This window comes from Staurois parvus, unplaced genomic scaffold (genome assembly GCF_062004578.1).
Source record: "Staurois parvus isolate SC_StPar_1 unplaced genomic scaffold, SC_StPar_1.0 ptg000942l, whole genome shotgun sequence".
In the NCBI taxonomy this organism is placed as follows: Eukaryota; Metazoa; Chordata; class Amphibia; order Anura; family Ranidae; genus Staurois; species Staurois parvus.
Genome location: NW_028318738.1, coordinates 44500 through 105490, shown reverse-complemented (window position 1 = coordinate 105490; position 60991 = coordinate 44500). Strand labels below are relative to the sequence as shown.

Genomic DNA, 60991 nt, shown 5'->3' with positions numbered 1-60991 from the left:
TTCAGTGGTGGTTTCTACCGAGTCATCACCGAGGATCTGGTGAAATGAGAAGGGTTGTGGAGAGGACATGTGCTGACATTTAATATGAGCGACACCTTTCCTGGCAAGGCTCAGGCTACCAGCCGGTCAACACTGGCACATGTCCGGGAAATCATACCGGTGACCACAAAAGGACTCGGAAAGAGGTGACCGCAGGTGAAGGGGCTGCCTATACGTAGAATTTGCAGAGATCTATAGTGACTTACTGAGACCCAGTTATGTGGTCAAGGACTTGTGAGGTCAGAAGACAATGCCGGCCATAATCCAGAGAGCAAAATGACACCAATTATCATCATCACCCTCAGGTGCAACTTTATGGCTTCCAACACCCCCAGGAGTCCGATGTACACATGAACTCCGGGACCCCCGTATACCCGGGCCTGACGCTCACACATTGACGCTCACTCAAGCCTGCATTCACACTTCAGCTGGGAGTCTTTGGTCGTTTTGCAGGCTCTGTTTTTGAACTTGTTTTAGCCAGTGGAAAGCAAGTTATTTGAGGGAAAAAAAAAAAAAGCAATATGTGCTTTCCATGTTTTTTTCAGGTGCTCCCATTGAAGTCTATTGTGGCCAAAAAAACAACTGAAGCTTGTAGCTACAAGAAGCTCATGTATTTTTTCAAACAATGCTACACTCAGGTGTGAACAGGCACATCTGAAAACCATGGAATTGTGGATGCTGAGGGTTTTGGAGCTTGGAGATACTCTGGAGATACACTCAGGTGTGAACAGGCACATCTGAAAACCAGGGAATTGTGGATGCTGAGGGTTTTGGAGCTTGGAGATACTCTGGAGATACACTCAGGTGTGAACAGGCACATCTGAAACCATGGAATTGTGGATGCTGAGGGTTTTGGAGCCTGGAGATACTCTGGAGATACACTCAGGTGTGAACAGGCACATCTGAAAACCATGGAATTGTGGATGCTGAGGGTTTTGGAGCTTGGAGATACTCTGGAGATACACTCAGGTGTGAATGGGACCTGATCCTTCTCTAAATCTAGAGCTTGCCAAACAAATAAATATATGACTTTACTACAGCTGGAAAACACAGCAGAGGACATTGGGGGATACTGGGAGGCATCAGGGGACACTGGGATACACTGGGAGGCATCATTGGATACTGGGATACACTGGGAGGCATCAGGGGACACTGGGATACACTGGGAGACATCATGGGATACTGGGATACACTGGGAGGTATCATAGGATACACTGGGAGGCATCAGGGGACACTGGGATACACTGGGAGGCATCAGGGGACACTGGGATACACTGGGAGGCATTAGGGGAGACTGGGAGACATTGGGAAACACTGTGGAGCACCAGGGATACTGGGATAGACTAGGGGATGCTGGGATACACTGGGAGGCATCAGGGGACACTGGGATACACTGGGAGGCATCAGGGGACACTGGGATACACTGGGAGGCATCAGGGGACACTGGGATACACTGGGAGGCATCAGGGGAGACATTGGGAAACACTGGGGAGCACCAGGGATACTGGGATACACTAGGGGATACTGGGATACACTGGGAGGCATCAGGGGATACTGGGATACATTAAGAGGCATCAGGGGACACTGGGATACACTGGGAGGCATCAGGGGACACTGGGATACACTGGGAGGCATCAGGGGACACTGGGAGGCATCAGGGGATACTGGGATACACTGGGAGGCATCAGGGGATACTGTGATACACTGGGAGGCATCAGGGGACACTGGGATACACTGGGAGGCATCATTGGATACTGGGATACACTGGGAGGCATCAGGGGACACTGGGATACACTGGGAGACATCATGGGATACTGGGATACACTGGGAGGTATCATGGGATACACTGGGAGGCATCAGGGGACACTGGGATACACTGGGAGGCATCAGGGAATACTGGGATACACTGGGAGGCATCATTGGATACTGGGATACACTGGGAGGCATCAGGGGACACTGGGATACACTGGGAGACATCATGGGATACTGGGATACACTGGGAGGTATCATGGGATACACTGGGAGGCATCAGGGGACACTGGGATACACTGGGAGGCATCAGGGGATACTGGGAGGCATCAGGGGACACTGGGATACACTGGGAGGCATTAGGGGAGACTGGGAGACATTGGGAAACACTGTGGAGCACCAGGGATACTGGGATAGACTAGGGGATGCTGGGATACACTGGGAGGCATCAGGGGACACTGGGATACACTGGGAGGCATCAGGGGACACTGGGAGGCATCAGGTGAGACATTGGGAAACACTGGGGAGCACCAGGGATACTGGGATACACTAGGGGATACTGGGATACACTGGGAGGCATCAGGGGATACTGGGATACATTGAGAGGCATCAGGGGACACTGGGATACACTGGGAGGCATCAGGGGACACTGGGATACACAGAGAGGCATCAGGGGATACTGGGATACACTGGGAGGCATCAGAGGATACTGAGATACACTGGGAAGCATCAGGGGATACTGGGAGACATTGGGAAGCATTAGGGTACACTGGGAGACATTGGGAAACACTGGGAGGCATCAGGAGATACTGAAATACACTGGGATACACTGGGAGGCATAAGGGGATACTGGGATAAACTGGGAGGCATCAGGGGACACTGGGATACACTGGGAGGCATCAGGGGACACTGGGATACACTGGGAGGCATCAGGGGACACTGGGATACACTAGGAGGCATCAGGGGACACTGGGATACACTGGGAGGCATCAGGGGACACTGAGATACACTGGGAGGCATCAGGGGACACTGGGATACACTGGGAGGCATCAGGGGATACTGGGATACACTGGGAGGCATCAGGGGATACTGAGATACACTGGGAGGCATCAGGGGATACTGGGATACACTGGGAGGCATCAGGGGATACTGGGAGACATTAGGAAACACTGGGGAGCACCAGGGACACTGGGATACATTAGGGGATACTGGGATACACTGGGAGCCATCAGGGGATACTGGGAGACATTGGGAAGCATAAGGGTACACTGGGAAACACAGGGAGCACCAGGGACACTGGGTCCCTGATCTTCTAGAAGACAGGAGGTCCCCATAGTGTACTATGTATGAAAAGGTGTGTTTATGAAGGAACAAATCCACTCACATTTACATGAAGAATACCGGCATGTAGTACACACAGCGGGGCCACGGCTCCCATGTCACTTCCGGTCTCAGCACTGACACCCGGCTCCGCCCACACACATCATCACACCACGTGACTTCCTTAGTGGGATGTGGCCGGGGGCATACACGGGGTATACAGCCGTGTCTAATTGTGAATTCCATACACACCGCAAATCATATTTACAGATTTTATTTAGTTTGATTATTATATAACTTATCACATTGTATGGTATACGTCTGCACTATTCATTCATTACAGGCGCAGGATAATACACTCCTAACTTTGTTACCCTTATACTATATAATTTATATTGTACATTACATACTCCTGACCCGTGCACTAGATACTCTATGTTGTACATTACATACTCCTGACCCCTGCACTATATAGTCTATGTTGTACATTACATACTCCTGACCCCTGCACTATATACTCTATGTTGTACATTACATACTCCTGACCCCTGCACTATATACTCTATGTTGTACATTACATACTCCTGACCCCTGCACTATATACTCTATGTTGTACATTACATACTCCTGACCCCTGCACTATATAGTCTATGTTGTACATTACATACTCCTGACCCATGCACTATATACTCTATGTTGTACATTACATACTCCTGACCCCTGCACTATATACTCTATGTTGTACATTATATACTCCTGACCCCTGCACTGTATAGTCTATGTTGTACATTACATACTCCTGACCCTTGCACTGTATACTGTATGTTGTACTTTACATACTCCTGACCCCTGCACTGTATACTGTATGTTGTACATTACATACTCCTGATCCCTGCACTATATACTCCATGTTGTACATTACATACTCCTGACCCCTGCACTATATACTCATGTTGTACATTACATACTCCTGACCCCTGCACTATATACTCTGTTGTACATTACATACTCCTGACCCCTGCACTATATTCTATGTTGTACATTACATACTCCTGACCCCTGCACTATATACTCTATGTTGTACATTACATACTCCTGACCCCTGCACTATATACTCATGTTGTACATTACATACTCCTGACCCCTGCACTATATACTCTGTTGTACATTACATACTCCTGACCCCTGCACTATATTCTATGTTGTACATTACATACTCCTGACCCCTGCACTATATACTCTATGTTGTACATTACATACTCCTGACCCCTGCACTATATACTGTATGTTGTACATTACATACTCCTGACCCCTGCACTATATACTCTGTTGTACATTCCATAGTCCTGACCTCTGCACTATATACTCTATGTTGTACATTACATACTCCTGACCCCTGCACTATATACTCTATGTTGTACATTACATACTCCTGCACTATATACTTTATGTTGTACATTACATCCTCCTGACCCCTGCACTATATACTCTATGTTATACATTACATACTCCTGACCCCTGCACTATATACTCTGTTGTACATTCCATAGTCCTGACCTCTGCACTATATACTCTATGTTGTACATTACATACTCCTGACCCCTGCACTATATACTCTGTTGTACATTACATACTCCTGACCCCTGCACTATATACTCTATGTTGTACATTACATACTCCTGACCCCTGCACTATATACTCTATGTTGTACATTACATACTCCTGCACTATATACTCTATGTTGTACATTACATACTTCTGACCCCTGCACTATATACTCTATGTTGTACATTACATACTCCTGACCCCTGCACTATATACTCTATGTTGTACATTACATACTCCTGACCCCTGCACTATATACTCTATGTTGTACATTACATCCTCCTGACCCCTGCACTATATACTCTATGTTGTACATTACATACTTCTGACCCCTGCACTATATACTCTATGTTGTACATTACATACTCCTGACCCCTGCACTATATACTCTATGTTGTACATTACATACTCCTGACCCCTGCACTATATACTCTGTTGTACATTACATACTCCTGACCCCTGCACTATATACTCTATGTTGTACATTACATACTCCTGACCCCTGCACTATATACTCTATGTTGTACATTACATACTCCTGACCCCTGCACTATATACTCTATGTTGTACATTACATACTCCTGACCCCTGCACTATATACTCTATGTTGTACATTACATACTCCTGACCCCTGCACTATATACTCTATGTTGTACATTACATACTCCTGACCCCTGCACTATATACTCTATGTTGTACATTACATACTCCTGACCCTGCACTATATACTCTATGTTGTACATTACATACTCCTGACCCTGCACTATATACTCTATGTTGTACATTACATACTCCTGACCCCTGCACTATATACTCTGTGTTGTACATTACATACTCCTGACCCCTGCACTATATACTCTATGTTGTACATTACATACTCCTGATACTATAAAGTTCAAAACTTTACAGCCTATATAAAAGGTTGTACATTACACAGGCCTTACTTATTTTGCTCCCATTTATAAAGAATACCCAACATTTGTCATTGCTCGGTGAATTCATGTCACATTCTTTTAGTTAACTTTTTAAAAACAGACCTCCGAGTGTTTGTGAAATCTCCCACCACAAAATGTACTCAGCCAATGACAGGTCAGGACTCCATTTTTATTCTTCTGCCATCAATGGCCAACCCGGTCCCACACTTCATCCATGTCTTTGGGGACCTCTGATCTCCTTATGAACTGTTTCTTCCATGATGAAGATCAGCCATGGAGTATATCTGAGGTGTATATCAGGGTGTGCTTCTTCCCCACATGAGAGCTGGGATGTCCAGCAACATTCATCTAGAAGACATTTCCCGCACTCAAGGCACTAATACACCTCCAGGGTTGTGTGGGACCCCTGATGTACAGGAAGACAGGACTTCAGTGAGGAACATTTCCCTCACTAAGGACAGGAAAGTGGCTTCTCCCCTGTGTGAGATCTCTGATGTCTGTAAAGATTAGACGTCTGTGAAAAATATTTCCCACATTCAGGACAGGAATATGGCTTCTCCCCCGTGTGACATCTCTGATGACTGGAAAGATGGGACCTCACTGAAAAACATTTCCCACACTCAGGACAGGAATATGGCTTCACCCCTGTGTGAGACCTCTTATGTGTGTAAAGATTGGACTTCACGGAAAAACATTTCCCGCACTCAGGACAGGAATATGGCTTCTCCCCCGTGTGTGATCTCTGATGTATGGAAAGATAGGACCTCAATAAAAAACATTTCCCGCACTCAGGACATGAATATGGCTTCTCTACCATGTGAGATTTCTGATGGTTGACAAGTACTGATTTTTTGGCAAAACATTTCCTGCACTCAGGACAGGAATATGGCTTTTCTCCTGTGTGAGATCTTTTATGCACATTAAGCTCTGATTTACACCGGAAACCCTTCCCGCACTCAGGACAGGAGAACCTCTTCCCGCACTCAGTACAGGAGAACCTCTTCCCGCACTCAGTACAGGAAAACCTCTTCTCTGTTGAAAGGCCGGCCCAGTCCCGCACAGTCTGAGGTTCCTCAGGATACAAGGAATCCGATGGTCCATCTACACTGGGTGGTGCCGGATGGACATTGGAGGGAGCCGGGTTTTCTCCTGGACTATACTGTGTGATGTCCTCATCTTCTACTTTCCAGTCTGGAGACAAAGTGAGACAATCCTCGGAGGTTTTCCTCATCTCCCGGCCATGGACTAAAATACAAAGACAAAGAGGATTACTAGACAGGAGCTGATTGGTTCCCCCAAACCAGGACTCCACCCACATCAGGCAGCTTGGTCTCTGAGGAGCTTACAATTCCACCCTCAAGGGAACTAGGAAATGGCTCCTCTGATCTCCTACCAGGTCATTTCTTTATTCATGGACCTTAGTCAGAGAGTGAGGAAACAACCAGAACTGTCTTTTATAGGAGGGACAGTGATGAGGGGATTATAGGACGAGGGTCCCCACCCCCTCTATCACTCATCGCCATCTTCCCAACACAAGAAGTACTGCACTTCCTTATTTACTCCATGATTTAGTCATGAAGAACAGCGGGGCTGAGCCCCACCAGAGGTCAGAGAGTGAGGATGGGGGGAGAACAACCAAGATGAAGACTGGACTGATCCTGAAGACCACCATCATTGGGGTATTGACTCCTCCCTCATTATCACTTTCTGTTTAAGGGTCCAAAGTTGCAGGATGTTATCACATTATTATCAACATGTAAAAGTCTGTGCTCCAATCACATCATCCGATATAAAATGTCCAGCTGGGAGGAAATGGGTGTAACAAAAGAGAATCCATATTATCTGTATATATAGCAGTGGGGGGAGGGGGGGGAGCAGAAATCAGGAGTATGGAATGTACAACATAGAGTATATAGTGCAGGGGTCAGGAGGATGTAATGTTCAACATAGAGTATATAGTGCAGGGGTCAGGAGTATGTAATGTACAACATAGAGTATATAGTGCAGGGGTCAGGAGTATGTAATGTACAACATAGAGTATATAGTGCAGGGGTCAGGAGTATGTAATGTACAACATAGAGTATATAGTGCAGGGGTCAGGAGTATGTAATGTACAACATAGAGTATATAGTGCAGGGGTCAGGAGTATGTAATGTACAACATAGAGTATATAGTGCAGGGGTCAGCAGTATGCAATGTACAGCATAGAGTATATAGTGCAGGGGTCAGGGGTATGGAATGTACAACATAGAGTATATAGTGCAGGGGTCAGGAGTATGTAATGTACAACATAGAGTATATAGTGCAGGGGTCAGGAGTATGTCATGTACAACATGGAGTATATAGTGCAGGGGTCAGGAGTATGTAATGTACAACATAGAGTATATAGTGCAGGGGTCAGGAGTATGTAATGTACAACATAGAGTATATAGTGCAGGGGTCAGGAGTATGTAATGTACAACATAGAGTATATAGTGCAGGGGTCAGGAGAATGGAATGTACATCATAGAGTATATAGTGCAGGGGTCAGGAGGATGTAATGTACAACATATTGTATAAGATACAGCATAGAGGAGTATATAGTATCAGAATGATGTAATGTACAACATAGTGTATATAGTGCAGGGGTCAGGAGTATGTAATGTACAACATAGAGTATATAGTGCAGGGGTCAGGAGTATGTAATGTACAACATAGAGTATATAGTGCAGGGGTTAGGAGTATGTAATGTACAACATACAGTATATAATGCAGGGGTCAGGAGTATGTAATGTACAATATCAATTATATAGTGTAATGGTAAGGGCTCATAATATTGGTATTCAGTAATTAAAGGTCCTTAAAGGGTTGTTTGCCTCCCATCTCCTGAGACTGCACTCAGTGACTTGGGTCTGAGACACTACAGACATATCCCTCCACCCGGCACAGCCAGCAGATAAAAGTGAAGGTACCCTGGAAGAATCAGGCACAAGGCAGGAGACCCCAGTCACATGTCCTGGGTGCCTACATTATGCAATGCTTATAGGAAAAATCAACATTTTTCTGCCAGCTGAACCCCAGAACCTCCATAAATCCAGTCTAGATACATAAATTGTGTCTGCAGCACAGAGAAGGAAGATTATCCGAGAGAAATCCAGGAATACAGGACGGGGAACACAGCTCAGGAAAGTGACCAGGGGATTACAGGCTGATATCACCCAGTCCCCGCCCTACTCTGGACCAATCAGTGAGCAGTATGGGTGGAGGAATGGATTTAGTGTTCATGACCCACCTGTGCTGATCTCTGTAGGAGTGTCCTCCTCTATAAATGTCCCCGTTATTCCATCCTCCTCCATAGACTGCTGATCATCCCTCACATACGCCTCTTCTTCTTCTGCTTTCACCTCAAATTCTGTATCGATTGGATCTCCACTCTAAATCAAGAATATCAGAGAAAATATCATCTGTAATTTATAAACTCACAAATTGTCTTCATCAGTCCATGTTCTAGTTACTCTGTCCCACTGACCTTGCAATACTGAGGGATGGTGTGACCTTCCTGTGTGGAATCCCGGGAATACAGAGGACGGGGACATCTCTCTGGTGGGTTCCCATGACTGGATCCATCTGTAGGAAACACACACACTGACTGAATCCATTGTTTCTATGTGTTTATCAGATGATGGGGGATCTAGGTGGATCCTCCGTACTGCTCTCTCCTTTACAATAAAGTCTCCTCTTACCCGGTGATGTGAGGGGCGGCTGATTGTCCATCATGACGTCCTTGTAGAGATCCTTGTGTCCTTCTAAATACTCCCACTCCTCCATGGAGAAATAGACAGTGACACCCTGACACCTTATAGGAACCTGACACACACAATGATACAGTCACCATCCAGACACATCCCTTGTCTGTTACTGGAGAATGTCCCAGAATTCCCGGCACCGCTCACCTCTCCTGTCAGCAGCTCCATCATCTTCTTGGTGACTTCTAGAATCTTCTGCATGTTGTGTCTCTCAGGGTTTAGGGAGTCACATGGAGGCACTGTGATGGTCATATGATCACCTGACTTCAGAAGAGGAAATCTCTGTATTGAGGAACCAATAGGAATATTATGTTAGACTCCCAGAATCCTCCTCACCTCTCCGGTCAGGCCTGTGTTTTATTAATAGAGATGAGAGTGATGTCATGTGACCTCCCAGAATCCTCCTCACCTCTCCGGTCAGGTCTGTGTTTTATTAATAGAGATGAGAGTGATGTCATGTGACCTCCCAGAATCCTCCTCACCTCTCCGGTCAGGTCTGTGTTTTATTAATAGACATGAGAGTGATGTCATGTGACCTCCCAGAATCCCCCTCACCTCTCCAGTCAGGTCTGTGTTTTATTAATAGACATGAGAGTGATGTCATGTGACCTCCCAGAATCCTCCTCACCCCTCTGGTCAGTCTGTGTTTTATTAATAGAGATGGGAGTGATGTCATGTGACCTCCCAGAATGCTTCTCACCTCTCCGGTCAGGTCTGTGTTTTATTAATAGAGATGAGAGTGACGTCATGTGACCTCCCAGAATCCTCCTCACCTTTCCGGTCAGGTCTGTGTTTTATTAATAGAGATGAGAGTGACGTCATGTGACCTCCCAGAATCCTCCTCACCTCTCCGGTCAGGTCTGTGTTTTATTAATAGAGATGAGAGTGACGTCATGTGACCTCCCAGAATCCTCCTCACCTCTCCGGTCAGGTCTGTGTTTTATTAATAGAGATGAGAGTGATGTCATGTGACCTCCCAGAATCCTCCTCACCTCTCCGGTCAGCAGGTAGATGATCTCCAGGGTGAGGTTTAGTATCTTCTCAGTCACGTGACTCCGGTCCTCCTCCATCCTCATTGGTGCCATCATGTGATCTATACAGGTCTCCTTGTAGACGGATAACTTTGGGAAATGAAAGTAAGAATTACACTCACCGGCCACTTTATTAGGTCCACCTTGCTAGTTCCCAGAAAATCTCCCCCCCACCATGACACCACCAGCCTGAACCGTTGATACAAGGCAGGATGGATCCATGCTTTCATGTTGTTTATGCCAAATTCTGACCCCACCATCTGAATGTCGCAGCAACCAGTCTGCCCATTCTCCTCTGACATCAACAAGGCATTTTCCTCCACACAACTGCAGCTCACTAAGATATTATCCCTTTTTCGGACCATTCACTGGAAACCCTAGAGATGGTTGTGGGTGAAAATGCCAGGAGCTCAGCAGTTTTTGAAATACGCAGACCAGCCTGCCTGGCACCAACAACCACACCATATTCAAAGTCACTTAAGTCCCCTTTCTTCCCCATTCTGATACTCAGTTTGAACTTCAGCAAGTTGTCTTCACCACGTCTAGATGCCTAAATGCATTGAGTTGCTGTCATGTGATTGGCTGATTAGAAGTTTGTGTTACCCAGCAATTGAACAGGTGGACCTGATAGGGAGGCCAGTGAGTGTATTTGGATGGTATTGGTCACACAATAATAGGATGTGGATGTGAGGGGGGAATAGGAGGGTTGCTGGACATCTAACCACCTCAATACCGGACACTTCCACCCCTTCCTGACCAGAACACTTTTCAGATGTCAGTGCTGTCGCAGTTTGGATGACAATTGTGCGGTCATATACAGTACTATTCTAGGCTCTGCCTAGTCTGGGCAAAAATTGTGTCCCATTCCCAACGTGTCCAACTGCATGAAAATCCATCCAAATTCAATATAAATCCCTCATAAATACTGAATAGAAAAATAAAATCATCAATATTAATAGTTCTTTTATATCAGTTGATGTGTTTCTGCCTCTCCAATCACACTGCGCCAACCGACCGTGCGGAATAAAGTGCCTTGTGCTCCTCCAATCACACTGCACCAACCGACCGTGCGGAATAAAGTGCCTTGTGCTCCTCCAATCACACTGCGCCAACCGACCGTGCGGAATAAAATGCCTTGTGCTTCTCCAATCACACTGCGCCAACCAACCGTGCGGAATAAAGTGCCTTGTGCTTCTCCAATCACACTGCGCCAACCGACCGTGCGGAATAAAGTGCCTTGTGCTCCTCCAATCACACTGCACCAACCGACCGTGCGGAATAAAGTGCCTTGTGCTCCTCCAATCACACTGCGCCAACCAACCGTGCGGAATAAAGTGCCTTGTGCCTCTCCAATCACACTGCACCAACCGACCGTGCGGAATAAAGTGCCTTGTGCCTCTCCAATCACACTGCACCAACCGACCGTGCGGAATAAAGTGCCTTGTGCCTCTCCAATCACACTGCGCCAACCGACCGTGCGGAATAATGTGCCTTGTGCCTCTCCAATCACACTGCGCCAACCGACCGTGCGGAATAAAGTGCCTTGTGCTCCTCCAATCACACTGCGCCAACCGACCGTGCGGAATAAAGTGCCTTGTGCCTCTCCAATCACACTGCACCAACCGACCGTGCGGAATAAAGTGCCTTGTGCCTCTCCAATCACACTGCGCCAACCGACCGTGCGGAATAAAATGCCTTGTGCTTTCACCAAAGTGTGGATTTTGTGCTTCCCTCCAGTGCCCCCCCTCCAGTGCTCTCCCTCCAGTGTAACCCCTCCAGTACTCCCCCTCAGTGCTACCCCTCCAGTGCTCCCCTCCAGTGCTCCCCTCCAGTGCTACCCCTCCAGTGTAACCCCTCCAGTGTAACCCCTCCAGTGCTCCCCCTCCAGTGCTCCCCCTCCAGTGCTCACCCTCCAGTGCTCACCCTCCAGTGCTCCCCTCCAGTGCTCCCCCCCACCACAGGATGTGGACTCTTACACTGGAATAGGAGTCCTATGTGCTGTGTCATGGTCCTGGTTAGTCTGGAGCTTGTAGTCCTCCTGGATGATTGTGTACAATTCCCCCCCCAATATATCATACAACTGATGGTTCATCTCATGATGTATGCAGGGAGGAGATAACAACAATCACCCACATGGTGTCATTCCATTTATTACAAACCTCCTTTACAGCAAACCATATACACTCACATTTATATATAATATACAAGCAAAATGTCCGACCGAAAGTGTCCCATCCACATGAGTCTCACCATTCAGGAATTACATCACCGCAGCCGTCACTGACGCATTTCCCCTCCTCTAGGGGGCTGTAAGAGGATTGGCTGCTGGTGGTAGATGGTCTTATTTATACTGTGTGTCTCCATATCTCCGAGCCCACTTCCCCTTCCTGTCCTAACCCGGTGTCACCTCCGTTTCCTCCCGTGGCCTTGCGTGGTCATGCAACACTGAACCCAAATGACATTTGTATCATTTTTTAGACAGAGCTTTCTTTTTGTGGTGCAGTATTTATTCACCACTGAGGGGGGGAGAGGTCATTTATTGCTAAACAAACAAAAAAAGAACAATAATTTTGAAGAAAAAAATGTTTTTCTTCGTTTGTTATAAAATTTTGCAAAAAAGTTATTTTTCTCCTTCACTGAATGGCACTGAAGTAGCTGCACTGATGAACAGGCACTGATAGGTGGCACTGATTTGTAGCACTAATAGGCATGGATATGCTGCACTGATGGGCACTGAGATGCTGCACTGATATGCTGCACTGATGGGGATGCACTGATGGGCACTGAGATGCTGCACTGAGATGCTGCACTGATGGGGATGCACTGATGGGGATGCACTTATGGGCACTGATATGCTGCACTGATGGGGATGCACTGATGGGCACTGAGATGCTGCACTGATGGGGCTGCACTGATGGGCACTGAGATGCTGCACTGATATGCTGCACTGATGAGGATGCACTGATGGGGATGCACTTATGGGCACTGATATGCTGCACTGATGGGGATGCACTGATGGGCACTGAGATGCTGCACTGATGGGGATGCACTGATGGGGATGCACTTATGGGCACTGAGATGCTGCACTGATGGGGCTGCACTGGTGGGCACTAATAATCAGAGTAAATGTCCCCTGTCACAGGAAAGCTGGTTATCAGTTTTCCTTTCCTCAGACAGTGACAGCGCTGAGGACAGGAAATCCCAATAAACGGCTTTTGTTTACATGCGATGAGCTGTGATTGGATACAGCTGATCACATGGTAAAGAGACAACATCATTGGATCTTTTCCCTGATCAGGGATGCGTTGAGCTCCCCACCAATCACCATGCTGCGTCCCCCTCCACCTGCACAGCAAGAGTGGGAGGACATCATACAACATCCTTCCAGAAGGAGAGAGGTCCTGTCCGCCATCATTGTACAATAGGCCGGGTGGGAACCAGTTCAGGACTTCTGTCCTCCTGGGAACACATTTAGTTTGGAGTGTTTAGTGTTTGATGCATATTTGAGGTCCCGGGACCCTCTTGTCCATCCAGATCAGAAATCCCCTTTTCTCTGTTGGGTTTGTTTGGTCTCTGAACTGGTTTGATGAGTATTAGATCTGCAGACAAAAAATGATAAATCTGATCCTTCCTATGACTTGTTTGCTCTGAGGCCGTGCTGTGAGGTCAATGTCGGCTCATCATGAGGTCCAGGAAGGGGAACTTGATGACTATTGGCTGAGTTGCCTGATAATCAGGATAATTGGAAGAACTCCGGCTGCAAGGCTCCAATCTCGGGGGCGCATGCACGGCCGGCTCCCGTATGGAAGTGTAGAGACAGACTCTCCGTCCAGCCGCTACAGCGATCGCAGCTCACACAGGCCTCAGGGATTTTTAACCCCCTAGTGTCCTGCATGAGAGGTGCCAGACCCTCACCAGCTATGCCCCGGAGGAGAAAAACCCTGGGACAGCCAGGGAAATTAACACAATTCTTCCCTGCCATCACAGCAGAGATCCAAGATGGCGCCGGCGGCAGCTACATGAGGGACAGCAGACAGGAATGAGACAACCCGGAGCAGCAGAGAGATCCCAGGCTGCAGCATCCATTATATCCAGGGGACCCTGGTGAGTTGTCTCCCCCTCTGTCCCCCACCACAAGAAGCCCGGCCAAATCCAGACCTAGATTAGACCCTGAACAACAACATCCTGTTTCTCAGGCCCCCAGCCTTCCAGCACCTCAGATCAACACAGACCTCCCAGCCGTAGAAGCATTCCCTGCAGCAGATCAACCCTTAACGGAGATATGCATGAAGAACATGCTTCTATCGCTCAGACAGACCCTACAAAACAATCTATCATCATCACTAATACAAATCAACACCGCGGTCCAACAACAAGAACACAGATTACAACATATTGAGTCCAGAATGGGTGACATCATTACAACGCATAATGATTTGATTGACGCACACACAGATCACATGTCTGACATCGAACAAATCAATCTGAAACTAGCTGATCTAGAAGATCGTTCAAGACGTAACAATATCAAGTTCAGGGGTATCCCTGAAAGCGTCATTAATGAGGCATTGCTACTCTACATTCAACAATATATAAAACTCCTCATTCCATCTCTCACCGACCTTGAGCTTGCTATAGACCGAGCCCATCGACTACCTAAACCCTCATTCCTGCCGGCATCTATCCCAAGAGATGTCCTGGCTCAGATTCACTTCTATCACATCAAAGACAAAATGATGTCGGCGGCCAGAAACACATCTGCACTCCCGCCATCACATGCAAATATCCGGTTATTTGCAGACCTCTCAAAGACCACGCTACTTAACCGCAAAAAGATGATTACCATTACTAAAGCCTTAAGAAACCACGGCATAGCCTATCAGTGGGGATTCCCCACAAAACTAACCGTGAGACAACATGGTAGAGTTTTTACAATCAAAAACCTTGAAGTGGGCCTAGATCTACTCAAAGCTTGGAATATAATCCCTGTGGAAGCACAACAATCCACACCTACTACTCTCCAGAATATGGAAGCTGAATATTCTGAATACAACTCGCCTATGTTATACTACCAATATATCACCTCAAAGTTGTCCCACCTCATCATTCTCTGGCGATCAGCCATTTTCAGAAAGTTTTATGTTTCCAAGATATGGTTGGCATGACCTTCTTTACGGGCAAAGGCTGTTCAAACCCCCCACATCTGAAGTAGCAAGACGAGTTACTCAGACCACTTGCATTTTATGCAAGTTTTCTTTTTACCCCCTTCCACCTTCCCTACCACCTCCCTCCACAGCACCACCAGTCGTCCACTATTGCTTCAACATTCACCTGACTTTGACAAATTTTTGTGAAATACCCACCTTAAACCCAAGACCGAACCCAAACCGCTTCAACAATGCTGACAAATTGTTCCCTCACACGGATACACTCGCAGAACTTAGCATTCTCTCAAGATTCAACTCAAATACTCTGCTCAGCACTCCAAGACCCACACTATGATCAACATCACATCTCTCAATGTTCACGGTTTAAACTCTCCATTCAAAAGATCGATGCTCCAAAGAGAAACTAGAAAGTACCAGTCCGACATCCTTTTTGTACAAGAATCCCACTTTGCTACAAACAAGACCCCCAAACTTCACCTCAACCGTTTCACACACATCTTCATGGCTACTGACCTCAAGAAAAAAAAACTGGATCATTATAGCTATAAAAGACTCTATCCAGTTCCATTTCATCTCAGAAACCACTGACCCTCAAGGTCGCTATCACATCCTAATTTGGCAATTAAATTACATTCTCTACACTTTAGTAAACGTCTATGGTCCCAACAAACACCAGATCAAATTCTACAACAAACTATACAACACCATCTCTCCTCTGAAACAAGGCAGACTCCTCATCGGAGGGTACTTCAATATTATTGGCAATCCTTCAACAGAAGATTACCTAAACAACCCTTCAACCAATTCCTGCACAACCATGACCTCTACGACATATGGAGATGCCAGCACAGCAACGAGAAAGACTACACCTATTACTCTCCTTCCCACCTTTCATATTCCAGAATTTATTTTTTCCTTACAGACAAATGGACACTACAACACACAACATCTTCCAAAATCGGTACAATAACCTGGTCAGATCATGCTCCAATCAACATATCATTAGATGACAATCAACGTTCAACAATCCCACCCATCTGGAGACTAAACTACAATTTTAAAGAACCCCAGAAACATTTATTAGAAGCGCATAACTTATTTTTCGACACCAACTCTACTCCTGACATACCCATAACAACACTATAGCTCACATACAAGGCTTACATGAGAGGTATCCTTATATAACTAAATTCCCGTATCAAGAAACAACGATCCCAACAAAATGACCAACTCCTAACCTCCATTAAACTAAATGAAGAAACCAACATAAAAAGCCCAAACCCCTCCACTGCCGCAACCCTGACCTCAGATAGAAATAAACTACGATTAATTTTTTTTCACAATTACGACCTTAACCTACAGAGAACTAAATCTAAATTCTATGCACTGGGTAATAAGGTGAGCTCCCTCCTATCAAAAACAATTAAACAAAAATGACTCAAATCAAAAATTGCCACAATCCAACACCCAACCACACAAACACTGCTTACAAACCCACAAGACGTATCCGACGCCTTCGCAACGTATTACCAAAAATGATATAATATCAAAGACGACCCTAACACAAACCAACCCACAACTACGACCATCAAAAACTTCCTAGACACTACCAATTTACCTCGACTCACACCATCTCAGCTTGCATCTCTTTCTGTACCAATTTCTCCCTCAGAGATACAACAAAACATAAAAACATTACCCCTAAACCAATCTCCTGGAAATGACGGCTTCACAAATGAATTCTATAAAACGTTTCCACTCAACCTCACATCACATCTATCTGACTTATTTAACCATGTTGCCTCTACAGGTACATTTCCTTCTGAAATGCTACAATCAGTAATCACAACCAACCCTAAACCAAACAAAGATCCCCAATTGGTCCAAAATGACAGGCCGATTTCATTATTAAATACAAACTATATGCCAAACTTATGGCCCAAAGATTGCTTCCATACCTCTCCACACTAATCCACCCAGACCAAGCGGGATTTATCCCTGGTCGACAAGCACCAGACGCAACTAGAAGAATCATATCCCTCCTCTACAAACCTGAATCCACTAAACAACCCTCATTACTCTTGTCTCTAGAAAAAGCATTTGATCGAATCCATAGGCTCTTCATGAAACTCACCCTCCAAAAATTTGGGATTACAGCTTGGATGTTGTCAGCAATACTCTCCCTCTACTCCAATCCTTCTGCCAAAGTCCTAAATAACAGTACACTTTCACAAACCTTCCAGATATCTAATGGCACCAGACAGGGATGCCCACTATCTCCCATAATCTTTTCCTTATTAATTGAACCCTTGGCATCCAAACTCAGGGATGACCAAACATTCAATGGTATCACTCACCTTAAAACGGAACACAAAATTAGCCTCTTCGCAGGCGACATTATCCTAAAGGTTACTAACGCTTATAAATCACTCCAAAGGATACGCACCCATCTCCACAATTACTCAGAAGTCTATTACTATAAACTTAACGAACCAAAATCCTCCATTCTAAATCTATATACTCCTCCTAATATCCAAAAGATACTGACTAAACACTTCCCTTTCTCATGGGAACATCATAGCATCTCTTATTTGGGAATCAAACTAACACAACTAACCAACTATATGACGCCAATCACAAAATGCTACTTGAATCTATCCCACAGGAACTTAATCAACTACATACATCTACCCTTTCGACAATGGGCAGAATAGCGACCCTAAAAATGTGCATATTACCGAAAATACTTTACATATTCCGTACTCTTCCAATTCCAGTTCCCAACTCTTTTTTCTCCAAACTCCAAGCAATACTAGCCAAATTCACATGGAACTAAAAAAAACCTAGATACACGACAAGCTTACTATTACGACCTCCCTCTAGAAGAGGAGTGGGTCTCCCACATTTAAAATCCTATTACAACGCTATGCTCCTAGACCAACTCTTCTTCTGGTGGCATCCAACCAAAGATAAAACATGGACCAATATGGAAAATCTTCCACATTTGCCGCATACTCTCGACAAACTACTGTTCCTATCTCAAAATACCCAAACCCAACTACTACCCAAACATCTGTGTATAAAAGCCACCCTACAGGCCTGGTTTGATGTCTTATCCTCTAACCACCTGGACAGTGAAACTAAAACAATTCCTACACCTATTTCTACTCTGCACCTCCTCATCCCCTCTTTAAACCTGACACAATGGGAAATCCGAGGTATATCCCATATTCGAGACTTATACACAAACCACAGACTAGACCCCTTCTCTACTCTCCAAAAGAAATTCCACCTCCCTGATAATGAAAATTTCACCCACATAAGAGTAGCCAACTCCTTACACACAATGGTCTTGTCTTTAGAGCTAACAATCCCCGCTACTGAACACCTCTTCTTTCACAAAACCCACTATCCTAAGAAAGGAATCTCGACTTTTTATATGCTCTTAACTAATGCTCAATTTACCATACATATCACTTCCCTAACTGGGAAAAAATCCTTCTCCAACCAATATCTCCGCACATCTGGGCAAAAACTTTCAACATCACCTACGGAGCCTCTAAATGCAGTTCCCATTGGGAATCATACATGAAAATCTTACATCAGTGGCATCTAACACCCGTTAAACTCGCCCTTTACTATCCCCAACACTCACCTAAGTGCTGGAGACAATGCGGAGAAATAGGAACAATCCTCCATATACTTTGGTCTTGTAAATCTCTTAAATCATATTGGAATAAAGTCTTTCAACTAATCTCTTCAATATCCGGAAGCCAAACAACCCCAAACCCAGCCCTAGCCCTTCTCCACAAAGGAATAGACAAATTCCCTCCAGACTCACGTACCATCATAATCCTTACATTAGCAGCGGCTACAATTATTATCACTAGATTATGGAAATCCACCAATGCCCTTTCAGTCTTAACCCTTCTTTCTGATCTTAACCTCCAGTGTGAGATGGAAAAGAGAAAAGCAATCCAAATCTTCTCATATCATAAATTCCAATTCCAATGGTCTCGGTGGCTCCAAGACCCTAACTGCTCCATTAAATGACAACTGTAAAACCTTAATACTACACCATAACCAATGCACTTGACTGGTGCCTTCCCCCCCTTCCCCACCTCCCCTCCTTTCCTAATGTTTATCACACTCCAAACCAACTATGGTTCACATTGACCCAAGCATACCTCTCAAGTATCTGCGACTATGTTCATTTTGTCCCCAGCCAATTGGTGGGATTTGCTCTCTTACTCTGTATATACTCCTACCACATGTTTCATCCCAATGTGAACAATGATACATTACAATGTACATTACAATGTTTGCTGAAACCCTTTCAATACAAATATTTGAATATAAGGCTCCAATCTCCAGCAGCCTGCTGACTGACAGGAGTGATGTCACTGTCACTCTCTGCAGTAAGAGAAGAGATTGGATTGGATAGCAGGAGGATGTGCTGGTGGAGTAGAGAGCTGTGAGGGAGGAGTCTGTTCTCTTCCCTCCAATGGCAGCCCAGTGTGGGTAGGAGGACAATAGGGGGTTCTCTTGGTTGCCAAGTATTCTCTGGAATCCAGGACATTGTAAAGGGTGGCGGTGGGTTCCTGGGGCTCTGAATTCCAGCACCGGGCACTGCCAGAGCCTGTGTCATGGGAAGGTATTGGAGTGTCTCCTGAAGATGTTCAGCACTGATCCCTGACTACCTTTTAGGCAATGCTGCAAAAACAGACATCCTCTAAGAAGAGTGCCCACCAAGGGCCCAGAGTCCTTCAACTACTCTACCTCCTTAAGGCCCTGAGCTCCACTACCCCCTCAGGGGCCCCAAAGTTCCTTATCTGTAGTACCCCCTGAGACCCCTCAGCTTTTCTACTTCCCTCAGACCCCTCAGTATTTCCCTCCCTCTGACACCAATGATAGAACATATTCTTCATGGCCAACTGGGGAACGTTTTCTTCCTCCTGAGCAGCAATATAAGGGGCTCCATACTCCTGACCCCGGCACTCCATCATTGTGTTGGCTGCATAGTGTAATGATTGCCCATTGGCTGCCTGTGTAGTGTCATCATTGCCCTTTGTAGGCCATGTATGGTCAGGATGGTCCTTGTCTTGTCTATTTATTGTCAGTGCTGTTTGTTCAGAGGACCATATTACTAGAATTTATCTCCACAATGAGGAGAATGTTCCGGCCCCGGAAGTGGGGGAATGTTCTGCCCCTGAAGGGGTTCATCTGGGTTCCCACACTATATATGTGTGTATCATCATCTGCTGGAGATAAAAGACGTCACAGTGACTATGGAGGAAGAGGACGGACATGACTATGGAGGAAGAGGACGGACATGACTATGGAGGAAGAGGACGGTCGTGACTATGGAGGAAGAGGACAGACATGACTATGGAGGAAGAGGACGGACATGACGATGGAGGAAGAGGACGGACATGACGATGGAGGAAGAGGATGGACATGATGGGGGGTTACTGGATGTAAATAGGAAATAACAACTTATTCCCTCCTAGATTGTAAGCTCCCAGGATCAGGCCCTCCTATCCCTCTTGTATTGATCTGTATTGTTGCTGTATTGTCTCCCGTTATATTGTAAAGAGCTCAGCAAACTGTTGGCGCCATAAATCCTGTATAATAATAATTACCTCCTCTGCTACCACTTCCACCGTCTCCTCTCTACTTCCTGCCTGTACCTGACATCACTTCCTGTCTGTACCTGACATCACTTCCTGTCTGTCTTCCATAGAGACTTCCTGTCTGGGTAGAAGTGAGATCCCCACCTTGTGGAGCTCAGAGGAACTGCAGCCCTGAGAAGCGTCTGGTAGTGTGACCCCGGCCTTGTGCTGGGTGTGTATGGACTGTAGATCCTTATAGAGGGGTCACCTCCACTCCCACCAAGGGGGACAGAAATATATGACTGCTCGGGGGAGGGGTTTGTATCCATATACCAGATGTTCTACAGGACTAAATCTGCAATCAATGTTACTGCAAAATCAAAGGGGCCAAAATCCCTCCCTGCAGCAGTCATATATTTCTGTCCCCCTTGGTGGGAGTGGAGGTGAACCCTCAATAAGGATCTACAGTCCATACACACCCAGCACAAGGCCGGGGTCACACTACCAGATGTGTCTTAGGGCTGCAGTTCCTCTGAGCTCCACAAGGTGGGGATCTCACTTCTACCCAGACAGGAAGTCTCTATGGAAGACAGGAAGTGATGTCAGGTAAAGACAGGAAGTTCCATAAATGAGGAAGCAGAGAGGAGACATTCCTGGATCTGGCAGCAGAGGAGGTAATACGTAGATGAACCCCTTCAGGGGGAGGAGTTGATGATAATATATTTGCCCCCAAAGCTGGCCTACATGGTTCAGTTTTATCGTTCAGCCAGCGGGATGACCATAAAAAGCAGAATGGATTCCCCCATCCACACATTGGAGGTGAATGGGGGAATCCTCCCCGCTGCACTCTTGTATTCTGACAATGGGGGGACTCCTCCGCTCTCAGAATACACAGATCAGCACTGAAGCTGATGGCTGCAGCCGCTGGGGGAGTGGCTTTTATCCAGCAGTGGCCACACATGGATGGAAATGTGAGCGATCCCTGCTGAACCAGCTGAATTTCCATGGATCTATGGTCACCTTCAGTGACTTCCTCCCCTCCCCCTCATCTCCTTCATGATGGAAGTCATGCTGAGATCATCTCCCATTGGCTGAGCAATATTCTCATTTGTCTCTCAGCTCCTTCTTGCTATTCCTCGTCCTGCCTGTTGTTTCCTTGGATTGATTTTCTGTGTAGTGACCCCGGCTTGGTCTCTTGGATGCGCTCGTCTGTTGCTTGCCCTGACCTTTCTCCTGATTCCTGGATCTCCTCCTCATCTCTCCTCCATATCCTCTTACACAGCTTTTCTCCACACCTGCAGTGACCCTGGGGGGAGGAAACTTGGCACCAGCACGCCGCCAAATCCATCCCCACCATTAGGGGCTCCGTTCCTCCGCACGTCACCTGATCACATGACCGCTTACTTCCACAGATTCCGGACAGATTTCTGGATGGTAAAGGTCAAAGTTGACTCTTCAGTTTAGGAGAGGTAGGATGCACCCAGGAATAAGGATTTGATTTATACGGGAGCCTCATATAGAGGACCCCTCAAATCTCCCCTTCCAAATGTCCCTCCATCCAGAGTCTATATGTCCTATGACATCACACTGACCTCACAGCCCCTCCTCCCAATGTCCCTCCATCCAGAGTCAGAGAATCCTATGACATCACACTGACCTCACAGCTCCTCTTCCCAATGTCCCTCCATTCAGAGTCAGAGAATCCTATGACATCACACTGACCTCACAGCTCCTCCTCCCAATGTCCCTCCATCTGACATTTCCCTGATGCTCTTAGGATGTGGGGGCCCCTTGGTATCCTCACATGTAAAGTGGGACTGTTGGTCCTGCGTTGTATGTAATGACATCAGAATGCTGCAACAAGCCTATACCCTGCGTAGTGTGGGGGTCCTTTGGGGGGGAATTATACCTCAGCCTGAAGTGGGGCTTTAATAAAATGGAGACCTGAATGGAGAGGTGAGGAGGATTCTGGGAATATCATTTGATGTGACTATTTGTGTTCAGATGTAGAGTTTTCCTCCTGTGAAGTCTGGAGATCATATGACATCACATTGCCTCCACCTCCCTCCCTGATAGAAGAGAGAAAGAAGAAGAAGATTCTAGAAGTCACCAGAGAGATCACTGAGCTGCTGACAGGAGAGGTGAGCGGTGCCGGGAATTCTGGGACATTCTCCAGTAACAGACAAGGGATGTGTCTGGATGGTGACTGTATCATTGTGTGTGTCAGGTTCCTATAAGGTGTTAGGGTGTCACTGTCTATTTCTCCATGGAGGAGTGGGAGTATTTAGAAGGACACAAGGATCTCTACAAGGACGTCATGATGGACAATCAGCCGCCCCTCACATCACCGGGTAAGAGGAGACTTTATTGTAAAGGAGAGAGCAGTACGGAGGATCCACCTAGATCCCCCATCATCTGATAAACACATAGAAACAATGGATTCAGTCAGTGTGTGTGTTTCCTACAGATGGATCCAGTCATGGGAACCCACCAGAGAGATGTCCCCGTCCTCTGTATTCCCGGGATTCCACACAGGAAGGTCACACCATCCCTCACCATCATCAGGTAGATGAGGAACAATCACTGATAGTATCATTAGGATCTGTACATTATCTGCATTGTTACCATTGATGGCATTTTTATTATATATTCAGAGTGGAAACCTGAGAGATCCTAAAGTTGAGGTTAAAGAAGAGATAAAAGAGGAGGAGGATGAGGATGGGGGGATGGAGGAGTCAGAGCTTCTAAAAGAACACAAAGATTTGTACCAGGACACCATGGTGGAGTCATCCAGCTACAGGAACCCACCAGAGAGATGTCCCCGTCCTCTGTATTCCCGGGATTACACACAGGAAGGTCACACCATCCCTCACTATTACAAGGTTGGTGGGATGGGGAATCTAGAACATGGATTCATAGAGACGATGTGTGGATATTTTATGTGACCTTACATTTTACAGATGATATTTTCTCTCATTTCCTTGATTTAGAGTGGAGATCCAATCGATATAGAATTTGAGGTGAAAGCAGAAGAAGAAGAGGCGTATGTGAGGGATGATCAGCAGTCTATGGAGGAGGATGGAATAACGGGGACATTTATAGAGGAGGACACTCCTACAGAGATCAGCACAGGTGGGTCATGAACACTAAATCCATTCCTCCACCCATACTGCTCACTGATTGGTCCAGAGTAGGGCGGGGACTGGGTGATATCAGCCTGTAATCCCCTGGTCACTTTCCTGAGCTGTGTTCCCCGTCCTGTATTCCTGGATTTCTCTCGGATAATCTTCCTTCTCTGTGCTGCAGACACAATTTATGCCTCTAGACTGGATTTATGGAGGTTCTGGGGTTCAGCCGGCAGAAAAATGTTGATTTTTACTATAAGCATTGCATAATGTAGGCACCCAGGACATGTGACTGGGGTCTCCTGCCTTGTGCCTGACTCCTCCAGGGGACCTTCTCTTTTATCTGCTGGCTGTGCAGGGTGGAGGGATATGTCTGTAGTGTCTCAGACCCAAGTCACTGAGTGCAGTCTCAGGAGATGGGAGGCAAACAACCCTTTAAGGACCTTTAATTACTGAATACCAAAATTATGAGCCCTAACCCTTATGCTGTATAATGTATATTGTACATTACATACTCCTGACCCCTGCACTATATACTCTATGTTGTACATTACATCCTCCTGACCCCTGCACTATATACTCTATGTTGTACATTACATAGTCCTGACCCCTGCACTATATACTCTATGTTGTACATTACATACTCCTGACCCCTGCACTATATACTCTATGTTGTACATTACATACTCCTGACCCCTGCACTATATACTCTATGTTTTACATTACATACTCCTGACCCTGCACCATATACTCTATGTTGTACATTACATACTCCTGACCCCTGCACTATATACTCTGTTGTACATTACATCCTCCTGACCCCTGCACTATATACTCTATGTTGTACATTACATACTCCTGACCCCTGCACTATATACTCCATGTTGTACATTACATACTCCTGACCCCTGCACTATATACTCTATGTTGTACATTACATACTCTTCACCCCTGTACTATATACTCTACAGTGGATATAAAAAGTCTACACACCCTTGTTAAAATGTCAGGTTTCTGTGATGTAAAAAAATGAGACAAAGATAACTAATTTCAGAACTTTTCCATCTTTAGTGTGACCTATAAAATGTACAACTCAATTGAAAAAGAAACTGAAATATTTTAGGGGGGAAGTAGGAAGTAAACAAAAAATACTAAAATAATGTGGTTGCATAAGTGTGCACACCCTCTTATAACTGGGGATTTAGATGTGTTCAGAATTAAGCAATCACATTCACAAACATGTTAAATAGGAGTCAGTACACACCCGCCATCATATAAAGTGCCTCTGATTAACCCCAAATAAAGTTCAGCTTTTCTAGTCGGTCTTTCCTGGCATTTTCTTAGTCGCATCCTACAGCAAAAGCCATGGTCTGCAGAGAGCTTCCAAAGCATCAGAGGGATCTCATTGTTAAAAGGTATCAGTCAGGAGAAGGGTACAAAAGAATTCCCAAGGCATTAGATGTACAATGGAACACAGTGAAGACAGTCATCATCAAGTGGAGAGAATATGGTGCAGCAGTGACATCACCAACAGTGACCTCACCAACAGTGACATCACCAAGAACTGGACGTCCCTCCAAAATGGATGAAAAGACGAGAAGAATACTGGTCTGGGAGGCGGCCAAGAGGCCTACAGCAACATGAAAGGAGCTGCAGGAATATGTGGCAAGTCCTGGCTGTGTGGTCCATGTGACAACAATCTCCGTGTTCTTCATATGTCTGGTCTATGGGGGAGAGTGGAAGACGGAAGCCTTTTCTTTGGAAGAAAACCATCCAAGCCCGGCTACATTCTGCAAAAACACATCTGAAGTCTCCCAGAAGCATGTGGGGAGATGTTCTGGTCTGATGAAACCAAGGTTGGACTTTTTGGCCATAATTCCAAAAGATATGTTTGGCGCAAAAACAACACTGCACACCACCAGAAGAACACCATACCCACTGTGAAGCATGGTGGGGGCAGCATCATGCTTTGGGGCTGTTTTTCTTCAGCTGGAACTGGGGCCTTAGTCCATGTAGAGGGAATTATGAACAGTTCCAAATACCAGTCAATATCGGCACAAAACCTTCCGGCTTCTGCTAGAAAGCTGAACAAAGAGGAGCTTCACCTTTCAGCATTGCGACCACCCAAAGCATCCATCCAAGTCCACAAAGGAATGGCTTCACCAGAAGAAGATGGAAGAGCCCAGACCTGAATCCGATGGACAATCTGTGGGGTGATCTGAAGAGGGCTGTGCGCAGGAGATGACACGCAATCTGACAGATTTGGAGTGTTTCTGCAAGGAAGAGCGGGCAAATATTGCCAAGTCAGGATGTGCCGTGCTGATAGACTCCTCCCCAAAAAGACTGAGTGCTGGAATCACATCAAAAGGGGCTTCAACAAAGGATTAGTGTAAGGGTGTGTACACTTATGCAACCAGATTATTTTAGTTTTTTATTCTTACTTCCCCCAACTAAACGATTTGTTGTTCAACTGAGATGTACAGTTTATAGGTCACATTAAAGGTGGAAAAAGTTCTGAAATTATTTTTATTTGTCTCATTTTTTACATCACAGAAACCTGATATTTTAACAGGGGTGTGCAGACCTTTTATATCCACCATATGTTGTACATTACATACTCCTGACCCCTGCACTATATACTCTATGTTGTACATTCCATACTCCTGACCCCTGCACTATATTCTCTATGTTGTACATTACATACTCCTGACCCCTGCACTATATACTCTATGTTGTACATTACATACTCCTGACCCCTGCACTATATACTCTATGTTGTACATTACATACTCCTGACCCCTGCACTATATACTCTATGTTGTACATTACATACTCCTGACCCCTGCACTATATTCTCTATGTTGTACATTACGTACTCCTGACCCCTGCACTATATACTCTATGTTGTACATTACATACTCCTGACCCCTGCACTATATACTCTGTTGTAGATTCCATAGTCCTGACTTCTGCTCTCCCCCCTCTCCCACTGCTATATATACACATAATATGGATTCTCTTTTGTTACAGCTCCTGTCTAGTAATCCTCTTTGTCTTTGTATTTTAGTCCATGGCCGGGAGATGAGGAAAACCTCCGAGGATTGTCTCACTTTGTCTCCAGGCTGGAAAGTAGAAGATGAGGACATCACACAGTATAGTCCAGGAGAAAACCCGGCTCCCTCCAATGTCCATCCGGCACCACCCAGTGTAGATGGACCATCGGATTCCTCGTATCCTGAGGAACCTCAGACTGTGCGGGACCAGGCCGGCCTTCCAACAGGGAAGAGCTTCTCCTGTACTGAGTGTGGGAAGGGTTTCCTTTATAAATCCCATCTTAATAGGCATAAAAGATCTCACACGGGGGAGAAGCCGTATTCCTGTCCTGAGTGCGGGAAATGTTTCCATTGTAAATCCAATCTTAATAGGCATAAAATATCTCACACAGGGGAGAAGCCTTATTCCTGTCCTGAGTGCGGGAAATGTTTTTCACAGAAGTCCAGTCTTTACACACATCAGAGATCTCACACGGGGAAGAAGCCACATTCCTGTCCTGAGTGCGGGAAATGTTTTTTACAGAAGTCCCATCTTTACAAACATCAGAAATGTCACACAGGGGAGAAGCCACATTCCTGTCCTGAGTGCGGGAAATGTTTTTCAGTGAAGTTCAATCTTTACACACATCAGAGATCTCACACAGGGGAGAAGCCACATTGCTGTCCTGAGTGCAGGAAATTCTTTTCAGTGAAGTCCAATCTTCATAAACATCAGAGATCTCATATGAGGGAGAAGCCGTATTCCTGTCCTGAGTGCGGGAAATGTTTTTCAGAGAAGTCCCATCTTTACATACATCAGAGATCTCACACTGGAGAGAAGCCGTATTCTTGTCCTGAGTGCGGGAAATGTTTTTCACAGAAGTCCAGTCTTTACACACATCAAAGATCTCACACGGGGGAGAAGCCGTATTCCTGTCCTGAGTGCGGGAAATGGTTTTCAGTTAAGTCCCATCTTTACACACATCAGAGATCTCACACTGGAGAGAAGCCGTATTCTTGTCCTGAGTGCGGGAAATGTTTTTCACAGAAGTCCAGTCTTAACACACATCAAAGATCTCACATGGGGGAGAAGCCATATTCCTGTCCTGAGTGCGGGAAATGTTTTTCACAGACATCCAATCTTTACACACATCAGACCTCTCACATGTAGGGAGAAGCCACTTTCCTGTCCTGAGTGTGGGAAATGTTTTTCACGGAAGTCCCATCTTTCCAGACATCAGAAATCTCACACAGGAAGAAGCCACTTTCCTGTCCTGAGTGAGGGAAATGTTCTTCACTGAAGTCCTGTCTTCCTGTACATCAGGGGTCCCACACAACCCTTGAGGTGTATTAGTGCCTTGAGTGCGGGAAATGTCTTCTAGATGAATGTTGCTGGACATCCCAGCTCTCATGTGGGGAAGAAGCACACCCTGATATACACCTCAGATGTACTCCATGGCTGATCTTCATCATGGAAGAAACAGTCCATAAGGAGATCAGAGGTCCCCAAAGACATGGATGAAGTGTGGGACCGGGTTGACCATTGATGGCAGAAGAATAAAAATGGAGTCCTGACCTAGAGCACTGTGCTGACTTTTTATTGGGGTGCACCCCATATACTAGAGATTGTCTGCACCTACATGGAAGGGGGTCTGCTGTGCTTGGGGAGGGGTTTATGGGAAGGCTGGAGGAGTATATAAACTAGGATGGAGGGAGAATTTGATTATAACGGGGTAGACAGATCAGACGGGTCAGTACTTATTGGGGGGTGGAATGGGGAAAGATGGGGGGAGGGCAATGGCAGATGGTAAGAAGGTTCCCATGTTACAAACAACCAGTGGAATTGGTACCATTTGTATGCCCCCACGGATAAGAAGGGGGTTCAGAGGTTTATTGGGTTTTTATAGTAAATTTATAAACAATTTTTTAGGCCTGGTAGCACCCATCACCCAGCTCACAAAGGTGGGGGTACATTTTCAGTGGACCCCAGCAGCACAGGCGGCTTTTGAGGCTTTAAAGAAATTGTTCACAACAGCTCCCACCCTGAGTCACCCTGATGCATCATTACTGTATATATTAGAGGTAGACGCATCAGAAGTAGCTGTAGGAGCGGTGTTGTCACAAAGAGTAGGGGCCAAGGAACTAATGCACCCGGTGGCTTTCTTTTCTAGGAAGCTCTCCCCCTCGGAAAGAAATTATGACATCGGGGATTGGGAATTGTTAGCTATTAAGGCAGCATTAGAGGAATGGCGGTATCTATTAGAGGGAGCCCTACATCCCATTTTGGTCTATACCGACCATAAAAACCTCAAGTATCTGAAGACAGCTAAACACCTCCGACCACGCCAGGCCAGATGGGCACTATTCTTTGCGAGGTTTAATCTACATATCACCTATCATCCTGGGTCTAGAAACACAAAACTGGATGCTCTCTCCCAGATGTTTGAGGACCCTAGAGAAACACCTCAACCGGATACCATCTTACCGGCAGGTAGCTTATTGTTCCAATCTGAGCTGTTGTCCAAACTACAGGCTACTTCCACCTGGGTTCCTGATCTACCTGGAACCGCATTACAGAGCAAGGAAGGTCTCTTATGGAGGGGGGAACAGATCCTGGTACCTAAGGAGGCTCAGTCCCTGGTTTTAGGCTTTTTTCATAATCATCCACTGGCGGGTCACTTTGGGATACACAAGACCCTAGAATTGGCACGACGCATATTTTGGTGGCCAAATATGGCCAAAGATTGTGAAGCGTACATTAAATCTTGCCCTATCTGTAATCGTAATAAACCCACCAGAGACAGGGCTTGGGGCCTGCTTCGACCCTTGCCAATACCTGACCGGCCCTGGAGTATGATCTCCTTAGATTTTATCATGGAACTGCCACCTTTGCAGGATCACACCGTGATTTTTGTAGTGGTAGACCGTCTCTCTAAGATGGCCCACTTCCTTCCACTAGAAAAGACATCATCCGCTTCCGAAACGGCACAGGTTTTCATTAAGGAGATAGTGAGACTTCATGGATTGCCAAAGAATATTATTTTGAATCGAGGAGTTCAATTCACGTCCAAATTCTGGAAGGCGTTATGTAAGGGTTTGGAGACCAAGTTGTCTTTTTCTTCAGCGTGTCACCCACAGACTAACAGGCAGACAGAGCGGACCAATCAGACGCTCAAACAATATCTTAGATGTTACACTTCATTTCTGCAAGATGACTGGCTGACACTTCTGCCAATGGTGGAATTTGCCTACAATAATGTGAACCATTCTCCCACCAATAAATCACCGTTCTTCGGCAACTATGGGTTCCACCCTACTTTCCTGCCAGATCTGGTTCCAGAGAACTCAGTCCCAGCAGCCCAAGAGACCCTAAATTTCTTCACAACCAATAATAAGTTATTACAGGAAACAATGGCTAGAGCCCAGGAAGATAGTAAGAAGTTTTTTGACAGAAGGAGAAAAGGGGAATTGGTCATACATCCCGGGGATCGGGTTTGGTGGGCAACGACCAACCTAAAACTGGCATGCCCATCTAGGAAATTGGCACCCAAATTTGTGGGGCCTTTTCAAGTAGAACGTAAGGTCAATGAAGTGGCATATAAACTAGCACTTCCCGAATCCCTTAAAATACACCCCGTTTTCCATGTGTCGCTGTTGAAACCCGCAGTGCTAGATCATTTTTTAGATCGCAGATCTAGACCTCCAGAGTCCATAGACATTGATGGGGAAGAGGAATTTGAGGTAGAGGCAATTACTGACTGCAGGAAAAGGGGTGGTCAAACGCAATACCTGATCAAGTGGAAAGGCTATGGGCCAGAGGAGAATTTGTGGGAACCTGCTCAAAATGTCCATGCTCCCAGACTGATGCGGGAGTTCCTTCACAACCAGCCTCAAAGGAAAAATTGGGACCCCGGATCTTTCCGCGGCGCATGGGTCTGCGCATGCTAGCATGCGAGCATTAAGACCTGGGCACCTGCAACGGCAGCGGCCGTCACACATGCGCATTCGCGATCGTCGATGCGTGCCTGGCACCAATGAGGGCGCCCTATTTAAACAGGTCAGGTCTATGCTATAGTTGCCGTATGGTCTTACCTGTATCCTGTGTTTCCTGAATTAGATTGCCTTGTTGCTGACCCTGCTTTGCTGACTGTCTCCTGTTCTTATCCCTGGCTTGTCTGACCATTCTCCTGTCTAATCCTGCATGTTTTGATCTCCTGTTACCGAACCCGGCTTGTGACCCATTTATCCTTCTGTCTACTGTTTTTGTACCCTTCTGCCTCCACTGCTACCGACCCGGCCTGCCCGACTCCACTCTCTCTCTACCTCCTTACATCAGGCTCTCACCTGCTATACACCTCCGGTAGTGCTTCTACCACAGCTGAGTGAACCCAGGGGCCGTGACCTGGTTTTGGCCTGCTCCAAGTCCATCCCCACCATCAGAGGCCCTTGTGAACAAGCAGGCTGGGGCTTAGATTCCGCGCCTTGGGGAATTCCAGTCTGTGGAACGCTAGAGGCTACTGCTGGCAGGTCGATAACACTTAAGTTAGCCATAATTTGGGAGACACTCTTGGATTGGGTGTGAGAGTTGGGTCCTGCACAGAGGATAGGCAAAATACCAGTAACTAAGGCCTCCCAGGTCAGGGGGCCGAGAGAAAAGGAAGAGGGAAGGAAATAGAACAAGATGGTAAGACAAAAAGGAGAACAGATGCAGGACATTGGGGAACCCCTCACCAGAAACCTGGGGCCTCAATGCCTATAGCAGTGTGTTGGTATCAGGGGATATGGAGGGGTGAGTGTAATGTATCCACGGGGGCCCAGGTTTCTAAGAATTTCTTATTAGGCATCTTCCTTGGATGACATCTACAGTGAAGGAAATGCGTATTTGCTCCCCTGCTGTTTTTCAATGTTTGCCCCTCACAAAGAAATGATCAGTCTAAAAATCGAATGATAGGTGTATTGTAACACTGAGAGACAGAATTACAATACACCGACCATTCGATCTTTAGACTGATCATTTCTTTGTGAGTGGGCAAACATTGAAAAACAGCAGGGGAGCAAATACGCATTTCCTTCACTGTATGTGACGAAGGACTTCCACGATGGGGCCAAGCTCTCGTTTCCAAGCCTTTGTTTTGCAGCTAGTAGAACATTTATAGCCAACATAAATTGGGATCTCATAAAGCCTGGAGATTCAAATGCCATAAGATGTACCAAGGGTTCCTGGGAAAGTGGCAGGTTAGTAATGTTTGTAACAGTTTTAGGACCTTTGTCCGAAATCTGTAAAGCATGGAGCATAACCACAATGTATGAAGTATGTCCCCTGGGTGGGAACAGCCCAAAAAGAGGTGTTGGAAGAGCTAGGTCAAAGGTGTGCTAAACAGGTTGGGACATAGACCACCTGGAGATGGATTCAAAGCCCAAATTGAGAGCAAGACTGTTGATAGGGTTGAATTCTATCCTAGTCCAAATCTGTATCCAGTCTTCCCTGTCCCTAGTGCCTTTAAGGTCATGTTCCCCTTTATGGACATAGGACTTTTCTTTTACAATGGTTTTTATTAGATTTTCAGTAGAGGTATAAATAATCCAATAATTACACATGTAGAAAACCGTTCACATTAGTCTCATATCAAAATACAATCATCAAATAAACAAAAGGGTGACGTGTTGTCAACAGTCACTATTTCCTTCAAACACAGAATAAATGTCTCTGACCTTTTACAGTGAGGATTTATAAGTGTAGACCTGATCATACCCTAACCCCACCAATGATATTCACAAGATGGGGGACAATGGGGTGGTACAGCTGTAGTACTGGGGTAAACCAAGCCATCCATTGTGGGCCCAGTGTATGAAGGGCAGAGTAGACCAAACATCACTACTAGTTCCTGTAAACCTGCGCTACTCCCCTACAATGCAGGTCTAAGGTTAACTCGTATTGTGAATAGATAATTGAGATAAGTTTGTGTTGGCAGATATGTTCAAACAAGGAGAGGTGAGTCCAAAGATCTGTGTTAGTAATTATGGAAGTCTACCAGTGTTTAATTGGAGGAAACAAAAACGTTCAGTGGGTGGGGCTTGGTATTTTTTCTAAATTTCCTTCTGGGTGTATACAGAGCAACCGGCAATGAAAGAGTAAATGTAATGGAAGTTGTGGAAAGCTGTCACTGATCCAACCCACAATCACATGCCCACAGCGAATAGTTAACTGAGGCGCGCACGTGCGGCTGTGACTTGGGGTAAGAGGGCATAAGGGGGACTTACTCTGAATATATATAAGTATATAAGACCGGCCGTGATACATTTTCACAGCCCACACTACCTCTGGCCACCACTAGAGGGAGACTCCACTCCAATCCAGCTAGCCGACCACACACACAGGCAGACACAAATCTTATATACAATCTGGTGCACACTAAGGGTTGAGGAGCAGCCTTGCGACGGACACACCCTTCTAGGATTCCTCCTGCTATCCTACAGTCTGGTCCCAGCAGCCTGCGAGAGAGGAAGTGGGCGTGGTGCTGCTGACATAGACGGAGCGGTGAGCATGTGAAGCTCTCTGAGACTTGGAGACCTCATTTGGGCCTGCGGCTAAAATTTTGGCCTAGGCCCAGCAAACTATGGTGGAGCCCAGCCATGATCCGGGCAGGGGTACCCTCCCAGGGGAGCAGAGTACTGGTCCGATGGAAACCGAGGACCTGGGAAATGCCCCCAAACAGGGTGAATCGTATACTGCCTACAGAGGACGTGTGACGACTCGTGGCCAGTATCAAGGGGGAGGAGGAGAAACTGAACAAGCTAAAGCTGGATTTGAAGAGAATGAAGGCGAGCTATGAGAGAGTATGGAGTACTAAAAGGCAACTCATGCAGCCTGACCTTGACTCCATGGAGCTGGCAGTCCACCGGCAAAGCTCTTATGTGAGTACCCTGAAGCAAGCCAGTGGAATCCCCAGGGAGAAGTACTCCAATGAGGAGCGTTTCAAGATGGCCAGGGAGCGTTCACTAGCCGCAGCAAGAGGGCAGCCATGTGAAGGATCCTAATCAGGGGATCAATCGGATCCCACCGGTGCAGCTGTGACAACTATGGAAGAAGTCTCAGAGAAAGCCGTTGGGAGCGCAGCAGTGAGAGCTATGGAGGAAGTCCTGGAGCAAGCCGGAGGGAGCGCAGCAGTGAGAGTGGAGGAGGAAGTCCTGGAGCAAGCCGGAGGGAGCGCAGCAGTGAGAGTGGAGGAGGAAGTCCTGAAGCAAGTTGGAGGGAGCGCAGCAGTGAGAGTGAAGGAGGAAGTCCCGGAGCAAGTTGGAGGGAACGCAGCAGTGAGAGTGGAAGAGGAAGTCCCGAAGCAAGTTGGAGGGAGCGCAGCAGTGAGAGTGGAGGAGGAAGTCCTGAAGCAAGTTGGAGGGAGCGCAGCAGTGAGAGTGGAGGAGGAAGTCCTGAAGCAAGTTGGAGGGAGCGCAGCAGTGAGAGTGAAGGAGGAAGTCCCGGAGCAAGTTGGAGGGAGCGCAGCAGTGAGAGTGGAGGAGGAAGTGCAGAGATCCATCCCTGCTCAGCAGCTGCAGCAGCAGCTAGTGTGGGAGTCACAGGAGACTCACAGTGATGGCGTGGCTGGGCTGAGCTTTGTGGAGGAGATGGAATCTCCTCTGGGAGGTCAGTGTTTTGCCTTCACCTTGGAGGAATCGGAGGAGAAGGGTGATGGCATTCAGAAGCCGCCGAAGCCTGTGAAGCCGAGAGTGCAGGAGAAGGGAGTGTACGTGCTGCTGGAGCAGATCCCCAGCTCTCTGCTTCCTAAGGAGGGGGAGGAGAAGCTGCTGGGAGAGGAGCCATCAGGACTGTCGGGGACTGTGAGTACTGTAACCGGTGATCCGGTGAACTGTCAGCATGCAGGGTGCGGTGATACCAGCTTGTCAAGTCCTGTGAAGGGGGTGAGCATTTCCTCTCACTCCCTCCCCTCTCTCCCAGTCACGACCCCAGCTCCGGGCCCGCTCACTCCCCGTCTCTGGCCCCAGGACCAGGCTCTGGCTGCAGGCCTCGCCCACACCATGGTGGCTCCGGCCGCAGGCCCCACCCATACCGCGGCGCCGGCCGCAGGGCCCTTCCACATCGCGGCTTCGATTCCGGACACAGGCCCCACCCACTCCAAGGTACCGGCCCACACCACGGCTCTGACTCCGGCTGCAGGCCCCGCCTACTCCAAGGTACCGGCTCCAGCCGTAGGCCCCAATCACACCGTGGCTTCAGCTCCGGCATCAGGACCCGCCCACAACACGGCTCCGGCTCCACCCTCCCCCCTAGCCCCCAGCTCCTGATGCAGGAAGAGTCTTGAGCTACTCAGCTGCCCTGAGAGGGGGAGGGAATTCTGTGAGTGCGCCTGTTGCGCAGGGTATGGGATCAGGGGTGCAGGCACAGAGGAGAAATGTGGTGCAGCTGCGGTGGGAGGGTCAGCCTTTATTGGTAGAGACTGACTTATTATCTTCTATGCCGGGCAACCGAAGGTCTTCCACAGATGTGTCAATAAAGGGCATTTCGCTGCAACTTGCGAGGTTTTAAAATGCTCGCTGTGCCAGGGTATCGGTCACACAGCCCGTGAGTGCAATCTCATTCGGTGCAATCTGTGCCTACAGTTAGGGCACTCGTACAATCGGAGCCCAGAGGCACTTCATAATTTACCTGGGCTAGAGGAAGAACTGGATAGGATGGAGGCCGAGGAGAGGGGCACAGAAGCTCCTCCCCCTGGCAATTCTGCCAAGACAGGTACCCAGGTACCTGTAACATCTACTGTGTCCCTTAGTGTGCCTGTGACTGTCCCCTCTGTAAAGTCTCCTCGTGTCTCTGTGTCTCCCCAAGTGTCTCCCCCAGTGTCGTCTACCCCTAGTGTTCCTGTGCCCCCCGCCCGGAAGAATCGGGGTGTTGAGGCTAAGAGTGTGCCAAAGGCGCCTTCTGTAACACCCCCTCCAACTTTACTCCCACTCCGTCAAGACCCTGTAAAGGGCAAGGCGGTTTCTGAGGGAGGTCAAGGGAGGGTGGATCAGGCGATTCCTGATCCTGGAGGAAATAGGTCAGATAGAGTTGAGAGAGAGGGATGGTCGGTGGTGGGGAAATGGAAGAATAGGGTGGTGTTGACCCCCACATCTTCCATATCCTCTTTGGAGGTGGAGGATGAATTTTTCACCAATAGGTTTGGGATCCTTTCAGGGGGTGGGAGTGATTCTGGAGATGCTCTTTCCCCTATGGAGGATGTGGAGGCAGGATGTAAAAAAAGGGACAGGTCTCTGGTTAGGCCGAGGAAGACTAAGGTTAAGAAATGACCATCTCAATTACCTTGATGGCAGTTCCTGCTCCGATAAATGTGGCAACCATTAATGTTGCAGCATAAAGTCTGTAGGTGCTAGAAGTGCGGCCTTATTTTTGCTCAGTGGTATTTGTGCTGATGTTTTGTTTTTGCAAGAGACCCGGCTCAGCAGTCTTGCTGATGTCCATCTGGCGAAGAGGGAGTGGAGGTGTGGTCCCTCCTTCTGGTCTCTTGCGACCGAGCCTTACAGCGGAGTTGCGGTACTTTTTCCGGGTCATTGAGGTGGAGATTGGAAGATGTATGGTCTTAGACGTCCTTGTGAAGGGGCAAGAGCTAAGGCTCATTAACATCTACGGTCCCCAGTCTACGTGGGATAGGAAATGCCTCTTTACAAGGATTAAGCCTTTCCTTTTTACGTCCCGGCAAGTTGTCTTTGGAGGAGACTTTAATACTGTCACTAGGCTTAACCACTTCCCGTCCAGCCGCTGTTTATGAACGGCGGGACGGGACACCTCCAGGAGCGGGTTGCCGTTTCTAAACGGCACCTTGTATCTGAGGCTCGTGCGCGGCTCCTAGAGCACGCACCCATGAGCCCGATGATCGCCGAGTCCGACGGACACGGTGGATCACGTGACATGGTATAGGATCAATTAAATCGGTCCTATACCATGTGATCAGCTGTGTCCAATAAGGACACAGTCTTAGTGTAAACAAAAGCCGCATGGTGCGGCTTCCGCCTCCTTCTCCTCACACAGAGTTGTCTGTGAGAGAAAGAGCAAAGAAGAGGTAGTAGCAAATTCCCTCCACCTCAGTGACACCTGATCGCCCCCACAAGTGTCCCTGATCGCCCCCACAAGTGTCCCTGATCGCCCACTAGTGGCCCTGATTGCCCCACAAGTGGCCCTGACAGCCCACAAGTGGCCCTGATCACTCAACAAGTGGCCCAGCAGTCTCCCTGATTGTCAGTGTCCCTGATCACCACATAGTGGCCCAGCAGTGTTCCTGATCGCCGCAGTGTCCCTGATTGCAGCACAAGTGGCCCAGCAGTGTCCCTGATTGTCGCACAAGTGGTCCAGCAGTGTCCCTGATCACCACAGTGCCCCTGATTGCCACACAAGTGGCCCAGCAGTGTCCCTGATCGCCGCAGTGTCCCTGATCGCCGCACAAGTGGTCCAGCAGTGTCCCTGATCACCGCAGTGTCCCTGATTGCCGCAGTTGCCCAGCAGTGTCCCTGATTGCCGCAGTTGCCCAGCAGTGTCCCTGATTGCCGCAGTTGCCCAGCAGTGTCCCTGATCGCCACACAAGTGGCCCAGCAGTGTCCCTGATCACCGCAGTGTCCCTGATTGCCGCACAAGTGGTCCAGCAGTGTCCTGATCATTGCAGTGGCCCAGCAGTGTCCCTGATCACCGCATTGGCCCAGCAGTGTTCCTGATCACCAAACAAGTGGTCCAGCAGTGTCCCTGATCGTCGCACAAGTGGTCCAGCAGTGCCCCTGATCACCGCAGTGTCCCTGATCACCGCAGTGGCCCAGCAGTGTTCCTGATCACCACACAAGTGGCCCATCAGTGTCCCTGATCACCAGACAAGTGGTCCAGCAGTGCCCCTGATCACCGTCCCTGATCACCGCAGTGGCCCAGCAGTGTTTCTGATCACCACACAAGTGGTCTAGCAGTGTCCTGATCATCGCAGTGGCCCAGCAGTGTCCCTGATCGCCGCACAAGTGGTCCAGCAGTGTCCCTGATCGCTGCAGTGGCCCAGCAGTGTCCCTGATCACCGCAGTGTCCCTGATTGCCGCACAAGTGGTCCAGCAGTGTTCCTGATCACCACACAAGTGTAGCTGGCCAGCTAAGACCAGTCCTAGGTTGCTAATATGGTTCACATATATGTGTATACCAAACCTGCCAATAACCTCAGTACAGTATATATGTGCATATGTTAAAGCCAAAAGCAGAATCATTGCTGTGATTTATGTCTTTGATTGTTATATGACATTTATATATTCATTGTGTTAGCAGAAGCAGAAAAGGAAAATATGCCTTTAAGAGTTAGTATAAGGTGAGCCAATCACAGCCACCCTCACACTGTACAGAGCCTTAACCAATCCCAGCCAGTTTCACATTTGTGCCTGTGTAAAACTTCCTGCTTGGATTTTCTAGAGACACATGCTCACCAGACAGAGGAGGAAACAGACAAAGTTCCAGTCAGAGAAGCTTTATGGAAGCAGAGAAGGCCAAATAGGTATTTAATGCACTTGTGTGTTCCTCTATTGTTTACAGTGCAGGTAGATCTGTGTGTAAAATCTGTTGTATGTGTTTACTTGTAGTTCCACCGAATTTACGAACTTACGAATCAAGTCACTGTAGAGTAATCTAACGAATTTACGAATCAAGTCACTGTAGAGTAATCTAACGAATTTACGAATCAAGTCACTGTAGAGTAATCTAACGAATTTATAAATCCAAGTGAATTTATCAATCTATCGAAATATACAGAACGAATTTATCGAATCTATTGAACCTATCGACATAAGCTATTGAATCAACACAATGTAATACGAATTAAACCATTGTAATATGAAAGAAATAAGTCATTGTAAGCAGTTATATGAAGAAGATTGAAGTTATTAAAGAAGTTAACTAAAGTATTCGGTGTGCTCTTTAAACCTACTGCATCCATAGAGTAAAGTCAGTCTAATCAAACAAAGAAACAACAATTGCATAATTTTTCTAATGCCACAGCGCACTAGGCACCAAATGGTGCTGCGCCTGCCACAACAAGTGTCCCAGCAGTGCCCTGATCATTGCAGTGGCCCAGCAGTGTCCCTGACCACCGCACAAGAGGTCCAGCAGTGTCCCTGATCGCCACAGTGTCCCTGATTGCCTCAGTGGCCCAGCAGTGTCCCTGATCACCACACAAGTGGCCCAGCAGTGTCCCTGATCGCCACACAAGTGGCCAGGAGTGTCCCTGATCACCACAGTGGCCCAGCAGTGGCCCTGATTGCCACACAAGTGGCCCAGCAGTGTCCCTGATCACCACAGTGGCTCTGATCGCCGCATAAGTGGTCCAGCAGTGTCCCTAATCACCTTAGAGTGTCCCTGTTCATACAGTGTCTCTGATCACCTTACATTGTCCCTGTTCATACAGTGTCCCTGATCTCCGCCACACCAGTGGATCCTGTTCACTGCCATCGTCTGTGAGGAGAGAGATCCAGTACAGCTAACTGTGAGTAGATTTCAGCCATTGCACACAGTTTACACACACTCACAAAACATTGCCTGCCAGCTCACGGTATCTCGGATTTTTGCCCAACAGTGACTAGTGTGAACCATCTGCAGCCAGATATCTGTCCCTCACTGCAACACCATCCTGATCACTGCCATACCAGTGGCTCCTGATCCGTGTCAAACATATGGCCAAAAGATCATATAGAAGCGAGGAGGCATTTCAAATTCTGAGTATGACAGATGAGAGTGACGGAGAACTCTCACTGTCAGACTCAGATTCTGTATATCAACCAGTACACTGCAGCGGTTCACTCTCTGACTCAGAAGAAGGTGTTCCAACAAAAATAATGAGGAACTCCAAGGAGTAGCAAGCAACCCCCAGCAGCTCAATACGTTCCTCTGACATGGCTACTACCAGCACTGTAAGTGCAAGTTCTAGTACTCGGGTGTCACATCAGCCACCAAGGATTAGGGCCCATACTGCTGTCCCAGATGCTCTTTTAAACCCTGTGTGGCTACCTTCAGGATCAGGAGCACCTATAATTCCCCCATTCATAGCCCAACCAGGCATTCAGGCAGAAACCCAAAATTTTACAGCCATTGATTATTTCCATTTATTTTTCACTGAAGATTTTTTGAATTCAGTTGTGCACAATGCAATATTTTCGCCCAGCAATTTATCACTCAAAATCCCAACTCCTGTTATGCTCGAACATTTGAGTGGAAATGCCTCACAGTTGAAGAATTTAAAGTGTTTCTTGGCCTTACATTTAATATGGGACTAACAAAAAAAAATGAACTGCATGCTTATTGGTGGACAAATCCCATTCAACACATGCCGCTCTTTTCTGCCACTATGTCCAGGACCCGCTATAAAACAATTCTGCACTTTCTACATTTCAACGTTAATTCCCTGTGCCTCCCCAGAGATCACCCCAAGTACGACAAACTTTATAAAATTCGTCCACTAATCAATTATTTCAACCAAAAATTTTCAGAAATATATTGTCCTGAAAAAAACATCTGTGTCGATGAATCCCTAATCCATTTCACTGGGAGGCTGATCATAAAACAGTACATTCCAAGTAAACGGGCCAGATACGGGGTGAAGATGAACAAACTCTGCGAAAGGGCCACAGGGTATGTGTACAAGTTCCGTATCTATGAAGGAAAGGACAGTCAGCTAGAGCCCCCTGAATGCCCAGCCTATATGGGGAGTAGCGGAAAAGTTGTCTGGGACCTGGTATACCCCCTCTTCAATCAGGGGTACCACCTTTACGTGGACAATTTCTACACAAGCCTGCCTCTTTTCCGCCACCTTTATCTCAAGGACACTGTAGCCTGTGGCACAGTTCGACCCAATCGAAAGGGCTTTCCACAACAATTGGTTGCCACCAGGCTAAACAGGGGGGAGTCAGCTAGCTTGAGAAATAAAGAGATCCTGGCCCTTAAGTGGCCAGACAAACGGGATGTGTATGTCTTTTCATCTATCCATAACAGCAGCTCATTGGAAATTCAAGGAAGACGCGGTCCCATCTGAAAACCCCAATGCATACACGAATACAACCTGTTCATGGGGGGAGTGGATTTAAATGATCAAATGTTACAGCCCTACATACCCAACAGAAGATCAATCTACTGGTATAAAAAAGTATCCTTCTACCCTTCCATATGGCCCTGTACAATTCCTACATCGTTTTCCAGAAGTCCACACAAAGACCTGTCACCTTCTTACAATATCAGGAGGAGATTATCACATCCCTCATCTATCAAGGAAGACCCGTACCTGAACAAATTCGGTCTGATGCAGTGAGCCGATTGCATGAAAGACATTTCCCCGATATCGTCCCCCCTACCGAAACAGACCGCAATCCTCAAAAGAGATGTCGGGTATGCTCCAAACATGGAATTCGATCTGTTTCCGTATCTACCATACCGCACTACATTATTAGTGAAGTACGGTGAAGATATATCTCTTTGTCCTCTGTTTGCTATTTCCCTGCCACGTTTCTGCCTGTTGCCTGAATTCATTTTCCTGCCTTCCATCTGAACTGACCTCGGCCTGTTTATTGACCATGCCTCTGCTTGCTACCTGAACTGACCTCGGCCTGGTAATGGACCATGCCTCTGCTTGCTGCATGAACTGACCTCAGCCTGTTACTCGATCATGCCTCTGCCTGCTGCCTGAACTGACCTCGGCCTGTTACTCAACCATGCCTCTGCTTGCTGCCTGAACTGACCTCGGCCTGTTAATGGACCATGCCTCTGCCTGCTGCCTGAACTGACCTCGGCCTGTTACTCGACCATGCCTCTGCCTGCTGCCTGAACTGACCTCGGCCTGTTAATGGACGATGCCTCTGCTTGCTGCCTGAACTGACCTCAGCCTGTTACTCGATCATGCCTCTGCTTGCTGTCTGAACTGACCTCGGCCTGTTAATCAACCATGCCTCTGCTTGCTGCCTGAACTGACCTCGGCCTGTTAATGGACCATGCCTCTGCCTGCTGCCTGAACTGACCTCGGCCTGTTAATCGACCATGCCTCTGCCTGCCTCCTGGACTGATCTTTTGCCCTCCCACTTTAGTAGTGGGATTCAAGACAACACAGGGGTCTCACGTATGTGAGAGGATCCAGAGTAGTGTTTCTGAGCAGAGAAAACTTTTTTGTTTTCTTTGGGTTAATTCCCGGATCAGGGTCTGGAGACCAGAGGCTTCAAAGAGATTTGGGTGGGATGAAGCCTCTACCCCTTTGTCCAGTCTTACCTAACCAAGGCCCTAAGCTTAATGTTTCTGCCTGGACCAATCCTTTTACCACGTCTTTGCTTGCTGTCTGTATTGACTGTGGCCTTTTTATGGACCATGTTCCTGTCTTCTTCCTGGACCACTGCTTTGCCTGTTTGCTCACCACGTCTATGCATGACTCTGGTACTGACCCATCTGCACATCCCACTGACTACCTTCCTGTGAGACACTGGTGCCACCCATCCTCTGCACTGAAACCACAGGTACTCTTTGGTTTATCTTTTGTTCAACTTCTCGGTGAATGAACATAGTGCTATGTGGACAGCCACGTACTAGTAGGTTAAGCTTTTAGGAACAGGCCGTAGGTGAAGCTACACTATGCTTTATTGATATATAATGTATAATGATACACAGGTTGCAATGACCAGTAATCAGTCCAAACACTGAAAATGTCTTACACATGTGGTATCCCCATACTCAGGAAAAGTAGCAGAATGTGTTTTGATGTGTTATTCTAAGAATGCCTATGCAGTGTGTTAGAAATATGTTATTATTGGTAACATTGCATTAAAAAAAAAAAACTACTTTTTTTTCACATTTTATAAAAATCTGTGTAAAAAATTAAGTCTTCAGAAGACTTTGCTGCTCCAGGACCTCCAAAATTGTGATACGTAGTCAATAAATTAGATGTGTAATTTTTGCCCTTAGTATGCCTAACGGTGCTTATTGCATGTGGGGCCCCTCTATTTGGCTAGGCTGTGAAAAAGTCTTACACGTGTGGTATCGTTATACTCAGGAAGAGTTAGAGAATGTGTTTTTGGGGTGTAATTTTAAGTATGCCTATGCAGTGTATTAGAAATATCTTCTATATTGACAACTTTGCGTAGAAAAAAATACATTTTCATTTTCTTTTAACATATTCCAAAAACTTTTGGCAAAAAATGAAGTCTTAAGAAGACTCCCCATGCCTCCTAAAACATACCTTGGGGTGTTTGCTTTCCAAAATGGGGTCATTTTGTGGATAATTCCATTGTCCTGATGCTCCAGGACCTCCAAAATGGCAACAGGTAGTCAAGAAATTAGATGTGTAATTTTTGCCCTTAGAACTCCAAAAGGTGCTTATTGGATGTGGAGCCCCCCTATGTGGCCAGACTGTGGAAACTTCTCACGCATTTGGTATTGCCATATTCAGCAGGAGTTAAAGAATGCATTTTGTGGTGTAATTTTAAGTATGCCTATGTTGTGTAATAGAAATATTTCATAGATTGACAACTTTGCGTAAAAAAAAAATACATTTTCCTTTTCTTTTCACATTTTCCAAAAACTTGTGGCAAAAAATGAAGTCTTCAGAGGACTCCCCATGCCTCTTAAAACATACCTTGGGGTGTTTGCTTTCCAAAATGGGGTCTTTTTGTGGATAATTCCATTGTCCTGATGCTCCAGGACCTCCAAAACGGCAATAAGTAGTCAAGAAATTAGATGTAATTTTTGCCCCTAGAACGCCTAAGGGTGCTTATTGGATGTGGGGCCCTTCTATGTGGTTAGGCTGTGAAAATGTTTTACACATGTGGTATCGCCATACTCAGGAAGAGTAGCAGAATGTGTTTTGGGGTGTAATTGCAAGTATGCCTATGCCGTGTGAGAGAAAGAACTTGTTAAATGACAACTTTGTGGAAAAAAAAAAATTGTGTTTACTTTCATCATTTCCTTCAAAAATTGGCAAAAAATGACAACTTCAAAAAACTCTCCATGCCTCTCATTAAATACCTCAGACTGTCTACTTTCCAAAAAGGGGTCATTTGGGGGGTATTTGTACTGTCCTGGCATTTTAGGGCCATCAGGATTGATACATTTTCAAATATATATACCATGGTCTGTGGACTCTATAACTTTCACAAAGACTAAATAATACACACTGATTTGGGTTATGTCTACCAAAAAAATTAGCACAATGGATCTTGGCCTAAGTTTATGAAGAAAGTATATTTATTTGCAAAATGTAATATCAAATACTAAGAAAAACATGTTATTTTTTAACATTTTCAGTCTTTTTTAATTTTTCTAGCAAAAAATAAAAACCCCAGTGATGATTAAATACCACCAAATTAAAGCTCTATTTGTTTGAAAAAAATGATAATAATTTCATTTAGATACAGTGTTGTATGCCTGAGTAATTGTCATTCACAATGTGAGAGCGCTGAAAGCTGAAAATTAGCCTGGACAGGAAGGGGGTGAAAGTGTCCGGACAGGAAGTGGTTAAATTCAAAAAATACTTTGTGAGCTTCTAGCAAGTGTTTTTGGTTGTCTGGGTTCTTCCGTATCGAGGAATTCAGTCTCCAGCTACGGGGGATTGAGGAATGTTGCTTGTCGTCAAGAGTTATGTTGATTGGAGCGTGATCAGACCAGGTTATGGTGCCAATTTTGGATGACGTTATATGTTGTAGGGTCTATTTGTCTGTAACAAAGAAGTCGATTCTAGAGTAGGATAGGTGAGATGGGGAGTAGTAGGTGTTGTCTCTTTCATTGCTGTGATGGCATCTCCAGATGTCGTATAGATCATGGTCATGTAAGAAACGATTAAAGTAATGTTTTGGGGAGCGTTTGTTGGTGGAAGAGTCCAGGAGTGGGTTGCCGATGATGTTGAAGTCTCCGCCAATGAGAAGTCCGCCTTGTTTATGAGAAGAGATGCTGGAATGGAGATTGTGGTAGAATTGCATTTGGTTGTTGTTGGGTCCATAAACATTTACTAGGGTATATGGCATATTGTTAACTTTGCAGATTAGGATATGGTAGCGACCTTGAGGATCTGCTATTTCTGAGATGTGGTGGAATTGTAGAGTCTTTTATGGCTATAATAACCCCATTTTTCTTCTTAGAGTTAGTGGCCATATAAATATGGAAGAATCGGTGCAGTTGTAGTTTAGGGGTCTTGGTGGTTGTGAAATGTGATTCTTGTATGAAAAGTATATCAGCATGAAGCGTACGGGCTTCCTTTTGGAGCATCCATCTCTTAAAGGGGGAATTTAGACCCCGAACATTAAGTGATGTTATGTCAATCATTTTGTAGTTCGTTGGTTGGGTTGGTGGAGTAGAGGAGTCATTTTTGGGTGAATTGACATAGAATGGAGAGAATTGGTAGGACAAGAGAAATTTCTATGTGTTTGGTAGAGTGGTATTGGTTTGCTTGATGATGCGTGTGGTATTTTCTATGTTGTTTGGTTGGTTTCAGGTGAACAGTTGCTTCGGATGATCAACTGATGGTGCGGGGGGGTGAAAGTAAACAGGAATAAAAAAGACTTGCGGAAAATGCAAGTAACATGTGTAGCAGGGAGTGCTACTTCAAAACAGGGGGGTGTGAACAAGCATAGACCGTAGAAAGGGTTATGCCAAACAGAGTCTCGTAATGTAAGAATATTCTGTAAGGGGCCATTGCCAGAGAATAATAGGTTGAGGTATAGCGTCCGAGGTGGTGTGGTTGGGGCCATTACCAGAGAATAATAGGTTGAGGTATAGCGTCCGAGGTGGTGTGGTTGGGGCCATTGCCAGAGAATAATAGGTTGAGGTATAGCGTCCGAGGTGGTGGGGTTGGGGCCATTGCCAGAGAATAATAGGTTGAGGTATAGCGTCCGAGGTGGTGTGGTTGGGGCCATTGCCAGAGAATAATAGGTTGAGGTATAGCGTCCGAGGTGGTGTGGTTGGGGCCATTGCCAGAGAATAATAGTTTGAGGTATAGCGTCCGAGGTGGTGTGGTTGGGGCCATTGCCAGAGAATAATAGGTTGAGGTATAGCGTCCGAGGTGGTGTGGTTGGGGCCATTGCCAGAGAATAATAGGTTGAGGTATAGCGTCCGAGGTGGTGTGGTTGGGGCCATTACCAGAGAATAATAGGTTGAGGTATAGTGTCCGAGGTGGTGTGGTTGGATTGTATAGAGAGTGTAGTAAGTCAGGTTCACTCTGCCTCCATTTGTTGCAGATTGGTAGAGGTGGATTGGTGGGGTTCCACGGGTATTATGTTCCATGTCTTCAATAGGTTGATGCCTGCCTCTAGGTTTTTGATTGTGTGTATTCTGCCCTGATGTCTGACGATCAGTTTTGTGGGGAATCCCCATTGATAGCCTATTCCGTGATTTTGTAAGGCTTTGGTAATGTTGATCATCTTTTTGCAGTTAAGGAGAGTGGCCTTTGACAAATCCGTATATAATCTGATGTTTGTATGTGATGGCGGGAGCGGGCGGGGGGGGGGTTCTGGCTGCTGTCATTACTTTTTCTTTGATCTGGTAGAAGTGAATGTGAGCCAGGACATCTCTGGGGATGGACGCTGATAGGAATGCAGTTTGGGTATTCTATGTGCTCGATCTATGACGAGCTCCATATCTGAGAGAGATGGAATGAGGTGCTTCGTGAATTGTTGGATAGATGATAGTAGTGTATCGTTGGCGATATTTTCAGGGATACTTCTGAATTTTATATTGTTGCGTCTTGAGCGATCTTCAAACTCCGCTATTTTCAGGTTTATTTGCTCGATTTCAGAAGCGTGGTCATCATGTGCGTCAATTACATGGTTGTGTGCTGTACTTATACCTCCCATTCTCGTCTCAATATGACGTAATCTGTGATCTTGTTGCTGGACCACATTTGAGATCTGGGATAGTGATCCTGTCATATCGTTATGTAGTGTTTGTCGCTGGGATAGACGCATGTTCTTCATACACATTTCTGTGATAGGCTGGTCTGAGGCAGGGAAAGATTCTATCAGAGATGGTTCTGTGATGTGCTGAGGTGATGGAGGAATGAGAAGCTGACAGGCAGATAGTGAGTTTGAATCTAGACGGGGTGTAAATTTGGCTGGGCTGCTTGTGGTGGGTGACAGGGGGGAGATAACTCACCCAGGTCCCCAGGTTATAGTGGAGAACAGAGTCTGATGTCCGGCTGCTGGGATCTGCTGTCCCCCTCATGGCTGCTGTGTCCTGTGTCCATGCAGCCGGCGCCATCTTGGATCCCTGTTGTGACAGCAGGGAAGAATTGGGTTCATTTCCCTGGCTGTCCAGGGGTTTTTCGCCGGCGAGGCATGGCTACCGAGGGTTGTACACCCTTTATCTGCTGATCGGTGCAGGTTAGAGCACTCGGTGTCAGGATGAGCCGCAGTGTAACTGGCGGGTGGATGGAGCTGAACTCAAAGCGTGTCCATCCAGGAGCCGGCCACGCATGCACCCCCCAAGGGCTCTATTTATAGAACATTCATTGGACCAATGAGACAATCATTCCTCCAGCTGTGACAACATCCAGCCATATGTTAAGTAACACAGTGATTTCCTATGATCGCCGGCTCCATCTAGTGGCCACAATGAGGTGATTTTTCTGAAATCTCTCCATCAGTAAAACTAGCCCAATATGATATTATGGCCACTAGATGGAGCCAATGATCATAAGAAATAAAATAAGGCCAAAACACCTCCCAGCTGGAGAATGCTGGTCACATCTGTTCAACATTGTTCTCCATAGACCTCCAAGTGTTTGTGAAATCTCCCACCACAAAATGTACTCAGCCAATCACAGGGCAGGACTCTTTTTATTCTTTTCCTGCTACCAATGGTCAACCCGGTCCCACACTTCATCCATGTCTTTGGGGACCTCTGATCTCCTTATGGACTGTTTCTTCCATGATGAAGATCAGCCATGGAGTATATCTGAGGTGTATATCAGGGTGTGCTTCTTCCCCACATGAGAGCTGGGATGTCCAGCAACATTCATCTAGAAGACATTTCCAGCACTCAAGGCACTAATACACCTCCAGGATTGTGTGGGACCCCTGATGTACAGGAAGACAGGACTTCAGTGAGGATCATTTCCCTCACTCAGGACAGGAAGGTGGCTTTTCCCGTGTGAGATCTCTGATGTGTGAAAAGACGGTACATCTCTGAAAAACATTTCCCACACTCAGGACAGGAATATGGCTTCTCACCTGTATGATATCGCTGATGTATATAAAGATTGGACTTCTGTGAAAAACATTTCCCGCACTCAGGACAGGAATATGGTTTCTCACCTGTGTGAGTTATCTGATGTGAGTAAAGATAGGACTTCACTGAAAAACATTTCCCGCACTCATGACAGGAATACGGCTTCTCCCCCGTGTGAGATCTTTTGTGCACATTAAGACTGGATTTATAACTGTAACATTTCCCGCACTCAGTACAGGAGAAGCTCCTCCCTGTTGGAAGGCCAGCCCGGTCCTGCACAGTCTGAGGTTCCTCAGGATACGAGGAATCCGATGGTCCATCTACACTGGGTGGTGCCCGATGGACATTGGAGGGAGCCGGGTTTTCTCCTGGACTATACTGTGTGATGTCCTCATCCTCTACTTTCCAGTCTGGAGACAAAGTGAGACAATCCTCGGAGGTTTTCCTCATCTCCCGGCCATGGACTAAAATACAAAGACAAAGAGGATTACTACTAGACAGGAGCTGATTGGTTCCCCCAAACCAGGACTCCGCCCACATCAGGCAGCTTGGTCTCTGAGGAGCTTACAATTCCACCCTCAAGGGAACTAGGAAATGGCTCCTCTGATCTCCTACCAGGTCATTTCTTTATTCATGGACCTTAGTCAGAGAGTGAGGAAACAACCAGAACTGTCTTTTATAGGAGGGACAGTGATGAGGGGATTATAGGACAAGGGTCCCCACCCCCTCTATCAGGGGTCAGGAGTATGTAATGTATAACACAGAGTATATAGTGCAGGAGTCAGGAGTATGTCATGTACAACATAGAGTATATAGTGCAGGGGTCAGGAGTATATAATGTACAACATAGAGTACATAGTGCAGGAGTCAGGAGTATGTAATGTACAACATAGGGTATATAGTGCAGGAGTCAGGAGTATGTCATGTACAACATAGAGTACATAGTGCAGGGGTCAGGAGGATGTAATGTACATCAGAGTATATAGTGCTGGGGTCAGGAGTATGTAATGTACAACATAGAGTATATAGTGCAGGGGTCAGGAGTATGTAATGTACAATATAAATTATACAGTGTAAGGGTCAGGACTCATAATATTGGTATTCAAGAATGAGTGGAAGCTTAAATGTTTACTGTAGACAAGTTGCAGAGATCCCACATCACTGCCTCCCATCTCCTGAGACTGCACTCAGTGACTTGGGTCTGAGACACTACAGACATATCCCTCCACCCGGCACAGCCAGCAGACAACCGAGCAAGGAACCCTGGGAGAATTGTGTGATCAGAGATTTTACCTGGGCATGAGGAAGAGGACCCACAGATTAGGTCCCAGATAACTCAACACCTATGATGAAAATGAACATTTTGCTGCCAGCTGAACCCCAGAACCTCCATAAATCCAGTCTAGATACATAAATTGTGTCTGCAGCACAGAGAAGGAAGATTATCCGAGAGAAATCCAGGAATACAGGACGGGGAACACAGCTCAGGAAAGTGACCAGGGGATTACAGGCTGATATCACCCAGTCCCCGCCCTACTCTGGACCAATCAGTGAGCAGTATGGGTGGAGGAATGGATTTAGTGTTCATGACCCACCTGTGCTGATCTCTGTAGGAGTGTCCTCCTCTATAAATGTCCCCGTTATTCCATCCTCCTCCATAGACTGCTGATCATCCCTCACATACGCCTCTTCTTCTTCTGCTTTCACCTCAAATTCTATATCGATTGGATCTCCACTCTAAATCAAGGAAATGAGAGAAAATATCATCTGTAAAATATAAGGTCACATAAAAAAACTCCACACATCATCTCCACAAGTCCATGTTCTAGATGCTCCATCCCACCAACCTTGTAATAGTGAGGGATGGTGTGACCTTCCTGTATGGAATCCCGGGAATACAGAGGACGGGGACATCTCTCTGGTGGGTTCCTGGTATTAGGTGGCTCCATCATATCCTTGTGTCCTTCTGAAAACTCCTCCATCACTCCATACTCCTCCTCTTTAAATTCTTCCTTAACAACAATATTATAATCCCTGAGGATTCCACTCTGAATATATAATAAAATGACATCAATGGTAACATTGTAGATAATGTACAGATCCTAATGATACTATCAGTGATTGTTCCTAATCTACCTGATGATGGTGAGGGATGGTGTGACCTTCCTGTGTGGAATCCCGGGAATACAGAGGATGGGGACATCTCTCTGGTGGGTTCCTGGTATTAGGTGGCTCCATCATATCCTTGTGTCCTTCTGAAAACTCCTCCATCACTCCATACTCCTCATACTCCTCTTTATACTCTTCTTTTACATCAATATTATCATCCCCGAGGATTCCACTCTGAAAGATATAATAAAACATTCATTGTAACAAACATGCTGTGTATAAATCACAACTACCAATAATTGTCATCATCTACCTGATGATGGTGAGGGATGGTGTGACCTTCCTGTGTGGAATCCCGGGAATACAGAGGACGGGGACATCTCTGTGGTGGGTTCCCATGACTGGATCCATCTGTAGGAAACACACACACTGACTGAATCCATTGTTTCTATGTGTTTATCAGATGATGGGGGATCTAGGTGGATCCTCCGTACTGCTCTCTCCTTTACAATAAAGTCTCCTCTTACCCGGTGATGTGAGGGGCGGCTGATTGTCCATCATGACGTCCTTGTAGAGATCCTTGTGTCCTTCTAAATATTGATGTATATCATCAACATGTGTGTATCATCTGCTGGAGATAAAAGACATCATAGTGACTATGGAGGAAGAGGACGGACATGACTACGGAGGAAGAGGACGGACATGACTATGGACAAAGAGGATGGACATGACTATGGACGAAGAGGACGGACATGACGGGGGGTTACTGGGTGTAAATAGAACATAACATCTTATTACCGTTTTATGACTGTAGTCTGTGTCTGGTCTGTTTGAGAATCATCCCCCCCATTCATGTGATCCTTATCAGTTCCTAATTGGGGCGGAGATGAGTGCTCATTGGGCCATCTCCCTATAAATTTAGATCAGCTGATGGGGGGAGATCACTGATGGTGGGGCACAGTCACTGAGGGGGGGCTGCTTTTGAGTGAGTTCTGCGTTGATGGAGTGCTAAGAAGCAGGAGAACTCAAGCAGCAGGAAGATACAACAAGAAACTCTACTGCACGCTGGACAGACTGCAAGCAAACACCCCGGGAAACATCTCCTACAAGTCTGAGTCCCACTCCGTGTACCTTTCATATGTCCCCTCTACTCCTCCTTTTCATATTACTTTCCTGTGTTCCAAAAATCTCACTTCTTTACCCCTCTGCTCCACCCCAAAACTTGTACATCTCCCCCTCACTGCTACCATCTCCCTACTACTGCTCTCATCACCTCCTGCTGATAGTTCACTCTCCTGCTGACCCAAACACCAGGACTGGAAGGCATGTGCGCTCGTGTACATCCCGATCCCATCTTTCTTTCTGCACCCTCCTTCTCCTAACCTCTGGGGATAGCTCCCCAAACCCTGGTCCTCCACTACTTCACCCCCACACCAGGCATCCTCCTTCTTCTAACCTCTGGGGATATCTCCCCAAACCCTGGTCCTCCAGTATTTCACCCCCACATCAGGCATCCTCCTTCTTCTCCTAACCTCTGGGGATATCTCCCCAAGCTCTGGTCCTCCAGTATTTCACCCCCACACCAGGTACCCTACTTCTCCTAACCTCTGGGGATATCTCTCCAAACCCTGGTCTCCAACTATCTCACCCCCATACCAGGCATCCTCCTTCTCCTAACCTCTGGGGATATCTCCCCAAACCCTGGTCCTCCTCTATCTCACCCCCACATCAGGCACCCTCCTTCTTCTCCTAACCTCTGGGGATATCTCCCCAAACCCTGGTCCTCCAGTATTTCACCCCCACACCAGGCATCCTCTTTCATCCAAGAATAGCTGCAATCCCCTCAATTTAATAGGAGTCCCCGTGCTCACAAAAACCACCCTCCCTTTTTTCATGTGCGCTCTGGAATGCCCGCTCTGTCTGTAATAAGCTCACCTCTGTCCATGACCTTTTTGTCTCCCGCTCCCTTAACCTACTAGCAATTACAGAAACCTGACTCCAAGCAGCAGATTCTGCTTCTCCCGCAGCACTTTCCTATGGAGGCCTCCTCTGGACCCACTCACCCAGACCCAGTGGTCAGAAAGGTGGTGGGGTTGGTTTGCCTCTGTCACCACTGAGCACCTTTCAAGTCCCCCCTAACCCTCCCTCTCTATCCTTCTCTTCTTTCCAGACTCACTGCATCCGGCTGTTTTCTCCCATTTCTCTGAGGATTGCAGTGATCTATCGGCCTCCTGGACCCGTGTCCCGCTTTCTTGATGATTTCTCCGCCTTGACACCCTACTTTCTCTCCACTGAACTACCCGCTATCATTCTCAGAGATTTTACCATTCCTATTAATGTCAACAACCCGGCTACATCCCAACTCTTCAACATAACCTCATCTCTTGCATTAGCACAATGTATACCGTCCTCCACTCACTCTGATGGGAATACATTGGACCTTGTTTTCTCCCATCTTTGCACTCCCTACAACCTCACAAACACCCCCTTTCCTCTCTCTGATCACAATCTCATCACCATCAGTCTCCTCATCTTCAAACACCTATCCCTCCAAGCAGCAAAGAATTACCCGCAGAAACCTTCACAACTTGAACCCGACTCCTTTCCACTGTGCAACTGACCAACTCTATGACAGAATCTCTCCCCTGTCCTGCCCTGACCTGGCCACTGCTGTCTACAACAGTTTGCTCTCATCCACATTTGACTGACTTGCTCCTCTAACAACACGAAGCATCAGGCCCATCAGACCATTACATCCGTGGCAGACTGACCACACCATAAATGATTGTTGGAGTGATTGCTGGAGTGATTGTGGCGTAAAACCAAATCTCACCGAGCATTCACCCGATATAAATCTGCTTTCTTCACATACAATTCCTCCCTCCATGCTGCCAAACAAGACAACTTTGTCACTCTCATCAATACCTTGTCATCCAGTCCTCGTCATCTCTTCTATACTTTTAACTCTCTACTTTCTCCACTTCCACCCAGTACCTCACTCACTGCTCATGAGATTGCAAATCATTTCAAAAACAAGATTGATGCAATTCGTAGGGACATCACCATTGCACAGACATCCATCCCACTTAGCATACCTTATACTAAACCTTCCTCAACACTTTCCTCTTTTGACCTCGCTACTACTGAAGAGGTCACTAAGGTTTTCTCAGAAGTCCGTCTCACCACCTGCCCCCTGGATCCTGGCCCCTCACAACTAGTACGGTCACCCTCTTCTTCCATCCTATGCTCCCTCACTCACATCCTCAATCTCTCCCTCTCTACTGGTGCCTTCCCCTCCCCTCTAAAGCATGCGCACATCACTCCCATACTTAACAAGCCCTCCCTGGACCCCTTCAACATGAACAACTTAAGACCCATCTCCCTGCTGCCATTTACCTCTAAATTCCTAGAATGCTTAGTCTACAATCGCCTGAGCTCCCATCTCACTGACAACAACCTTCTTCACCCTTTACAGTCTGGCTTTCACTCACTACACTCCACTGAAACTGCCCTACTAAAACTCACTGATGATCTACACTCTGCTAAAACCAATGACCACTACTCTGTACTGATCCCAACCGATGGCCACTACTCCGCACTCATCCCAACCGATGGCCACTACTCCGCACTCATCCCAACCGATGGCCACTACTCCGCACTCATCCCAACCGATGGCCACTACTCCGCACTCATCCCAACCGATGGCCACTACTCCGCACTCATCCCAACCGATGGCCACTACTCCGTACTCATCCCAGCCGATGGCCACTACTCCGTACTCATCCCAACCGATGGCCACTACTCCGCACTCATCCCAACCGATGGCCACTACTCCGCACTCATCCCAACCGATGGCCACTACTCCGCACTCATCCCAACCGATGGCCACTACTCCGCACTCATCCCAACCGATGGCCACTACTCCGCACTCATCCCAACCGATGGCCACTACTCCGCACTCATCCCAGCCGATGTCCACTACTCCGTACTCATCCCAACCGATGGCCACTACTCCGTACTGATCCCAACCGATGGCCACTACTCCGTACTGATCCCAACCGATGGCCACTACTCCGTACTGATCCCAACCGATGGCCACTACTCCGTACTCATCCCAACCGATGGCCACTACTCCGTACTCATCCCAACCGATGGCCACTACTCCGTACTCATCCCAACCGATGGCCACTACTCCGTACTCATCCCAACCGATGGCCACTACTCCGTACTCATCCCAACCGATGGCCACTACTCCGTACTCATCCCAACCGATGGCCACTACTCCGTACTCATCCCAACCGATGGCCACTACTCCGTACTCATCCCAACCGATGGCCACTACTCCGTACTCATCCCAACCGATGGCCACTACTCCATACTGATCCCAACCAATGGCCACTACTCCGTACTCATCCCAACTGATGGCCACTACTCCATACTCATCCCAACCAATGGCCACTACTCCATACTCATCCCAGCTAATGGCCACTACTCCGTACTCTTACTACTTGACCCCCTCCTCCTCAAAAAACTACATTCTCTTGGCCTCCGAGACTCTGCTCTCTCCTGATTCTCCTCCTACCTATCGCAGCGCTCCTTCAGTGTTACCAATAACTCTGCCTCCTCCTCTTCACTCCCTCTCTCTGTTGGGGTCCCTCAAGGCTCTGTCCTTGGACCCCTTCTCTTCTCCATCTACACCTCCTCCCTTGGTCACTTGATAAACTCCCATGGCTTTAAGTACCATCTCTATGCTGATGACACACAAATCTATCTTTCTACCCCTTACCTCGCCCCTTCAGTCTCCTCCTCACCTCACCCCTTCAGTCTCCTCTCGCATTACTAACCTACTAAGTGACATATTGGCATGGATGTAACTCCACTTCCTCAAACTCAATCTTTCCAAAACTGAGCTCTTAATATTCCCTCCAGCCCGTGCCCCCTCCTCTGACTTCTCCATCAAGATCAATAATACAATCATCAGTCCCTCCCCTCATGACAGGGTACTAGGTGTAATCCTAGACTCCCATCTGTCCTTTCACCCCCAAATCCAATCACTGTCCAAATCTTGCAGACTTTACCTTCGCAACATCTCCAAGATGCGCCCGTTCCTAACCTCGGAAACCCCTAAGCAACTTATTCACTCCCTTGTTATATCTCGCCTTGACTATTGTAACTCCCTCCTCACTGGCCGACCTCATCGCAGGCTATCCCCTCTTCAGTCTATCAAGAATGCTTCTACCAGACTCATCCACCTTACTAACCGTTGTGTATCTCCCACCCCTCTCTGCCAATCCCTCCACTGGCCTCAACTCAGTGTCCTCTACCCTCTCTGCCAATCCATCCACTGGCCTCCATTCAGTGTCCTCCACCCCTTTCTGCCAATCCCTCCACTGGCCTCAATTCAGTGTCCTCCACCCCTCTCTGCCAATCCCTCCACTGCTCTTCATTCAGTGTCCTCCATCCCTCTCTGCCAATCCCTCCACTGGCCTCCATTCAGTGTCCTCCACCCCTCTCTGCCAATCCCTCCACTGGCTTCCCATTGCCCAACGGATAAAATTCAAAACACTAACAATAACATATAAAGCTATTTATAACTCTGCCCCAAAGTACATCACCAATCTTGTCTCTAAATATCACCCAAACCGTCTTCTCCGCTCCTCGCAAGACCTCCTACTCTCTAGCTCCCTTGTCTCCTCCTCCCATGCTTGTCTCCAGGACTTCTCCAGAGCTTCCCCCATCCTCTGGAACGCTCTACTCCAATTTATCAGACTATCGCCTACTCTGTTCACTTTTAGGCGATCTCTGAAAACCTCTCTCTTCAGGGAAGCCTATCCTGCCTTCAGCTAATACTGGAATCTTCTACTCTTCCAACCAGTCCATCCCCCACAGTTACTACCTTTTGTACCACTAGCCCCTCCCTCTTATATTATAAGTTCCCAGGATCAGGCCCTCCTATCCCTCTTGTATTGATCTGTATTGTTGCTGTATTGTCTCTCGTTATATTGTAAAGCACTGAGCAAACTGTTGGTGCCATAAATCCTGTATAATAATAATTACCTCCTCTACTGCCACGTCCAGCAACCTCTCCGATCTCCTTCGGACCAAAGGGAACGTCCTATCTTTATTGCAGATCACTTCCTGTCTGTTCCTGACGTCACTTCCTGTCTGTATTCCATAGAGAAGTCCTGTCTGGGTAGTAGAAATCAGATCACCATCTTGTGGAGTTCAGAGGAACTGCAGCCTCAAGAAATGTCACCTAATAACCATTCCTGCATTGTATCTACCTTACAGAGATACCAGGGAAGTTCAAAAACAACTAAAAAATGTAAGAAACAATAAACCTAACTCTTATGCAACCAACTGTTTAAAAAAAGATATTTTACTACAGATAGAAAAGTCTTAAAGACACAGAACATAAGATAAAAACAAAATGCATAATAAAACAGAGACCTCTAAAATCTGACACACTACCCATAATGTCTCTCCTTCATATCAGAGAGAGATAGACTACCCATAATGTCCCATCCTTCATGACAGAGAAAAAGACTACCCAGAATGTCCCATCCTTCATATCAAAGAACGAGACAGACTACCCAGAATGTCCCATACTTCATATCAGAGAGAGAGAGACTACCCAGAATGTCCCGTCCTTCATATCAAAGACCGAGACAGACTACCCAGAATGTCCCGTCCTTCATATCAGAGAGAGACAGACTACCTAGAATGTCCCGTCCTTCATACCAGAGAGAGACAAACTACTCAGAATGTACCGTCCTTCATATCAGAGAACGACACAGACTACCCAGAAAGTCCCATCCTTCATATCAGAGAACGAGACAGACTACCCAGAATGTCCCGTCCTTCATATCAGAGAATGATACAGACTACCCAGAATGTCTCGTCCTTCATATCAGAGAGAGACAGACTACCCAGAATGTGCCGGCCTTCATATCAGAGAGAGATAGATTACACAGAATGTCCCATCCTTCATATAAGAGACAGACTACCCAGAATGTCCCGTTCTTCGTATCAGAGAGAGACAGACTACCCAGAATGTCCCATCCTTCATATCAGAGACCGAGACAGACTACCCAGAATGTCCCATCCTTCATATCAGAGACAGAGACAAACTACCCAGCATGTCCCGTCCTTCATATCAGAAAAAGACAGACTACCCAGAATGCCCCATCCTTCATATCAGAGATTTAGACAGACTACCCAGAATGTCCCGTCCTTCATATCAGAGATAGACACACTACCCGGAATGTCCCATCCTTTATATCAGAGACCGAGACAGACTACCCAGAATGTCCTGTTCTTCATATCAGAGACCGAGACAGACTACCCAGAATGTCCCATCCTTCCTATCAGAGAGAGACAGACTACCCAGAATCTTCCATCCTTCCTGTCAGAGAGAGACAGACTACCCAGAATGTCCCATCCTTCATATCAGAGAGAGTCAGACTACCCAGAATGTCCCATCCTTCATATCAGACAGCCAGCCAGCTCTTGAAAGCTGGTAGGAAAGAACTCTAAGAGTACCTAAGGGCTTGACTAGAAGTGGAAAAAGTGCCAAGACACCTCCACAGGGGTAAGCAGTGAGAAGAAATATGGCGCAACCCATATGGTGCACAAAACACCAGCAGGTCATAAGGATGCACAGGGACCCATGTGCCTAAACACCCACCGCTGCCTCCAAGCAAAACTGCCGACATCTAATCATGGAGCTTGGTCCAACAAAGCATCCTCAGCTGAGGAGAGGGGAAGGGGGAATGGATCCTAGATTGTCTACCTGATTAGGAACAAGAGCAAGGGAAGGAGTCTGGAGGAACTGCACATCGGTCATCAAATGAGAACTTAAGCTCCAGTGACCAGGTCCCACAAAGTTCTCCAGGCAGACCCCCTACCTGCTGGGGGGGGGGATAGTAGCAGGACCCAAGCATGATCTTCTTGCTGACAATGTGGAGAGCACAGGGCCATCCAGCAATTAAATCTTCCTGCCAGGTGGGAAATCAACAGCTTTCAGGTACTGAATCAGAAGAGAACCAGACGGTAAATTCTTATCTCCAAGGAGGACAGCATAGTGAAACGTAACACTCTCAGTGTAGTACAGCATAGGGACTAGGCCACTAGACCTGCCACAAGGAAAACTCCCAGACCATTCCATAGGGGAAGACTCTTCAACATGTGAGGGATTTCCAGTGGAGCTCAGGTCAGAGTACCAAGTCATGGAGGGGATGCTTGATGAGACGGGAACTGTTCTCAGGAAACAGATTGGAGTCCCAAGACTTCATGGTGAAGGGAAGAAAATACCCCTTTCAGACAAAAAGGCAGACAGGTAATATCTGGAAGTACTTGGTCTAGAGAGACCATTTGGATGTTTTGCCCCAAGTTCAGGCTCCCAGGCATGAGGGATTGATGACAAGCACTGAGTTACAATTGAAAAAGAGAGTCTAAATTATGAGAGTAATCCCTTGGCACCCTACACACCCTGAATGATGATGGAGGGAGAATAATCCTGACTTATAAGGGGAGGAATTAAAACCTTAAAGCACAGGTGTCAAACTGATGACCCTCCAACTGTTGCCAAACTTCAAGTCCCATGAGGCATTGCAAGATTGACAGTTACAAGCATGACTCCCAAAGGCAGAGGCATGATGGGACTTAAAAACCCCAAGGCCTGGAACAAAAGGCTGATTCTACAGATGATGGGTAGTACATCTATAAGGTTTGAAACAACCCTGGTAAATCTGTGTCCACTTCAGGAGACTGCAATGACCCCAACCAGAGGTAGATTGTTGGAACTCTCAGAGACAGTGACAAGGTCAACATGGCCAGCATGAATAGAAGTTTTAGGCCAATCACAGACATAATCTGCAGGGGACCATGTGGAGCCTTTGACGGTAGAGTGTCCCGATATCTGAGCAAAAACAGCCAGAAAGTCCAAAGTATAAATTGAGGTCCCTGTGGACATGGGGGATACCTTGGCCACACACGAGAGAGCTTTGGTAGACTTCAATAAAGATGATCCAGTAACAATAGGGGTCCAAGGTTCTGAATTACAAGTGTCAATTCCTTCTGAGAAAACTAAGGTAAATGCGCACAGAAGCACTCTAGGACTATAAGCCGTGTTCATACTTGGCAGTGGGACAGTCTGGCTGTCTTAGTGAAGACATGGTGTTTGCACAGTGGTAATTCAACTAGGCCCAATGTGAGGCAAGGTTTTAAGTCTCATAAACCCAGGCAACTCCGGCTCAGGGTTTTAGGTGGCCGAGGGTGACCAAGTCAGTGTAGGAAGGGAGATCCACATGATGCTTAAAGATCAATGGCAGAATGATGCTTCCTCCAAGCTGAATACAGAGAAAGAGAAGTCAGAGCTCAACCCAGTGAATGCCATCAGCACTCGATTCTTCGGCCTTAACTCTTACCCTGTTAAAAAGTGGCGGGAAATTTAAAATGGTGGCCATCAATGAGGTAGCTCCCAGTGCTTCATTACAACTGGCTCTGCTCACTAAGTGATTCTTCAAAGACAGGATCAGACCTGTGACCGCAGCACAACTCTGGACCTGAAAGCACTCCTCAGCTAACTAACACAGTACACCCTGGCCTGGAGACCACCACAATGAAAAGCCCAGTGCCCAAAGGTTACATTCCAGGCTAGTCTCACATGTACAGTCCAGGAGGGTTCGGCCTCAAAAGCTAGTGCTGAGAAAACACTGATCAGGATAGCTGATCAAGATCATCTGAGTTCACCAAAGAACCTTGATAGATTGATTGATGTCACCAAGAAACCTTGATTGATTGAAGTAACCAAGAAACCTCGATTGAGTTCACAAAGAAAATCTTGATTGATGTCACCAAGAAACTTTGATTGATGTTACCAAGGAACCTAGAGTGAGGTCACCAAGGAACCTTGATTGGTGTCACCAAGAAAACCTCATTAATTGAAGTCACTAAGGAATCTTGATTAAGGTGAGCAAGAAATCTTAATTGAGGTCACCAAGGAACCTTGATTGATTGATGTCACCAAGTAACCTTGATTGAGGTTGCAAAGAAAACCTTGATTGATGTCTCCAAGAAACCTTGATTGATGTTACCAAGGAACCTAGAGTGAGGTCACCAAGGAACCTTGATTGGTGTCACCAAGAAAACTTGATTGATTGAAGTCACCAGGGAAACTTGATTAAGGTCAGCAAGAATTCTTAATTGAGGTCACCATGAAACCTTGATTGATTGATGTCACCAAGGAACCTTCATTGAGGTCACCATAGAACCT

General features: G+C 46.7%; 3 protein-coding genes across 3 annotated transcripts; 1 reads left to right on the top strand and 2 right to left on the bottom strand.

The window, feature by feature from the left end:
• Positions 1-8908: 8908 nt before the first annotated feature.
• Positions 8909-10669, bottom strand: LOC149441812 (uncharacterized). The gene is made up of 4 exons (XM_089656857.1): positions 10426-10669; positions 9371-9715; positions 9157-9254; positions 8909-9061 (listed from the first exon to the last, which is right to left on the bottom strand). The coding sequence occupies exons 2-4, from the start codon at positions 9453-9455 to the stop codon at positions 8909-8911; spliced, it is 336 nt and encodes a 111-aa protein (XP_089512983.1). The 5' UTR covers positions 9456-9715; positions 10426-10669.
• A 4201-nt stretch (positions 10670-14870) lies between these two features.
• LOC149441811 (uncharacterized) lies at positions 14871-28982 on the top strand. Its single transcript, XM_089656856.1, has 4 exons — positions 14871-15371; positions 23899-24126; positions 24235-24376; positions 27437-28982. The coding sequence occupies exons 1-4, from the start codon at positions 14871-14873 to the stop codon at positions 28570-28572; spliced, it is 2007 nt and encodes a 668-aa protein (XP_089512982.1). The 3' UTR covers positions 28573-28982.
• Positions 28983-45095: 16113 nt separating this feature from the next.
• Positions 45096-56957, bottom strand: LOC149441810 (uncharacterized). Its single transcript, XM_089656855.1, has 7 exons — positions 56773-56957; positions 51243-51346; positions 51029-51126; positions 50743-50949; positions 50454-50654; positions 50202-50343; positions 45096-45463 (listed from the first exon to the last, which is right to left on the bottom strand). Exons 2-7 carry the CDS (start codon positions 51274-51276, stop codon positions 45096-45098), a joined length of 1050 nt encoding a protein of 349 aa, XP_089512981.1. The 5' UTR covers positions 51277-51346; positions 56773-56957.
• Between the last annotated feature and the right edge of the window lie 4034 nt (positions 56958-60991).

What these genes read in the sequence shown, in the direction of transcription:
- LOC149441812 (XM_089656857.1), bottom strand. Translation starts at nt 9,455, where the DNA reads ATGGAGGAGTGGGAGTATTTAGAAGGACACAAGGATCTCTACAAGGAC. An exon ending in GCCGCCCCTCACATCACCGG is followed by an intron (nt 9,255 to 9,370) that starts GTAAGAGGAGAC and finishes TGTTTCCTACAG; the next exon opens with ATGGATCCAGTCATGGGAAC. An exon ending in CCATCCCTCAGTATTGCAAG is followed by an intron (nt 9,062 to 9,156) that starts GTCAGTGGGACA and finishes TTCTTGATTTAG; the next exon opens with AGTGGAGATCCAATCGATAC.
- LOC149441811 (XM_089656856.1), top strand. Translation starts at nt 14,871, where the DNA reads ATGGGTGACATCATTACAACGCATAATGATTTGATTGACGCACACACA. An exon ending in CCATCCCTCACTATTACAAG is followed by an intron (nt 24,127 to 24,234) that starts GTTGGTGGGATG and finishes TCCTTGATTTAG; the next exon opens with AGTGGAGATCCAATCGATAT. An exon ending in TCCTACAGAGATCAGCACAG is followed by an intron (nt 24,377 to 27,436) that starts GTGGGTCATGAA and finishes TTTGTATTTTAG; the next exon opens with TCCATGGCCGGGAGATGAGG.
- LOC149441810 (XM_089656855.1), bottom strand. Translation starts at nt 51,276, where the DNA reads ATGATGGACAATCAGCCGCCCCTCACATCACCGG. An exon ending in GCCGCCCCTCACATCACCGG is followed by an intron (nt 51,127 to 51,242) that starts GTAAGAGGAGAC and finishes TGTTTCCTACAG; the next exon opens with ATGGATCCAGTCATGGGAAC. An exon ending in CCATCCCTCACCATCATCAG is followed by an intron (nt 50,950 to 51,028) that starts GTAGATGATGAC and finishes TATATCTTTCAG; the next exon opens with AGTGGAATCCTCGGGGATGA.